We start from the raw sequence: 72089 nt of genomic DNA on the forward strand, positions 1-72089 counted from the left end.
TCCAACCGGGGAAACTCCCCCCTGTCAGGTGATAAGAAGCGGCCTGCTCACTCCTCATGCATTGAAGGAAGCATGAGCTCAGTTCGGGCCTCTCCCCACGCTGGCAGAGGGAGAGTAGTGCCCAAGATTACAGCTTAGGCAATTGGCACTGGGTGAAAAAATGGGTTACAAAAATCATGGGATTTAAAAAATATATTAATTTTTTACTTTCAAGGACCCCCAGTTTGATATGCATTAGGCCACGGACCCCCATTTGATACAATTTTTAACTCTGCGACTCCAATCCACACTGATAAAATCCTCAGTATTCATTCACTGATTACAGACCTGCAACGTTCCATTTTAGTTCCCAACTATCAATCCTTTAGCCCTGGCCCCTCAAGGACCGACCCCCTGGAGGGTCCCAGGCCCTAATTCCATGCTCGATTCTCGAAGGATTTTACGCGCCGACTGTTTACAGTGGTAAGGTTTTTCTCCAGTGTGGACACGCTGGTGGGAGTTCAGATTACTTAAATCATTGAAAGTTTTGTGACATTGTCTGCAGCGGAACGGCTTTTCTCCGGTGTGTATAAGCCGGTGTTTTCTCGCTAAAACTCTTCTGACACTGATTGCAGTGGAAAGGTCTTTCTCCAGTGTGGACACGCTGGTGTCTTGTCAAAGTACCTGACTCACTGAAACTCTTGTCACACTGCTTACAACAGAAAGGTTTTGCTCCAGTGTGGACACGCTGGTGTCTTGCCAAAGAACCTAACTGACTGAAACTCTTGTCACACTGTTTACAGTGGAAAGGCTTTTCTCCAGTGTGGATACGCTGGTGTCTTTTGAGAGAAGCTAGCACCCTGAAACTCATGTCACACTGTTTGCAGTGGAAAGCCTTCTCTCCAGTGTGGATACGGTGGTGATTCCTCAAAGTAAAACTCTTGTCACACGCTTTACAGTGGAAAGGTCTTTCTCCACTGTGGACACGCTGGTGTATCTTCAGATGATGTAACTCACTGAAACTCTTGTTGCACTGTTTGCAGTGGAAAGGCTTCTCTCCAGTGTGAATACGCTGGTGTCTCTTCAGACACCCTGCCCAACTGAAACTCTTGTCACACGCTTTACAGTGGAAAGGTCCTTCTCCACTGTGGACACGCTGGTGTATCTTCAGATGATGTAACTCACTGAAACTCTTGTTGCACTGTTTGCAGTGGAAAGGCTTCTCTCCAGTGTGAATACGCTGGTGTCTCTTCAGATGATGTAACTCACTGAAACTCTTGTCACACTGTTCGCAATGGAATGGCTTTTCTCCAGTGTGGATATGCTGGTGTGCCTTCAGATTACCCAACTGACTGAAACTCTTGTCACACTGCTTGCAGTGGAAAGGCTTTTCTCCAGTGTGGACACGCTGGTGTCTTTTGAGAGCACCTAACTGACTGAAACTCTTACCACACTGTTTACATATGTGGTTTTCTTTCCTGAATAAGTCATCAGATATATCTTTACTTCTCTTGGCTGAGTTAAAGTCTTGGTAAGATCTTGATTCATCAGTTCCATCTCCTTTTGACTGGTTGGTTATAGAGCTGGCAATTTGAACGTCCGCTGGTTCTTCGTCAAAGCTGCTGCAATCCTTGGACTGTGATGTGGATGGACTTATGTGTTCTCTTTTGGCTTGGAGATTGTTACTCATCTTCTCTTCGCCCGCGTGTCTCTCTCTCTCTCTCTCTTCTCTATATGTCTGTCTTTTTACTCGGGCTGTCTCAGTATATTGTTCTTGACTTGGACACAGACAAATTTGAAGTCTATTGGCTTTTATGGGTCAGGAATATTTGCCCTCATATAGTCTCTTTCAAACCCTTCAGTCTTTTAGTTATCCATCCGTTTTATCCTCATCCTTTTTTACTCAGAACACTTCAATTGATTATGTCCGAAGTAACAATTTCTCTTTGATGTACTGTTCTTATGTATATAGCTTATGTTGAGCGGATTTCTGGTCTGATGTCACACACAACACAAACTGTGGCCATGCATTCCAAACTGCTGATTTGCGCAGGCGTCATTGCAATTAATGTATTTGTCATTGTATGCTTGGAGATTGGACATCTTGGAGCTGGAGTCGTGATGTGAGTGTGTAAGTCATGGTGATCCTACTCTGGGACCACCAGTATCACACCCCTCCTCCCGTCCCGTGCTCTCGTGAGTGTGGGAGCGGAGAGGGACAGTGCGGGAAAGGCATGCAGAAAAATCCTGAGCCACCGGCGTCGCACCGCCACCCCCCGGCCCCGTCTCCAGGGCAGCTACTGCCGCTGTCGCCTACCGCGCTCGCTCTTGTGAGTGGCTTTGCGACCCTGCTCCTGGGGTTGGGGCTCTGGGGACTCTGGGTGAACGGAAGTGAGGCCCCGGTCCCTGGTGGTTGCCCTTGCCTCTGTAGCCCCACATTTGCATCACATTTGCCCCAATAATAAGTCTTAATATTTACATAGGCCCCATTTGATGTAGATTGAGCATGTCAGTACCAGGTAGCCTGGTAAAGCCCCTCCCTCCGGAAAATCTCATTTCCATTTGATTTCAGGAATGGAGTCTGGCCTGAAGGCTTGTCTGGGCGTTTCTAGCCCGTTCACCAAATGGACGAGCCTATTAGCGTCGTCGCTCATCGTTCTGTGATTGACAGTGCAAGTTGGCCAATCAGGTGGCGAGTTCGAGTGAGCCCGAATGGAACCGAGTGCAGCCGACAAAAATGGAACGAGCCGCCATTGTTTTCTGTGGGCAGTTAAACTTTTTACTTTCCGTTTTAAAACGCTCTCAAACTTCTTTTTTGAGGCACGGAATTTACTTTTAAGATATCGCTTGGATAGAATTTAGTTGTTTAACTTCATATATGTGGTCAATTAATCATGACAGAGCCTATTTAAAAATAAAAATTCAGAGAACCGGCAGGGGCGGGCAGTGACACGCATGTATCCGATTCCGAATAAGGCAACCTATTTTGGGCATGGCCGTCTCAAAAGTCCCCTTGCGTCACATTAGTCTGGAGGTGGTAAAAATGCACTGCTGATTGGCTGAAGGGGAACAACGATCATTGGCTGAAGGGGTTGTCAGTCAACGGTATTACTCCCGCCCAACTCCAGCCCACAGCCAATATTGCAGAATGGGCGATCATGCCAGACTCACTCCTGAAATGAATTACAAATGAGATTTCCGGAGGGAGGGTTTACCAGGCTAAGGACCAGGGGCATCACATTCGAACAAAAACATATCATGCCTGAAACAAATGTTTTTAACAAAATGCCTCAAATCATGAATGCAGTCAGTGTCCGATTGTCGTGCAAGGCCTAAGAAGAAATGGCACCCTTTTCACATTGGCCTATTATAGCGCCACCAGGAGGCCACAATAGCCTACATGACCTGGCGGAGACCTGTGCTCCGAGGAGCACTTTTTCTAGTTTTATTTTGTTTTTGAATTTCTAAAAGGTTTCTCTAATTTTTGAGTATAATTTTTTTTCGTTATTCACAACGAATTAGGGGATATAACAATTAAAATAAAAAAATCCATTCACTTCAATGTTAAAAAATAAACGGACAAATAATTCACATTTTTTCTATAAAATAAATTATTAAAAACCCTGGCAGTGGGTGAGTACATTATGAATAAACTCTGGCAGTCAATTAAGACCAAAATGTCCACTTGCACAATCTAAAGATCTAATGGGCAGATTTCCATGAAACTTCATTTTTAGCCACACTATTGGAGCATAGGAAGGATGGCAATGGCAGTTGGTTGTACCACTTTGGTCAGGAGCAGCACACCCTCTAGGGGATTTTAAACTCTTGTTCTTTGGTAACCTTGTCTGTTCTTACATCCTTGCTAGTGAGTGATTACAAGATACGTCATAGGTGACTGACGACCCCACCAGCCACCAGAAGTTCTGTTCCATTCCCAGAATCCCACTCACTTGAAACCTACTTTGCTTACCTTTCAAGAGAGGCATTATTGTTTTTACCTAATGTGATCTACCTGGTTAACAAAGCCATATCAATGTTGTAATATATCCATGTGTTATGGACAACTTTTCTTCATGTCATCAAAAGTCTTAATTCAACACTTCTGTGTGAGATTTAAACACGACACAAGAGGCATAATATCAATGCTTTATTAACATGGCAATAATGGGGATATCAGCTCAGTGATGAAGAGAGCTAACATACTGTATGACCAATCGTTGATGCCAATATTCTAATAACTAATAATACACACGTTTGAACCGGATGATATAAGTAAAGCAAATTAGGTTCACTCTAAGTATATGTTAGTGACATTCACATACAGGCACCAAAACTAGATAATGAAAAAGTCATTTAGAACAATGTTATAACATTCACACACAAATAAATAGATAACTATACAAGCCTTCATACGCAAAAGATGACATTTTCAAGTGCAATAGGTAAGACATTGCAGCACAGAAACCTATAGAGCCATTAAAGGACTGACAAAACAGGCTCTGGTTTGGCATCATTTACTCCAATGACTTGATGTACTGTTCCTCACTCCTTGTCATATAAGACTGTAGTGCCTACATACATACGTTCCTGTCATACACTATTACATGTGATTCAACAACGCAACATATTATCAACAGTTTGATTTGTTGAATCTGGCATGTGGGTGTTGGTTTCCTGTGAACTCTACACACAACAGTCCTCCAGAGCTAGGATTGAACTTTGTTTCAACAGTTAAGACAGGTAGTTCAACTTCATCACAAGTCCCCCAGTCAGAATGCCTTGAGAGACCCTGAGAGAAAACAAAAGTACTCTTGGACTTTCCAAACTGCAATAACATCCATTCTCTACTTAACTCACATTTCACATTACCACACATCACAATTGTAGTGTTTCAGGTGCCATGGAGGTTACGCTTGAAGCATACATACTCTATGTCCTCAAACGGTTTACTGCAGAATTAGATATAAAATATGATGACTACTATCACATTCATTATAAGAAAGTTCTAAATCCTTAATTTACCCAAGAAAAAGGCATAGGTACAGTATATAGTGGAAAAGGTGCAATACGGTTGCAGGTTTGTTAGTTTTATATCATAGATTGTTATACAAAGGCTCAAGCTAGAATCCTTATACGGGTGACAATTCTGTTACATGTCCCTCTATAATTAAAGAAAAATAATCTGCAAACTGTTAAAGACATTTGATTCTCATTGTAACATAAGCATTTTGACCTCTAAGCTCATCTTTATCAGGAACTATCCATGTTTACTGTATGTTCCCAAGCCTTTCCTTGTCTTCACACAACGGCCAGTATATTATGTTTTGACCATTATTATCACAATCACAGTTATGCCTGGTTATGTGTAATTATATATATTTTTGGTTTGGTTTGTTAGAGGTGAGGCAGCAAAATACACCTTCTTTCTCGACGATGTAACAACTTATACTGTATGTGGTGTCAGAACAAAAGACAATAAAAATACATTAGACTTTACTTACTTAACAAAGCGACATATCTATTTCACAGCCTCCAGCATTTAATATGCTCTTGCATGAGTGTTCATAATACCTAGGGCACAGAAAAGGCAACAATCTTCAGAGATTGTTTGCGGCATCTTTTCACAAAGATGGAGAAGGACAGCAGCTTTTGTTCTGCTAGCATTTAGCGGGTTTACCGTTCCGTGACATTCAGGACTCAATAAGACAGGACATTTTGAGAAATAAGCAAACGCAAAACAATCTTCTCATCAGCATCATACTTAAATATAATTTTACTTGCCTGCCTTGATTATATAGAATTGCTACTCATGAATGTTGATAACTCCTGCACCATGGCCTAATGGTGATATGCTCCCTTTAGTGAAGAGTGAAGTAGCATGACACTGAGAATTTCACAGTGGAAGGATAAAGTTCCTTATTCAAACATTATTTCCACAACTGTAAGTGCATAAATAGGATTGTGGATGCCCTAAATTACATTTACTTACTTAATCCTCTCTATTGCATTTGAGCGCTGAGTTTCTAAGTACGTTAGAACTGGTCTTAAATCTCGGGTGAGGCATCCCTAAAATATAAAATACAGTATCAAGGTCGCACACACACACACACATGCGCTCGCACCGCACACACGCGTGCGCACATACAGTACACACACACACACACACACACACACACACACACACAGAGCAGTGCGCCACAGTAGCAACATGCTCCAGGCAAAAGGTCTGTTGACGGTTTAGAATTAGACATTTTACTTTTATAGATATAATGATAATATACCAGTAGGTGAATTATTAGCCACTCCAGCTCACTCTCAAAGATGGGGTTGAGAAGAATGGAGACTATAACTGAACTATTATACTGTATGCCGTAATGGATTGATTACATAGAGCTCAACATGTCACGGTCTTGTTTTAATCGGTTATAGAAGAATTTAATCCATTAGCGCACTGTTTCCCAGACTTTTTAGCTGGAGACTCCAAAAGATACTAGCTACTGAAAATAGCAGATCTACAAGGCTCACAACGCGTCATGGTGCGTTGCGCTGTGAGATCGGCTATTTTCTCTACTTCTTAAACATTTGTTTTCTAATTTATGGAATTTCTTAATTTCTTATTTTTTTTTAAAAAACCTAATTGATGAAAAAAATATTTTTGGGGGGCAGGAAGTGTTTTTAAATAATAATAATAATAATAAAAAACAAAATGTAGGAAACAAAAAAATAAAGGGATATTTACTCATGAGTCGTGAGTCGTGACCCATAAAAATGTGTCCGTGACCCACAAATGGGTCCCGACCCAGTGTTTGGGAAACGTTAGCCGCTAAAAGCACTGCTGAAGTTTAGCGGATGCACATTTCTAGAGGCAGATTTCATCATTCGGTGCAGTCGTGTGATGGTTGTGAGAGGCATAAGGCTGTATCTTGGCTGTATCTTGTTAACGTCGTTAGTATAGCTGTAAGTCACAATTGCTCTAAGTGTTGTTTTGTAGCAAAATGAAACTGACAATTAACATAATTCTTAGGTAAGGATAGACAGAGAGTACATGTTCAATTGATGCAAATTGGTGCCACAGCTAAAGAAGGCGCAAATTTTGATTGCTGTTTATGTTTTATAATTAGAGCTGAATTAAATTTTTTGTAAAATTTAAATTCATTTCATGCAAATTGGCTTCTTCCTTATTAGACTATTTTAATTATGGATGGAATGCTGGGATTTCTAATCTGAGCTGAAACGAGCTGCCCATAAGGGGCTGTGTCCGCAGAAAGCATTTTTTTGAGCTGCCATTGCCTTTACGGCATGCATTTCTATGATAAAGATGCTCTAGGAGACATCCTCTTCCCAACACCTTTCGTTTTTTTAGTGCTTTCGGCAGCTCGCGCCATTTTTGACGGAATGCTCTGGGCACCTCGAGTATAAAACAGTTCAACGTTTGGAGATGGAGCGCCACTCATCAATGCCGGGACTAAAAATATCAACCAACGTGACAGAGGGGAGGTTGATTACATACACTCCTACCTCTTCTCAGTGGTGGAAAGTAACTAAGTACATTTACTTAAGTACTGTACTCAAGCACAATTTTGAGGTATTTGTACTTTACTTGAGTATTTCCAATTTCCAATACTTTTACTTCTACTCCACTACATCTCAGAGGCAAATGTTGTACTTTTACTCCACTACAATTATTTGAAAACTTTAGTTACTAGTTACTTTTCAGATATACACTATGATATAATGAAACATACATTAACCACTTTAGCCCTATTTTAAACCTAGGCTATTTGAAAATAGCAGATCTACAAGCTCACAACGCGTCGCATCGCGACGCGTTGTGAGCTTGTAGATCGGCTATTCTCAAATATTTAGTACTTTTACTTTTGGTACTTTAAGTACATTTTGATGCCAATACTTTTGTACTTTTACTCAAGTGCATTTTTAATTCTGTACTTTTACTTGTAACAGAGTATTTTTATATTGCAGTATTGGTACTTTTACTTAAGTAAAGAATTTGAGTACTTTTTCCACCACTGCGCTCTTCTCCTGACAGCAGGATCTTCCTTGAGATCCGCTGCTAAATCATCAGATCGATCCTATAGCAACAATAATTTGAAAGGGCTCTGGGTATTCACATGTTTGATATCCAAAGCGCTCTAACCATGAAAAAAAACAAATTTCTGTGGAAACAACAGCCTCTAACATTTCAGTCAGTCAACTCAAACTACTGAACAAACAAAACAATCCCATAGCAACTCTCTAAACCAAGGTGATTATTGTTTACTAGACTTGCCAGGCTTGCTAGATTTGCTCGTTTTAGCAGCTTTGGTAGCTTTGATGTCAGTCTTGGTCTTCTGGATGCGAGAAAAGATCTCTTTAAAAAGGGCTTTGTACTCTGGAGTGCTCTGGCCCAGTCGCTTATCCACGGCCTCCACCTGTTTGCTGATGCTCTCCATGGCCTCCGGGGTGGAAGGGGACAGGTTGGTGGGGGTGGTCGGAGGCGCCGGGGTGGGGCCCATGGCGCAGTCTTTCATGGAAGGGTCCCTGGAGACGGGCCGAGAGGTCTGGACCCCGGTATGACAAATGCCCTCCTCGTGGCGCCTACACTTCCCCAGCAACTCCTCGTACTTCTCCAGCAAGGCGTGGTACTGCTCGTCCACCTCCCTGAGTATGGACATCCCCCTCTTCCTCACGCTGTTGGCGTGGATGGCGTAGCTCCCCCTCCGGCGGCCCGAGGCGTCGCGCGCCACTATGGCGTTGAGCGCCGTGTCGCTGCAGCTCTTCCTCACCGGGCTGGACGTGGGCAGGGCCTCCCCTCCCACTCCCCCTCCGCCCTCAGTCTCCTCCCTCACCCCTCCTCCCGTCTCCCCCGGCTCCGGCTCCAGGAAGGTGTCCGTCTCCGGGGTGTTGTTGAGGAGGTTCTGCGTGAACGCCAGGCCGTCGTCCTCGCCGCTCATGAGGAACGTCCGCGCGCGCCGCAGCTGCTGCAGCTCCTGGAGCTCCACCTCCAGCTCGCGTACCCTCACCTGGCAGCTCTCGGCGTCCTGCCGGGGGGAGAAACATAAGAGTCATGATTCATGTGTAATCCCGAAGCCTGGTGTATTACTTTTGTCATATGACGTTTCACGTTTGTGTACGGACCCAAGTATTAATTGGGGCTTGAATCCTACCTGCACCCGTTTCTCCAGGCGAGAGAACTCCCCCAGGAGAAGGTGGCACTCCTTCTCCGCTCCCTCCCGGCGTCCCCTCTCCGCCCGCCCGGCTGAGCGCAGAGCTGACACCGCCTCCCTCAGTCGCTCGTTCTCTTCCTCGAGAGGCTGGCGCTTTGCGTCCACAGAGAAACTCTCGGCTCGGCCCACCACAAACCCATCCTCGTAACTGACAGAAAGACACACACACACACACACATCAACTTACTACTTATTATTATTAGAAGTGTGCTTTATTGTATCACAAGGTACTTCAGGGTTCATACCATATTGTATAATATTAAAACCATAAAACAGTGGTTCAGACATGTCACCCTGACCTGGGCGCCGTACAAAGCTCCCTCAGGCAAGGGAAAGAGTGGATGGTCTTGCGGCGTTCCCTCTTCTCCCTCCTCACGCGGAGCTGCTCCATGGAGCGAAGCTGCTCTACCTGCCCTGAGAGAGATTCCACCTGGTTCTGCATGGTCTCAATGGTCCCTGTCAACCTGTCAAGACACAGGAAGAGGATTGGTTAGGACATGAGGAAGAAAGGGAGAGTGGAAGATAGGGGTGGGACGATATATCGATATATCGCGATACTTTCTCCCGCGATAAATAATCGATATACTGCGATATACTTTACTACTTTACTTTTTTTTTTTTTTTTTTAGTTTGTGATACGTTGTTTTTCCTACTCTGTATTTGTGTAATGATGATTTTGAACTGTTTGGTGCTATTTTATGTGTTTAAGAATTGAATACAAGGACTATCGTGATATATCGTTGGTGAATTTTCATGCAATATATCGTGATATCGCAATATATCGATATTTTCAGATATCGTGATATATCGTTGGTGAAATATATGTCGAATATCGTGATATCGCAATATATCGAATATCGTCGAATATCGTGATATATATTGTTATCGTGGGCCTAATATCGTGATATATATGGTATCGTGAGGTACCCATATTGTCCCACCCCTAGTGGAAGATGGGAAGTAGGGAAATAAAAACAAGAAAGAAAGGGAGGAAAGAAAGACAGAAAGGACAGAAGAAAGAAAGAAAAAAAGAAAGGATTTTGGAGCTAGCTCAAATCCTGGCGTCTGTCACCTCTCTATCTTGTGCGATGAGGTCTTGCTGTCGGTCACCAGTGTGCGGTTGGTGAGTTCCAGTTCCCTGGCGGTGCTATCCAACTGTTCGTAGACTTTAGCGTGCTGCTCGTTCATGTCCCGCAAAACGTCCAGCTGCTTCGACAGGTACTGGAGGACACAGATTAACATAAACAATTGTTTTGGTTGAAGAAAACACGTATTGACTTGTCAAATACATGCACACACACACACCACACATCATTTAGATTTTGAACATGTTGATGAAAATGACGAAAAAACATCTCATCCATAATCTACATGCACAAAATCGGGATGCCAGGTTGAAAGTGTTGAATCCATATAATACCACCGTTAAGCACCGTACATACACACTACTACACACCCAGGACCACATGCATGGGCTCACACAGTACATGCCTGACACACATCACTGTTGTGGTTAAGTCCAGTGGGTCTGACTTCCATCTCTTGTTTCAGTAAATAGTATTGTTTAAAATTAACCACATGAACCCTACTGTCTCTATTCTGAGCAAATCAAGCAAAGATTCTGTGAAAACAGCTGATCTACAAGCTCACAATGCGACACACTTTGGGCCAAGTAAGTACAGACCCTGGCCCTGGGGGACCTTGGTCAACGAAGTTGAAGTGGTTAATGGCTTATGTCAGTGAGGAGGGAGGGGAATGAGTTACCTGAATCCCTTGATTGAATTCTCTTTCACTACGCTGATTCTCAGTTTCCATTAGACAACTCATTGCCTTGGTTAATGGCTTACAACTTGTTTGTAGCTGTTTGGCAGTCTAGCGAGGACAGCAGTGGAGTGCAATACAATCACCATAGTCTCATCAATAGATGAATGCATACCTATTTTATATTTTATTTCATCATCAAAAGAAGAGTCCTGACACTTTTTAATAATCCAAAAGACATCTTTTTAGCATTAGCAGGAGAAACAGAGACTACTGAACGTCTCATTCTTCCGCCTCCAATTCCTCTTTGATCCGGCTGAATCGCGTAATGATCTCTCTGTAATGCTGGTAAGATTGTCATCCATACCTCAATCTCCTGCACCTGCTCTTCATTAGTGATGTACATCTGCTGCAGGGAGTCCTCCAGCTCCTTGTTCCTCTCCAGCAACGTCTTGCCCAGCTCGGCCGCCAGGTGGAGGTCTAGACAAAAGCGAGGAGAGACGGGAGAAAGAGAAGGAGACAGAAAGATAAATTGATGGGAATGCAAGGGATACCAGAGAGCAAAGGGCCAAGATAGAGGCAAGGCCAGGCAGGTTTATTTGTATGGCACATTTAGACAACAAGGCAATTCAAAGTGATTTACACAAAACAATACAATAAAATAAAACAGTCAAATAAGAGAATACAATTCAGAATAAAAAAACCTCAGTAAAAGGCAGTGGCAATCCTATCACGGCTGAGACAGAATTGTATACTGAGGATGTAAGAGGGCCAGAGAGGATTGGAAGGAAAGGAGTACTAGAGGAAGATTTAATTAGATTGAGAGAGGGGTGGATGAGCAACTGAGTGTGTAATAAAAGAGGGATGTGTAAGAAAAAGAGGCAACAGACATGGATAATCGCATGGATGGAGATGTGGGGGGTGAAAAGTGACATATGGGAGTTCATTACATGATGAGGTGCAGTGGCTATCTAGGCTATCTGGAGGTACAGTTACAGGCTGATATACTGTATGCGCTCAAAATTAATGGAGCCCATTGTTCTACTTTTGGAAAGGACCAAGGTGTCTGTCAGGAGGGCAGGGCACGGTACTTTATTTTGGTCTGGAATAAAGCAGGACAGCTACAGGGAGAGAAGAGAGAGCTGGAGCCAGAGAGACAGCATTCACAGTGCATCTCCTTGCAGACGGTGTATGAAGGTCAGCAATGTGTGCCAAGATAATTTGATGAAGAGCCCACCTCTCCAATGAGATCAGGACCAGAATAGGTGAAGATTCAGAAGCATGCAGTCAGTGAGCTGCTCCTCACTCACAAGAAGGTCAGGGGAAACTTCCAATGTGCCACGACGAAGCATACCTAGCTCTGATGTATAGGTGCAATATGCGTTTAACATAGAAGTTGTCAAAAGTATAGGTACTTTTCCAATGCCACGTGTTTAAAACGATATGATTCTATTAATCGATTGTATTGAAAGTACTGTACAATCAGATTCCTGTAAAAAATGTTCTCTTCCTTTTACGGACCAGTCCATGTAAATATGTATTGTTTCAAAGAAGATTATTATATAACCAAAAAGTGCCCAACAAAATACATTTGAATTGTGTAAAAATGCATGCAATAATAGAATTATACCATCAAATCTAATTATGGACTTAAAGTCTTTGTGTGCTTGTGTTTATTTTTTCTTCTTCTCTTTGCAATGCATCAAAAGAGGTATCGAGTATCATTAGTTATAATAGTATTGTGCCCCCCCCCCCATTTATTACAGTACATGTGTAATATAATGTACAGTATTAAATAATGCATCGCGTCGTTCAGGGAGCTTTTAGCAAAAGCATGCAGTGTGGGTCGTAAAACAATGGAAGCACTTATGAGACCAGCTGTTGCTTTGCTCTTTATTGCCTTCATTTGTGCTTCCAACACATACAGACGGACCTGGATGCTGAGTCACTCTCTCTCTGTTCAGCACTGACAGGTATTCGTGGTGCACAATATTGTCTGGTCTCATGAGTCAGCAAGATGTGAACTGAGACAGAAAGAGAGACGGGGCTGGACTGAAAAGCCAATAAGGTCGTCACACTGAGACCAGTGTCTGTCTTCAGCAATCAATAGTGATCACTGGGAGTGAGTCCAGACGTTGATTGCTTTCATTCAACTCTAACCTCTGACCCAACCGTGTGTTTGCGTCAGGGTCTTAAGAGCAAAGTGGGGCTCGCAACTCACTTAAGGGGCTAAACATGAAATAACATGCAAGTCAGCAGCAAACAAGCATTTATACAGTCCACAGGACATTTCAATCATGTTGCATATATACACTTTATCTTATTCCTCATCATTGCAGGCTTTTCCACTACTACATCTACATGTTGCCTCTTCCTGTCTTTCCTGAATTAAACTGTGTACTGAGCATACTACAGCATAGCATGCCGTTCACAGCTCCTGCACATGGGCTAATTCAACATACGTGCTTCTGCACTGACAGCTTAATTAATTCCCATGTGGGCTTGGCCACACACAGGTAGGCTACAACTGAATGCAGCAATCCGTAGAGTTAGGCTTGATTTATACGACGTTTCACAGGTGTGGTGCACCGAAAACAGCGGATCTACTAGCCCACAACGCATCGCAGTACGACGCGTTGTGGGCTTGTAGATCTGCTATTTTTGGTGGGTGACACCCACGCACAGCTAAGCATAATAAACTAGAAAAAGTGCTCCTCGGAGCACAGGTCTCCGCCAGGTCAGGTAGGTTATTGTGGGCCAGCAATGTTCAGAATTTGCCAGTCAGGATGGAATATAAAAAATCATACGGAACCATCTTGATCACTTGCCTAAAGAGATAATGTGTACTGATTTGCATGATGTTTGGACAAAAGTTGTAGGAGTAATATAAAAAAGAAAAATCGGACTCCTGGTGGCGCTATAATAGGGCAATGTTAAAAGGGTGGCGTTCGTTCTTCAACGTAGTGTGAATGTACGTGCAAAGTTCCACCGCAATCGGACGCTGCGTTCATGATTTGCGGCATTTTGTTCAAAGCGGCCCACTCCTGCAAACTTTAGATGTGAATGTTAGCCAATCAGGATGGAATATGAAAAATCCATCTTGATCACATGACTATAGAGATCATGTGTACCGATTTGCGTGACATTTGGATAAAATCTGAAGGCTTAATCTCAAAATATGTATTTTACATAAGTCGGCCTCCTGGTGGCGCTATAAAAGGCTAATGTGAAAAATGCAGGGCAGATGTTTTTCCTTGGCCTCTAGGGAGTATGCGTGCAAAGTTTCACGCAGATTGGTGCAGTTACAGTTAAAAACGCAATTTGGCCTTTTATAGCGCCACCATGAGGCTGATTTGAAAATTTTCAAGTGGCATTTATTCCTCGGCCTAGTGGGAATGTGCGTGTGAAATTTCACAGAAATCGCAAGCTGCGTTCATGATTTGAGGCATTTAGTTCAAAATGGACCAATCCTGCAAACTTTGGAAGCCAACCTTAGCCAATCAGGATGGAATATGGAAAATCAGACAGATCCGTGTTGATCACATGACTACAGAGATACTGTGTACTGATTTGCGTGATGTTTGGATAAAATCTGTAGGAGTAATATCAAAAAATGGATTTTGCACAAATAGGCCTCCTGGTGGCGCTATAACTGGCCAATCTGAAAAATTTGAGGGAGTATGTGTGCACAGTTTCGCAGCGGCCGGGCCAACGGTGCCGGAGATTAGTCGCTCGCAGACAGATGGACGGACGGACGGACGGACGGACGGACGGACGGACGGACGGACGGACGGACGGACGGACGGACGGACGGACGGACAGGGGGTAAAACATACTCTCTCGCCATGCCTTTCGGCCTGGCGGAGACAATAAGTGCTAGAGTTGTCAATGGTGTGTCTGTGTAGCCATCCCCTCTCCTATTGACCAGCCAGTTAGAAGAGGTCTGTGGAAATCAAACTCTGACAGGCTTCGTTTTCTTTGAAAATGTCTCTTTCAGGTGATTTCAGTAAATTCACATTTATAAAAAAACATCTTAGTTCTTTTTGTCACATGCCTCATGTATAATTAGTTCTTCTTTCATAACATACGCCCGCACATCACACCAGGGACTTTTTTTCACCTCCAACACAAGAATGGGTTCTGTGTGGTACTAAACTGTTGTACAACTGTGCTTCTGTTATTCACCCAATGGGGTTGAATAAGGCTCACTGCACAGCTGTGTACTTAGTTGTACAGCCATGTTACTCACCGAAAATAACTGATTTTGAATGACCTTTTTTACACTTGAAAATCGATTATGTTCAGCGAGCAACGTGATCATATGACCAAAGTATAAATTAGGCTTAAGATAGCACTGGAGACACTGCTAGAAATGTGAATACTCATAACAAATACTTAATAGAAACACTCCACTCCACTTTACAGCCACTTGGATGGTGTTGCTCTCATAAATTATCTTGTGTTTTCCTCGAAAAAAGGAAACTGAATTACATAAGCAGAGAATGTGTACTCCTTTGGCTGAGGTCTGCCGACAACAGACCAAAACCCCTCTCTAAAGCTAAGGGCGGGTTTGAAAACTCCCAAACCAGACACCACCAATAAAACACACAACCCAAAACACTAGCTCAGCGTCTGTATTCACAGTTCTGTCTCTCTATGATGATTACTGGGATCTATTTGCAGAGATAAAACAGGTTTAATCAATAGCCCCCCATTTCAGTGACAACCTAAACTGGGGAGAGGGAAAGATATGGAGAAAACTGGGATAGAGGGCTGAAATGAGAGAAGTGAAGAGATAAATGTTTTAAGTTCCCCTCAGTATTAACCACATGAACCCTAGCGTCCCTCCCTATTCTGTGCATGTCATATTGACAAGTATTCTGCAAAATAGGCAAACATTCAGTGAAAATAGCAAATCTAGAAGCTCACAATGTGTCAGCTATTGTCGGCAAAGAGATTTGGTGTAGAGTAAAAAAAGGAGGGGACCAAGTACAGACCCCTGGGGGACCCCAGTCCACAAAGTACATAGGTTTTGAAATGGTTAACCATTCAATACTGGCCACCAGCCATTCAGTCTATTTATCTCGACTCTGTGTTGTAGCCCAAAGAGGACGACATTGTCATCGTCATCTCAGGGTCAGTGCCTCATACATAAGCTACTGTGCTGCATGAATTTTCTGCACGTTGTAATAGACAATTGACAGCCCCAGTTGTGCATGTACTACAGTAATGCATATGCAATCTCAAAAATGCTTTTGTGCACACACAACATTGCATGTGTAAGCAGGCCAATCTGTGCCCCCTGTTCCTGCATGCATGTGGAATAGCGATCTTCTCCAGCAACACAGGAGGAGTTGTTTTGGTAGGTGCGTATCCCTCTTGTGAATCATCGGAATGTGGAAAAAAAAACTGTCCACTTCCTGTCCCCTGATCTGCGCTACAGACCCACTCTGAGAGAGCAACACAGTCAAGTTTAAAGTGCTTTCTTTAAGTGGTGCAAGCACGTTATAGCCTGTAATAAGAGTAGACTGCCCTGGAAGCAACTCATTAGACGTAAGCCCAGCCTTGATAACCAGTGGGTCCTAGCAAGCCTCCTGTCTCAGCTGGTCTGGGCACATATTTGCCTCTTGGACTAATGCCATTACAGGCCCTGCGGCTGACAAACAAAGGGTTTGAACAAAGAAGCATCCTATTCACAATGTTTGCACCCTTTTAATCTCTTCTGTTTTGTTTCAGTGTTGGAAACACGAGTCGTATCCACATCTGCAAACATACTCCCACTTCACATCATTCCACGTTTCATATCTGCTGAATTTCCAGGTCACAGTTGATTGTTTTTTTTCTTTCCTTCCAGTGAGCTTGGTTTGCCCAGTGATCCTCCTAACATCACCTCACAGTGATTCCTCTCCTCTCCAGCTGGAAGGTAATACAATGCCAGTGGTGTCTCTCTTTTCTGATGGAGTCATTGCACCTGGCAGTGTCACACACGTCTGACAGTGTGCACAGCCAGTCAGCACTTTAAAACCCTGAACCATACCCAACCTGACACTTGCACCTGGGGGGTCAGGACAGGAGTCCTCTCCTCTGTGGAGCACGCTGGTCAGGAAAGGGGCAGTGCAACATTGAGATGGATGAATAGCAAAGAGTGACAAATTGTTCCTCAATATGCAGTTTTGGAAAATGCAGTCCTTTCTGCTGCTGTCTATTTCTTTGCACTCTCTCTTATCTCCAAGAGTAAAGAGAAGACAAATCACCCACTACCAAGGAGACATTTTTTATCTCTCCGCTGTCATTTTGTAAATTATACTGTATAGTGAAGAATAAATACTTTTATGTGCCATGCAAGTTATGTGCATGTGTGTTTGAGCATGTTTGTTTGTGACTTTGTGTGTGTGTATGCATGAGTGCTCTTTCGTATCAAGAGCCAAGTAAAATCTCTGCATCAGCTCATTGCACCAGTGGCACCACCACTGGTAGGTTGTGTAATAACTGCTTTGGCACAGACTAAGTGATAGATTAAAGAAGGCAGGAAATGACAATTGGTGCAAAGGGAGAGGCGGTGTATGTGTGGGTGATTCTGTCAATTTCTTTCTTCTTTTCATCTAAAATTTTTGGCTGCTTGAATGGGAGCACTGACTGTGTAGTAGTACCACGCATATTTTACTCGGGTACAGATCATGTAATAAAGAGAAATAGCCTATAACTACCTTTTCAAAGAGCATGATATGACATTAGGTTGCTTCTGGAGGAAATTACTCCTGCTGTAGTAGGCTATAACCTATTAGGACACACTCAGGATGAGTGGCTAAACACCTTAAAATGCAATTCAATGGAGAACTCCAGCAAATGACAAACTATTTAAGCAATCAATACCAAATAACAACTGCATCTGACTTGCAGTTATGCCATGGTAGGTAGGGCTTGACTATCTGAGTTTTGGGATAGACAGTTTTTTAGACAGTTTTTTTGATTAGTCAAATACTTCCATGTAGCCTACACTACACTATTCCAAACTGCATGGCCAAAGTAAACTCCTTGAAGACTTGGGTCCCGTTATTTGCTGAGGGCTTGTTCTTTGTGCTTGATGGTTTATCAGGCTTATTATATAGGCATTATTATAAGTTATTCACCCGTTTCCAAGGCTGTGTGTTTTCCACTTCCTGTCGATTTCATTGGATATCATTGGTCATCTGACCAGTTTCATTGGATTTCATTGGATCAAATCGACAGGAAGTGGAAAACACACAGCCTAGGAAACAGGTGAATAGGCTACTTCAAACAGATCGAATACATATTTTTTGATCACTTCAAAAGAAAGCTGTGCTCCATTGTTGTCAGTAGCCATGACAAAACTGGTTGTTGGCATACTGTCAAAGTGGCACAGATTGTGCATTCTATGATATGATAAAAAAAAGTATGTGCGTTGTAAACGCAAATGATGTGTAGGTGACATCATAGCTCTGGCACGAAAAAATACCTTTGTGCAGTGGTGTAAAGTAACTAAGTAAATTTACTAAGTACTGTACTTCAGTAGAATTTTGGTTTTTTTTTTTTCTTTCCTGGAGTATTTCCAAATGTCAGTACTTTTACTTCTACTCCACTACATCTCAGAGGCAAATATAGTACTTTTACTCCACTACAATTATTTGAAAACTTTAGTTACTAGTCACTTTGTATATTTTGATTATTATTACAAAACATACAGTAACCACTTCAGCCCCAATATACATTTCGGCCATTTGAAAATAGCCGATCTACAAGCTCACAATGCGTTGTGCATTGAGAGCTTGTAGATCTACTATTTTCAAAAGATTTGTATATGTTTTTAAATTTGTATATTTTATATATTTAAAAACTTGTGAAATGAGTCATTCTGCATAATGAGTACTTTCTACTTTTGGTACTTTAATAGCCATGGTTCACATGACGCTTGTATACAAGCATGACAGTCATGTTTCAGGGCTAGGTACTTTAAGTACATTTTGATAGCAATACTTTTGTACTTTTACTCGAGTGCATTTTGAATTCCGGACTTTTACTTGTAACAGAGTATTTCTACATTGCAGTATTGATACTTAAAAAACATGTGAGTACTTTTTCCACCACTGCATCACAGCTCTCGCATGAAAAAAGACCTTTGTGCAGCTAGAGAGAAGAGCTGAGCTCATCCTGGGATGATGCTGCATGCAGGGCCGTGTCGTGTGGGAGTACAGACAGAGAGAGAGAGAGAGAGAGAGAGAGAGAGGAGGAGGAGGAGGAGGAGGAGGAGGAGGAGGAGGAGGGTGTTTATGCTTACCCTGCTCCAGATCTTGCTGATCGTACCATGGTTCCTCCTCTTCGGTCACGAATTCTTCCATGATTCTCCCTGAGCTTAGCAGCATGGATGATGATCAGCCACCTCCACTGAACTGCAGGATCGAACACGCGCTCTCTCTCTCTCTCTGCGTGTGTGTGTGTGTGTGTGTGTGGGGGTGTGTGTGTGTGTGTGTGTGTGTGTGTGTGTGTGTGTGTGTGTGTGTGTGTGCACGCGCGTCCTCACATGCACAAGGAGGATGTTGTACACTACAGTATGACGTCTGCTGCTGCCGGCTGCCGCTTCGACACTAAACAAAAGACATCCAGTTTAGGTCCTCCAGCACCGACAGGCGGTGACGAATAACTGACGCCCTCCTCCTCTAATATCGACAACACAACAAAGCCTACTTTATGTCTTTTTTTTAACTCCACATCCACTGTCTTTATAATAACGTATATAGGCCTATAAATAATACGCCTGTGGTCTGGACTCTGGAAGTCAGCTGTTGGAACTGCTGGAAGAAGAAGAAGTGTTGTTTGGCTGTTGTATTTCCCGTGGTATTTCCTATGTCCTTCCTCCTCCGTCACACCCACCAGTCTCTCATCCGTCCCATGCTGTTCCAGGGACCGCTGCTGTCTGTGCTGCAGAGACACACTGTGTGACTGCTAGACGTGGCAGATGATGATGATGATGATGATGTTGCAATAGCTAGGCAGCAGCAGCACTTCCTCCCTGTCTGTCTGCTGCCTCCAGCCGACCATGAGCATCACAGGCAGTACGGTACCTAAGTGTTGCCAGATTGTTTGCGAGATAAATAAGCAACTAGGTCTATGGGATACACAGGATATAGGTGGGCACTACTAGGGACATCTGGGCACCTCGATGTAAAATTGACTATTTTGTCCAAGATGTTTAATATTGAAATTAATATTTGAAAAATATAAGTCATGTTAAGTATACATGATGTGAACATGCAGGGTACATGATTATCAGACTTAATTGTATCCTTCAACTCCTTGTTTATGCCCCAAGATGACTGGATATACAGGTTTTGTAGCTATTGTAGAAATATCAGACTTTAATTGTCGAATGTTTGAGTATGTTCTAATCATGCATATACTTTACTTTACTTAAAATTTACTTTAAATTAAAAATGTCCAAATACTATTTTTTTTTTTACATTTACATCTCTTCCTTGATGCCCACCTATCCTGTTACCGGTCTATGAAAACAAGCGACATAGGCCAAAAGCACTTTAAACCTATAATACAGTACATCGGCTATTTAAAAAAAGAATCTTGAGAAGAAAGGGCTATATGTATGGAATATTTTAAAAACATTTTAACAACACAAATCTGGTACAGGGGTCCCTGGCACAAATTATAATTTCAGTTGGGGGTCCAATGGACAAATTGATTAACACATTTGGTGGGGACATGAAAATGTTTGAGAACCACTGGTTTAAACAATAATCAAAAGAATTTGAAACAAGCCCAAAAAATAAGTAACTACAATTCAGAAACAAACCCAAAAAAACTGCAACCTGCAACTGCCAGTATTTACAAGCAACTTTATAGAAAAACAAGCCCAACGTCGCTTATACTAAGCAGACATGGCAACACCGGTTGGTACACTGTAGGTGACTATCATCAATCAATGTCAATGACCAACAACGCTTAAGGGGGTTGACATGGCTGATTCAGTGGGCTCCAGGCATAGAGGTATAATATATAACTCCATGGCTCTAGGAGGTGCACAATCCCACGGATAAATGAAGATTTCATATCAAATATAGAAATATTACTCAAAATAATTTGAGATCATCTGATCAACCTGGACACTGTAGGTTACTTTATTGCTTTAAAAACACAGGATTCAAGCATTTTTCCTAAAATGCAGATACTATTACTGTGTGTTTACTTATTTGTCAAATAGGAAGAAAGGAGTATACAGCTTAATTCTACTGGACAATAAAATAAATATATTTACAACACTAGAGGGCAGGCATGAGCTACAAATCTTTGAACAGCCTGTTCTGTGATTCCCCTTCTCTTCTCAGGCTCTGAGCTGAGGTGTAGCCTAATCACATTTACCCATTAGTTGGAGCACTTTGCCCGATGAAAGCCACCAGTATGTACAGCCATTTCTCATCTGTGGATGTAGACTGTGTGTGTGTGTGTGTGTGTGTGTGTGTGTGTGTGTGTGTGTGTGTGTGTGTGTGTGTGTGTGTGTGTGCGTGTGTGCGTGCGTGCGTGCGTGCGTGCGTGCGTGCGTGCGTGCGTGCGTGTAAACCATTAGGGTATACACCTGTGCTTTTTTTGGACAGATTGGCGACATGGAGTGCATTAACTTGACACATATCCTCACTTAACCTACATTCCTACATTTGAATAATGTATGATGATAAAGCACTCATACAGTGCCACAGATGGCAAATAGACACAGATATGAGACACAGACAGCCATGTCGTGTTTATTTGTGATGATGCCGCAAATGTGGGAAGTGTGACAATAATTATGACAGTGTACACATACTCATTTGCGGGACAGAGGAACATGTCATCACCCTCTGTTGTTGAATCACTCTTTCTCAAGGAGTTCATTCACTCACTCACCTGACCTGATCCTTTCAGACTGTAAGCCACCTGAGTCTGTAATACTATTAATAACAAGGGTATAACCTAGAGGTGTGCAATAGTTGAGGCATGAGATGTCAAAGTTGTCAGTTGTCAATTTACATCAATATCTTAAGATTATCTAGGAAATGTAATGCAGTCAGTGAATTGAAATGGCTTGAGACAAACTTTCAAATGCAATCAGTCTTCAAAGATGAGTAGTTCAAAACGTACTGTATGTACAACAATGCGTTTACTTTAGTTTTATTCTTTTCACCTGGCAGCGAGGAGTTTCACCAGGACACCTGCAGCGGTTCATGCTATCTCCCCCAGATCCCCTCCCTGATGAACAGGCACTCCGACCAAACAGAGGGGGTCACTAGTGCAGATAACATGGACATGTTTTCTTGCTGGCTTCCCACCAACAACACAAAGTGCCTAGCCAAGCTAGACGCATCACTGTCAGGAACATAACAAAGGGCCGTGGTGGAAAGTAACTAAGTACATTTACTCAATTACTGTACTTAAGTACAATTTTTTGGTATTTTTTACTTTACTGGAGTATTTCCAGTTTTCAGTACTTTTACTCTACTACAATTATTTCAAAACTTTAGTTACTAGTTACTTTGCAGATATAAATCATTATATTATAAAACATACATTAACCACTTCAGCCCTATTTTATACTTAGGCTGTTTGAAAATAGTCGATCTAAAGCTCACAACGTGTCACGATGCGACGCGTTGTGAGCTTGTAGATCTGCTATTTTCAAACATTTTAGTACTTTTACTTTTGGTACTTCAAGTACATTTCGATACCAATGCTTGTGTACTTTTACTCAAGTCAATTTTGAATTCCGGACTTTTTCCACCACTGCAAAGGGCTACTCAATAACTGACCTTCTTGACCTTGAGCTTGGACCACCAAATGTTATATCAGATATTAATTTACAGATCTAATACAGTAAGTTTCATTGCCTTGTGTTTTGATTTCACGACGACACAGTATATAGAGTCATTGCAAACAGAGTGACATACATATTGTATATCAATAGTTTCACCATCACTCCATGGCTTAACTAATAAAAACATCAGACATTTAGGTCAGCAAAGGGTTAAACAACAGTACAAGACAGAAAGATTTGATTAACAACAGGCCCCTTCTTCTTAGCATTCAGAGCAGCTGTGTCTTTGTTTACAGAAGAGCAGAACTGACTAGCTTTGCAATTCAAATGGTAGTTTTGTGTAATGAAAGCAGTGTGTGTCATTTGCTGCCATACATATGTATCGCCCACACCGACAGGGACCTGATGGATGCTATCGAGCATCTCCTTCACATCTCTTTCTGGTGAATGCTAAGTGATTTTTGAAAGATGGAAAACGTTATGCTAGATGTTTGTCACTGATTGCTTGTTATACTGTAGTACTCCAACCACTTAAGCCCTATATACTTCCTTGTATGATGAATAGCAGAAATAGCCAATCTCACAATGTGGCACGATGTGACGTGTTGTGAACTTGTAGATTTGCTATTTTCACTATATATATATATATTTACTTTTAATTAAATGTTTCAAAATCTTTTGCAAATTTTGACCTGGGATGCCAGGTTGAAAGTGGTTAATAACACACACACACACACACACACACACACACACACACACACACACACACACACACACACACACACACACACACACACACACACACACAACACACACACAACACACACAAACACACACACACACACACACACACACACACACACACACACACACACACACACACACACACACACACACACACACACACACACACACACAGATGTGCACACACAGATGTGCACAGATGAAGAACTTTGGAGCCCTGTAGAGTCTCTCCATTTAAAGCTTGAGCTAAGGTTACCTGCACAAAGACAGCCTTTCTACGACCCATAAGCCCACCCCCTGCCCTAGATGTCCCCTCCCACACACACATACATAAAATAAATAAAGCCATACACGCTCAAATACATGACTACGTGTCTATGCCCCTCGCCACACATGCAGCCAGCACACAGCCTTGGATGAATGCCAATGGAGTGCAGGGTAAAGTACACCCCACACACACACACCCCCACACACCATACGGCCAGTGCATTCTGTCTCACAGAGGCCCTGTTTCTGACAGTGTCGGGAGGGTCATGGGGTTAAAGCCCTATCATGTTACACACAAGGTCGGGCTGAAACAAAAGGCTGAATGGAGACTGACTCAACAGGCTGCCGCCTCGCCAAACCTCACCACGTCTGATCACATGGGGGAGGGATGCAAGTCAATCTATTGTTACACCCTATGCTTACAACTTACTCATCACTGACGTTTTAACACTTCAATCTATGCAGCTTCAGAATGGAAACGAGAGCCAATTGTCTGACTGACTACGAGCAGATCAAGAACGTTTGGCGTGCTCACTTTTCTGTTGCCGTGTGTTAGCATGCTGTGTAGTTTCAAACTGTTGCAGGCCACAAGAGAGAATCTTCTTGAGTTTAAATTAGATGTTAGAGAACAATGTTTTGTCTTCCCTCCTTCTCGGCTGACGCAGTGTCTGTTCTGTTTATTTAGGAGCAGGTTGAGGTGGCTGCCAAAGATTTATTTAATTTGCTAGTGATGTGAATGGGGCATGTATTCACACCAGTATGTGTGAGCGCATGCACATTTGAGAATACATGTGCTCTCACACAAACACACCCACTCGTATACCACCTCTCTCTAAGTTCTCTTGGATTCTAGCGGAACTAATGGCGTGTATTACTCATGCTGGTGTTGTACGAGGGACGTTTCGTCAAGGCTTTACAGTTCATCAACATTAGTGCGGTTTAAACTTTAACGACCCCCAGAGAGACTCTCATTCAGATGCAAGAACTCTTTGTGCTCCCTTTTCTCTTAAGTTACACTAATGTCCCGGGAACTGAGCTATGATCATTGAAATGGTTTGACTTGAGTTAGAAATTAGTTTAGAAATTACAGTCACTCCCCAGACACACACACACCACTATTTCCTTGCAGCTTTGTTTCAGAAAGCAAAGCATTCTGAAGACAAAGGTAAAGGAATAGCATTGTTGTTCTTTCTTGGTGGAACCCTTTCCGTTGAGGGAAAACATACCTCAGATGTAATAGCTTTGAGAGGGAATTTACAGACAGAAAATGTGCTTCAAATGGGACAACTAAATAAGAAACCACTCCAAATTTTGGGGTCAGCGTCTCTACGTGTATGGTAACTGAATTCGATTGTCTGTTGAATTCCAACACAACCTCATGCTACTTAATGAAGCGCAGATTAGTTGATCAACTACTAAACCAAATCTTATTTAACCACATGAACCATAGGGCCCCTATTCCGGGTCACGTCAAATATTCAGCAAAACATTTTGGCAAAGAGAAGGAAAAAGGGAGGGGACTAAGAACACCAGTCAATGAAGTATAATAGATTTTAAAGTTGATAAAGAGGAAAGGTATTTCAAAAAACACTGCTGTGGTCATCTCTATCCTCTTGCCAGCTGGATGGCAAATACAGTGCTAGTATAGTACTTTAAAGATGATGCGATGCGAGGGTGTGAACTAGCCGACCCCAACTTGGAACTCCTGGATCGCCGCCCCCCCCCACTCCTTCCTGTCCAGCATCAGGGTCCAGAGCTCTGCAGTGTTCCTGGCTCCGCTGTCACACAGCAGTGCGTCCATTGTGTAGGTGGTGTGTTCCCCTCCTATAGCTGTGCCTCCTACAGTGCCAGTGAGTTCGCCATCAGAAGACAAAGTGGCCGGCCAGCTTCGCCTCATCATTCTCTCTCTGACCTGTCCTTGACCCGCAGCCAGGAGGCCCTCGTAGAGGGACAAGTTTCTGATGTGGTCCTCCCATGTGGCATCAAGTGTCATTCGTAACATTCTTGTGTAGACAACATCCAGGGCCTTTTCCTGCTGTACTGTGAGCGTCCATGACTCGGTCCCGTACAGCAGCACTGATTCTACTCTAGCCACGAACAGCCACCTCTTGAGGTTATCTCCCATCTTAGATTTCCACACTCTCCTCATCCTGTACAAGGCATTCCAGGCAAGTGCCCTCCGGACCGTCAGATCTTGTTCCGTCAAGGCAGTCCAGATATTTGAGGTTCTCGACTACCTCCATTGCTACTGGCAGTAGCAATGGTTCTGTCCTCCGTGTTGAATGCCATTACTTTTGTTTTCCTGGTATTGGGCGTGAGGCCGATCTTCCTGCACTCCATTTTTACTGCCAGAAGTAGATCCCTTTCTTACTCTTTTGTGTCGAAGATTAGGGCAATATCATCTGCAAGGTCGAGGATTGTGACGCGATTTACTCCATGAACCTTTTTTAAAGTAGATGCAGGTTATCACTGCTGACAGGTTCCGCACTCTGATGCTTTCCAGTTTCCTCTTCAGTGCCACTATCTGAAGTGTTGTGTGCATGGGGCGAAAGATATTCTGTGAGTTTCTCAGCAGAAGGTCGATGATTTAGGATCATCTGGTTAACTGTCTTAATTGTGACTATTGAGCTCAAGCTTAAGCCCCGGTAGCTTGGTAGTTAAAGAACTTATTCCCCTAAATATTGAGTTTTATATTTGCATTACTTTAGATAAACTTTTTTGTTGTTTTGACCAGTTGTCATTTCTACAAACAAGTGCTGCCACAATATTTGTACTTGGAATTTGGGAGAAATGTCAGTAGTTAATAGAATAAACAAAATCAGAGCTACACACACACACACACACACACACACACACACAAACACACACACGCGCCAGCACACGCACAGAAAGACAGACAGACAGACAGACAGACAGACATTGACACATTGAATACTTTATTGGCATTTGTCTGCATTGACTTTTTACAGGGGCCAGTTACGAATTGCAGCCTCCTGTAAGTGCTCTTTTAAAGCGATTTTGAAGGAGAATAGGGATTTGCAGTCCTTTATGACTGTTGGTAGGGCGTTCCACATTTTGGTGGCATAGCAGCAGAACACATTTAATCCCTTGTTTGAGACAAACCTGGGTTGAACGTGATTGTGATTGTTGTGATTGTGGATGTTATTGACGTTTTGGAAGTAGTTTGACAGGTACATGGGTGCCTTTGTGGTGTGGTGTATCTTGTAGACCAGGCCCATTGCAAGTTGCTGTACTCTGTCCTCTACCCTGAGCCATCCCACCCTAGCAAAATGAACACGGGTTAAATGAGTTGTAGATGTAAGGCCAAGCAGTAGCCTGACCAGTCTGTTTTGGGATGTCTGGAGCCTTGTATTAAAGGCATAGTCGAAGTGACTTTGGATGAGTGCTCCTGTTAGAGTCCTCAATGTATTCTTACTGACCAGTGAGGAGATCCTGTACAAAAATCTTGTCCTTTGGTTGACTTTTTTTGATTACTTTAGTTGCCATTTTATCACTGGAAAGATTTGCCTCTAAAATGCAACCCAGGTCATTTCATCTTTTCTTGTGATAACACTGTCACCCACTTTTACTGTGAAGCCATCGGCCTTGCCGAGGTTAATTTTGGACCCAAAGAGAATTGATTCAGTTTTACCCAGTTATAATGATAGTTTGTTATCAGCGAGCCAGGTGCAGATTCTACCGAGTTCAGAGCTAAGGGCTTTTTCAACCTGCAACTTGTCTCCTGTCCGAGACCAGCAGAGCCAAGTCATCCGCGAACAAGAACAAATTGCAGTCACAAGCTGATGTCATGTCGTTGACAGACAGACAGACAGACAGACAGACAGACAGACAGACAGACAGACAGACAGACAGACAGACAGACAGACAGACAGACAGACAGACAGACAGACAGACAGACAGACAGACAGACAGACAGACAGACAGACAGACAGACAGACAGACAGACAGACAGACAGACAGACAGACAGACAGACAGACAGATAGATAGATAGATAGATAGATAGATAGATAGATAGATAGATAGATAGGTGGTGCCCATTAGCATTGTGTCTCAGTGCTGCGTGGACACCAGATGGACAAATGGAAGCGCACACACATACACATACACATAGAGGCATGCACCCCACCCCCTACTCCTGCTCTGTGGAAGGAGCCTGGTCTCCACGGTGACCAAAGACAAAAACGGAGGCCTAGCTGGCTACGGGAGCAGCTGCCCTTGAGAGAGAGAGAGAGAGAGAGAGAGAGAGAGAGAGAGAGAGGTGGGGGGGAGTGGAAAAAAAGAGTGAATGAGAGGTAGGAGACAGGGCAGAGGGTGGGAACTAGAAGGAGAGAGAGAGCACATGCAGTGAAAGAGCTGTGGAGAAAGTAGAGGGGAGGGAGGCCTGGACTGGGAGGGAGGGAGGGAGGGGGCAAAGAGGAGGAGAGACACACAAACTCCCTCAAAACACAGGAGTTACTCACACAGTGGTGGAAAGTGAACTTCAGTGAAACAGACGCAGAGCAGGAGGAGAGTACAAAGAAGAGGCACTGCTTTGCTTCTACAGCCCTACAGACAAGCCTACAGACAAGCCTGCCAGTGATCGACTGAGAAAGGAAAAACACAGGCCATCATTTGTCCTTAGCCTGTTGTCCGTGCCCGAATTGGAGCTCGCTAATTAAATGAGAGAGTCAAGAACCACAAGAAAACAACTGGGATAGAACGAGGGGGAGGGTGCCAGGCAGCGAGAAGGAGGAGAGATACATCACGTACAGGGTCGTCTGACTTGAGTTTTGTCTCTTTGCTGGAGAAAACGGAACAATTAAGCGGCTCCAGTGCCTTCACTTTATGTAAACTTGGACACGTACCCTCCACAGGTAAGAGAGCCTCTTGAATGTTTACTCACTCAGTTTGTTTAATGCAAATGATGTCATTCAACTGATGACATCATGATAATGCAGGGACACGAGTTGACACTGGTCACTGGACACTGTAAGGCTTACAGTATGTCCTGTCAATGTTTTTTTGTTGTTGTGTTGAACAGTTTTGAACATGTTTTATAGCTGTTAAAGAGGTCAACACTACATATTATTAAACAATGGAATGGATACGTAAAGCATATCATAATGACCCAGCAGGCTAGAGCTACAAAAAGAGCTAAATATGTATAGTAATGACATAATGGGCTTTAACAGACAATATTACAACAGCCTTTATTCTACTCCATCTCCCAGACAAAGAAGTAATTCTTCTCTTTAATGACATTTAAATGGTATATTTAAGTTCCTTGCTCTGTTCTGCCTCCTGTTTAACATGATCTGGTAGAGTGGTGGAGGCACAAAGAAAAGCAGAAATTGCAGTGTGTGTGTGTGGGGGGGGGGTGCAGCAACAGAAAGAAAACAACAGAGGTCAGGTAACCCTGGGACAGCTGGGGAGGCTCTCCTTGAACATGAGTCCCAAACGTGTGACCGTGTAGCTATGCACATGTATAGTATGCACACACAAACAAACACAAATATTGGTCTTGTCCCTGAGCAGGATCCTGTACAGATGTAAGTATCAGTAATGAGAGGGAAATTCCAAACAACTGTGTTGATGTGGCATTAAAGTATTGAATCTTGAATAATGCATGTCGATAATGAGCTTTTTCACTCAGTCCAGCCCCCTCTGCCCCAATCACTTCTGAGAGTTTGACAACAACAGGGGAAAAACAGTGTCTTGCCACTTGCCCGTTTGGTGTCTGAGAAACATCCTGTTTTACTGGAAATTAACACTGATCTTCTCGCTGGTATACAATCTTGGCTGATATCACCGTCTCTTGTATCTGCCTACGATAAGCAGCCCTCTCACAGCTGTCTGGAGATGATGACAGGCCCTGCTCTGAAATACCAAGGCCTGAAATAGTCTCTGGCATGTTTATAATTAAACCGAATGGACAGGACGGTGCTCCTTCACTGTATACAGGTCCAGATATACTGTACACTCAGACTCTGGCAGAGAGAGAGATGTGTGCAGGCTGTCCACAAATCAAGCATGCATAAACTGAATTCATGAAGTTGTCACTGACTTTCTTTACCAGTTATTTATGGTGAGCGATGAAGTATAATTTTGCCTACACGCACATGGGCACACAACATACATCAGCACACGTGCAAAGACACATACTACATAACGCCACACACATGTACATGCGCACAGGAAGTAAATCAGTGGGTTAATTAGAGGTAGTGATGTACTATAATGAGCAAGTGCTCCAAAAGACATATCATTTTAAGGCTCTAGGGCATATATGCGCACACCAGCTTTGAAGAGTAATTGCAGCGTACGCGGACCAAATTGCACAGTGGCTTCAGAAGGAACAGGGTGGAGCTGGAGATAAATATAACTAATTCATTTCTATGATGGGAGGATCTCTTCAAATTACTATACATGTGTGCCAGCTTCATTTGAGCTAACGTGTTCACACAGTAAGGTCCCCTGTGTTCATTTATCCACGTGTGACTCTGAGAGTGCGTAAATGGGACCAAACCATTGTTTTATGTACATTTTACACACTCTCATAGTTAACCCATTAATACCTGGAACGCATCTATGTCACATGAGATTTCTTTGGCTATTCAAAAATAGCAGATATACAAGCTCATAGCGCGGCACCGAGTGCCGCGCTATGAGCTTGTAGATCTGCTATTTTTGAAAAATCTTGAAAAAATATTTTTAGATTTTTTTTCAAAAAACTGTTAGGATTTAGAAAACATTTTTAAGAATCGCCTCAGGTCTTTTAAGTGTCTTTGGGATTTTGTTCTATCCAGGGACACTGAGACTGCCACGAGTCTCTCTCTCTCCTCGTGAGGCCAACGCCTGACCATCAGGATGGAGGTGAAGGAGGAGGTGATGGACATCCTCCAGAAGGTGTGGACCAAGCTACAGGGTCTCCCCCAGGCCAGCTCACTCGAGCTGGGGGCCTTTGCTGTCCTCATCCTCTTTGTTGGTGAGTATTCAGTGGTGGAAAAAGTACTCAATTTTTTTACTTAAGTAAAAGTACCAATACTGCAATATAAAAATACTCTGTTACAAGTAAAAGTCCAGAATTCAAAATTTACTTGAATAAAAGTACAAAAGTATTGGCATCAAAATGTACTTGAAGTACCAAAAGTAAAAGTACTAAATATTTGAAAATAGCAGATCTACAAGCTCACAACGCGTCGCGATGCGACGCGTTGTGAGCTTGTAGATCGGCTATTTTCAAATAGCCTAGGTATAAAATAGGGCTAAAGTGGTTAATGTATGTTTCATTATATCATAGTTTATATCTGAAAAGTAACTAGTATCTAAAGTTTTCAAGTAAATGTAGTGGAGTAAAAGTACAATATTTGCCTCTGAGATGTAGTGGAGTAGAAGTAAAAGTATTGGAAATTGGAAATACTCAAGTAAAGTACAAATACCCCAAAATTGTACTTAAGTACAGTACTTAAGTAAATGTACTTAGTTACTTTCCACCACTGTGAGTATTCCACAGGGGTGGAAAGTAACTCATTACAAAGTACTGTTGTTACTGTCACTGAGGAGATTAGTCATGTAGTACATTGAAAAACGGAACACTGAATGTGTTCCCAAAGCAGTGATACTACCACTTCAGTAGATGTTTGATCATGTTTTGTACTCGACTGCTTTTTGGAAAGGCAGTAATTACAGAATAGCGTTTACTGTTATCCTGGTATGGCTCAATTGGGAGAATGTTCTATTTAAGTTAGCTCTGAACCTCATTTAAGTGAAGAGAATCACTGAATTGGGGAGTGTTTGGTTGGTAGGATGAATTTATTGAAATGGTTATGGTCAGCATGCCACATTTGCCCTTCCACAGTGACCATATGTAACTAAGTAACTGTTACTTAGAGTAGTAGCTAAGTTTAAAATTCTACTTGAGTAATAATGGTGAAATAAAAGAGACGACCTGTATACACAAAAATACACTGACAAAAACACATTGCCAAAAATAAGAGATCTACAATCTCACAATGGGCTATCGTTGGTGTGCGACTTCGTCGTATGAAGAAGTATAAATCCATTTTTAACAGTCACAAAAGAGTCTGACCTCTTTTCCATTATGCCCCCTCCCTTTCTTGCCTACCAAACCCCTCTACCCCGAACCCCTTCTCTCCTTCCATGCAGTCACGTTTCTGTTCCTGATCGTGTTGTCCTGTGTCCACTGCTGCTGCTGTGGAAAGCCCCAGTACCAGGGCTCCAGAGTGCAGCCTCTACAGCCCGTCTGAAGATGAGACAAAGAACCGATGCCTCTGCTGTAAATACATACCACAAGCATCCTTCCTTCAATCCCTCAGATGTGGACCCAAGTGATTATGACCAGTTTAGCGAGAGCAGAGCTGCATAAGGCAAAATTCTCCCTTCTCCTCCAGATGAACGTTAGATCTGTGATCCCTTTGTGGAAAAGGGGCAAAGAAAAAATGGATAAAGGAAAGCACCCAGGGATATTTACAGGCTATTTCTACAACTGGGGTGGAGACTGGAGACACAGAGAAACAGAGGCCGTAGTGGACACACAGCCTCGGGAAACAGCAGAGTGGTACAATCCATCAAGATTCATTTAAAGGGCAGGACAATGACACACTGTGCTGCAGCTTTTTTTCCAAGAGCAAAACGCACTGTGCTTCCAGAGGACAGATGGATGAAACAATGGGAAGGTCAACTTAATAATGTGACTCAGCTGGCTAGTACTGATCCGCTGAGCTTGTAACCGGTTGATCAGTTGGCTGTGGTGTACATGAAGAATATAAAATACTCCCTGAGTGCTCCGTCAAGTTGAACATGTGGAAAATAGACTGAAATTCCAACTTGTTTATGTGTGCCAATGTTTTCCAGTGAAAATGGCTCAAAGAAAAGGTGAGAGTGCGCCATCTGCTGGCGTGATGAGTACTTAACCATTTTATAAGGTTTGCCAGTGGCTAATTGTATAGTACTGTGATCAGTGTTTCCTATAAGTGAAGGGTTTGCCATGACAATATCGTAGAACTGTGGCCATCAGCACCACACAGTAAAATCCTCAGTGATATATTAACTCTGAGAGTGTAGAAATTAAACCAAATGGACCAGTAAAGTGTCCATTTTATTCACACTCAAGATTTTACAGTGTACTGATGGTTTGCATCTACATTGTTCTTTAAACAGTGTTGGACTATAATGTTGTTTGTAGTTGTTACTCAAAAACAACATTCTGATTAATTATGAAAATAATTCAATCTGTGATGTAAAATATATATTTTTTAATTTTCTTTTACATTAAACAGTTTTTTGCTTGATGTTATTATCAGTGTAAAATTTGTTTTCACACCCAAATGTTGGAACGACTTTCTCGTCACAATTCTGTCCACTTAATGTCAGGTTAGTAAGTAGTTTTTATCGAAAACAAATCAGTAAAGAGACCGAACCATTGTATACATACCTTATCACTAGGCCTCTCCTTTGACTCACGCAGCCAATATTATGAGTAAACATTAACCAGAAAAGTCTGTTTCTCCTGCACTACCTCAAACAAACCATTTTGTTTCACCCAGTCTGAAAACAACCAAATTGGAAATACAAGCATCGGCATTCGGCAGGGTTTGGATTTGAATAGACATAGTATATAATGGACTGAGTGGCAGTACCTCAATCAAGGTTGCCAGATATTCTGACATTCTGGCTGTATTCAAACCAACATAGGGCTGGTTCTGGATCAGGAAGTGAACAAAGAAGAGCTCATTTCAACCATTGGAACAGATTACATCAACTGAGCAGGGCTCACTGAGCAGTCTAGGTGAACACTTTGCACAAAAACAACCTGGGAAATGGACAGTATAGAGAGGTGAGTTTTTTCAAATGGGATTGTGCTGTTGTATTTTCAACACCTATAGTAATGTTGTAACTACTGTCTGCCGATACACTGCATGACATATGCAGTCCTGCCTATATGAAAACAAAAGTAAACTATTCAATTGCCAAACTAGACGTATTATCACTAGATAATGAATCCTTTCTGCAACTTTATACCTCTTTCAACTGTGTGCTGGGTTAAATAATAATTTGTCAAAAGTTTAACAAGATGATGATGTTGAGTGTATACGTTTGTAATGACAAATAGAATATAAATAGAAGCTTGTTCAGTATGCATTGGTGGTTACTAGTCTAACAGTAGTCCTTTGAAAATGTAAACCTATATGATGTCAATCTCCACAGTGTTCCACATCGCCCAGACACCGCGGACCCACCTGAACAATGGACACAGTGGATCCTGCTTCGTCTGCAGCATGAGCCGTGGGCATTGGGCGGCATGGTTGTCATAGGATTATTTGTGCTGGTGGCTCTTTCTCTGGGCATCTTTGCTCTGCTATATGGATGTTGCTGTGCCCCAAGAGAGAAGCAGAAGCAGAAGATAAAACAGATGAAGAACAATGTGATTTAGATGTGTGCATGCAAAGCAAAACAGCATGATGACTGAATCATTACTTTGAATGAATCATGAATTTGGCAGCACCTCATGTATCAATGGGTCAGTCTTTTAGTCTTCTGCAGTCTTGTGAGAAGATAGAATGCCTATTTTGTATTTAATATTCTATAGTATTTGCCTACTTTCAAAGCCAGAGCAGCCAGAGCAGCTTTCCCTCTTTATTTGGTGGAATTTAGACTTGCAATTTGTCAATTGTATTTCTCAAAACTTTTGTAAAGTCAAGGATGAACAAGGTCCTGTAATAAAACAATTGTTAAAGAATAATGTGTTAACATTTATTGTTTTTATCAGTGCTCTAAGGACGGTGTTTTAAGTGACACTACTTTTATTTCCTAATTCTACCACTTTTTGGTGAAGATGGTTAAGCTTTACCAAAACCACTGCAGCACAGTACTAGAGAGAGAGAGGGAGAGAGAGAGAGAGAGAGAGAGAGAGAGAGAGAGAGAGAGAGAGAGAGAGAGAGAGTATAGTATAGCAGCATCCAATTGGAAAAACTGCAATCAGACACTGACACAGCATCCTCAAATGATCAATAATGTAATATCTATTGTGTATTCACATGTATCTCTTATCAATCAGAACTTGTTTTTACCTGAAACTCCTCCTGTAAACCTGTAAGCATTTACAAATTTACCCCAAGGGCATGATATGGTATCAATATAACAGGCAATGCCCATTTAAGTCACGTTTTTAGGCATTTGACCATATTGATCAGTCTAGAGTAGACTCTAGCCTCTAGACTACATTTCCAAATAAAAAATCAGCGCATGCGTAGTCAGTTTTTATAGGTGACGCCATCACTGCGCGACATTGCGTTTATGCGACGTGTGTAGAAACATTAGAGACAGAAATGGCGAGTGGTAAAAGGAGCGCACTTCTCTCATCTTTAGCGGCTTATGGGGACGATTCTGAGGCGGATTCAGAACCAGAAACAGACGATCCAGGTACATATTATTAATTACGATCATCTAATGCATGGGGGCGAAAACCTTCTCTCTTTTTTGGCCAAATCGTGTTAGCTACTGTACTGCTGCTGCTAGCTTGTTGCTAGCACTCACAACAAGGCATGTTAAAGTCTATTATTTGATTGTTCTTTAACCTTTACACAAAACATTATGAAGACATTACAAAAGGACATATGAATACATTTCAAAATGGTTATTAAAGAGTAACAGTTCAGTTAACAGAATAGAAAACAAGGTAGCTTCCGTTACATAGTATTGGGTTCACCAATAGTAAAGAGTTTTATGTATATTTATCAGATTTTAACCGTTTTTAATATAGTACTTACGGTGGTTATTCCGTTATAGCAGAGAATGGCGACCTTCTTACAAATACCAGGGCTCCAGACTAATCTTTTAGTCGGTTGCATTGGTGCGCCTAACTTTTTGCACCAGCATAACATGGGTGCACCTATAGCCTTGGATCAAGACTATCCTAGATGTATTTGATTGAATCTGACTTTTGCTTTCGTGTCTATGATAAGTCAGACTCGATCAAATACATCTATGATGGTCTTGATCCAAGGCTAAGGTGCACCTACCTACACATACACACAAACATGGACAGACCTGCTAAATGTGAAGGTGCAGTGGTGATGCTGATGAAAAAAAATAATATTGCAGTCATGCTGCACTGGACAGAGTTTTAAGCAACCAGGTCTGTGAAAACAAGCCCATAATAAGCGTCTAGGGCAGGTCAGTCAAACCGTATTGTGTAATGTTGTTGTAGAGCAGTGGTTCTCAAACATTTTCACGTCAAGGACCCCCAAATTCATATTCCCATCTGAAAATATTTTGTGCCAGTGGCAGTGACCCCCTGTACAAGATTTGTGTTTTTAAAATGTTTCAAAAAAAGATTCCAGATTTTTCACATTTCTTTCAAGATAAAAAAGAAATGACCAAAAATACAAGCAATGTGTTGTGAGCGTGTAGATCACATCGACTTGTAGATCTATTGGGCTATTTTCAATAGTATATAGGGTTAAAGTGGTTCAACTGAAGCAGGCCCAAATAAGCAACTGCACTTTAAACGAGCTTAGAAAATCACAACTTCCAATATTTGCAAGCGACTTTACAGGAAAACAAGCACAAAGTCACTTAATATATAAGTTGACTTGGCAACACTGGTGCACTCTGGAGCCCTGAATATGTCTCTGTGACCATATAGTTACTTCTGCTGTTTGACACGGGAAGATGTAGCTGTCTCTGTGAACATCTCTGTTTAGTTTTTATCAAAACATACTGATTCTGACATTCTTCGTTGGAGTCTTGTTGAAGACGAGCGTGTCACGTAAATAACACTGATGCTTTCAACGTTGATTAACACAGTAAGAGCGCAAGTTGATCTTCCTGTGACTTATCTCTATTATTCCAAATCCATCTATTTGCCTTTTATGAAATATGTGTGTGCACTGTACATGTGTAGAAAAAGTGCCTTTGGCCTTTCTTAAATATAAAAACCCCTCCTAAAACATTAAAGTCAGGAGATTACTCCAGTGCCACCAGCGCTCCACCAGCCTTGAGTTATACCGATACCAATATTGGAAAACATGCCGATACTGCCTAAAATGCTGGTATCGGCGAGTATGGCAGTCTGTGCCATTCCCATACCACGTAATTTATCACATGATATTTCATTTACAGTCATATTTTGGCTGTTTCAGTTGATGTTGCATGACTGTTTTATACTCTTACTGTACTAACTAGTAGCTGCACAATTATTAATGGAATTTTGATTTATTCTTAGATCCGTGGTTCTCAAACTATTTAATTTCAAAGACCACCATAACTCTGAGAGTTTACACAAATGGACCCTTATGGGTTGATTTCACACAATGAGTGAAATCATTCACACATTGTGTTTCACCGCGCTGAGATGTAGTCCAGGAGTATTATTAGGCGTCAAGATTATTTTTCATTCACTGCGATAAGGTTTAACTCATTCATCTGCTCATTCTGCTCCCAAGAGGACCGTGGAGGGGGCCTAGTCTCGTCAAGTTATGGTGATGAAGACGGGACCCTGCTGGAAAATCCTGAAGATAGGCGATCTGGAGATGAAGACAGTAGAGACAGTTCCCGCAACTCGGTTAGTATTTGAATTTGACATTTTTTCCTGAGTTTCTCTTGTTTTTGTGAGTCATGATACTTGCTGAGAACAAGATGAAATACTTAAACTTGCACATCTGGCATTATCTGTTGAGCTTTCACTACAGATGGGTGCAAAGCCAGGACAAAAGTTACTGCAATTCGTTTGACATTATGTCAATAGGAATTTTGATTATGCTAACTTATACAGAATCCTTAGCCCCTTTCCCACTGGCATGTAGATCCACTGGCAATGTTCTGGCAATGTTCCATGTTGGTGTTATGTGGGAAAAGGAGCTAATGTCGATCACCATTTTATTTCAATCTATCTTCCCACTCTCGACCTTGTATAATCTATGTAACATTTCCATGAAGCTGGACTTTATTCGTTTTGTTCTATGAACAAAACTGCTTCATAAGAACGTAACTGTTCACGTAACTAAGAGATTTCTTTATGACTTCACCTCTAAATAGACATGGCAGGGGGCACGGTGTCGCACTCGGTAGCGCTGTCGCCTCACAGCTAGAAGGTCCTGAGTTTGATTCCCGCTTGGGATGCTGTGGGCACTGGGGGCGTGTCCTTCCCTCCGCGTCATCAGTGCCCATACCCTAGGTGGGGTTGGCGAAAGGGCCTTTCTGTGTGGAGTTTGCATGTTCTGCCCCTGTCCCCTAGGGTGGGTAGGTACCCTCACAAAAAAACATGCAGTAATCCTGGTCTCTATACTGCCCCTGGTCAGCGGGGGCGCCTGATGGAGGGGAAAGGAACTGGTTGTAATAATGTGTTTCTTTCACGCGCTACGTCCTCCTGGGGTAACTCCCCCCTGTCAGGTGATAAGAAGCGGCCTGCTCACTCCTCATGCGTTGAAGGAAGCATGAGCTCAGTTCGGGGCTCTCCCCACGCTGGCAGAGGGAGAGTAGTGCCTAGGATTATAGCTTAGCCAGTTGGCACTGGGTGAAAAAAGGGAAAATCATGGTATAAAGATTTTGAGAGAAAAAATAAACGGACATGGCGATCTTTATTATCTTCATCTGTAAAGTACTAAACCAGACCAATGTTAGTGTAACTGATAGTCACAGAAATTATTTCCTGGTGTTATACAAGTGGCGTAGTCCAGTGTTGTGTAGGGAGTGGCCGGTTGAGAGAGAGTGAGCAATGTATGTGTGTGGGGGTGAGACTGCTGATCGGAGCAGGGAGTCAGTCAAGTAATGCAGTGGAGGATTTCTGTTCATCCCCAATACATATTTTATTGTCCCAAAAAAAAAATCTTGCGTGCTTTAAACACGTCTCACATTATATACTGTAGTAGACATCACTTTCATCTATGTGGAACTGGGAACAGACACATAAGAAATGTATCCATAAAGGAGGGCATTTTATGAGTGACTGTCCACTGCCTTTGACAGCTTTTTTTTTTTGTGTTGTCCTTTGAGAGGAAGGAGCTCTAGTTCACCAGTGCTTTTTTAATTGTGACTATGAGTGACACACTGTCACTGTGTGTGTTGAAGAGCACAACTGTTTTACTGGGTTCCCCCATACTTGGTCCCCTCCTCTTTTCCCTCTACTCCAGTCCAAATCTCTTAGCCAATGTAATTAGAAAATAGCCAATCTACATGCTCATATTGCGTTGCGCTGTGAGCTTGTTTATCTGCTATGTTTTTATGACATGCAATTTTTTATGACGTGCACAGAATAGGAACGCTGGGGTTCGTGTGGTAATGGTTTATTTGGACTATATGCACTTCCAAGACCACTAGACCTTGCCATCAGGGCTCAAAATTAATTCCAACATTTTTGGTCCTGCACCTGTCCTGAATTCTAGTTTACTTTTATTTAAATCGATTATTGATTTTTGTTTATAATCGATTAGTTCGATAATCTGTTGCACCCCTAGTTGACTTACTGTTTCGTGTTTATTTCTGTTTGATAAATAAAATAAATGCATGACTGCAAACTGCAATTCAAATCCAAACCTGTTTCTTACACTTTGAACATATCTCATAGTATATAATTAAGCAGGCACAAATATCAATATATTACTGATGTTTAGGGGTATGTAGTATCTAGTATCTACTGTATGTCTATTCATGGCAAACCGTGCAGTGGAAGTCTAGCTTGTGCAGACTGGCCATTTCCACAATGATTAAGATCTATAAAACAGAATCAGGCGAACGTGCAGATTTATAGGCTACGTCTGACAAAAAGAATGGGTCTGCACTGCATATTTCTGTCTTTGTGTGTACAGTACACACACAGGTCCATGCAAGCATTTTGATTACGGTGGGATTTTCATGCCTTTTGTGTGGGTCTCTATGATTGATTTTGTGTGTCTAAGCGCTTGTGTGACGTAGCGTCGAGCTTGTCGGTGCCGCCTTAATTTTTTTTCTCAAATTCGAACACCCAACAGTTAAAATGATATATTTCCATGATGCATAAACGTAATGATTTCATTTGCAATGATACGTTTGTCTACTGCCCGCAGACACCGTATCTTTGTGAGCCAGAAGCTATTTTTATTGTCCCGGGGATAACTGTACATCCTTAATTTTGAGTTCTGCTTGTCGTAGTACGTGTGAGAGAGTCTTGCAACTTATGCACCTGGATCATGTTATGGTGCTCGGTGTGGTCCGGTAAATACAGTATTAGGCTCCTGGATGGATGTTGGGCCTGTTCAAGAGTCTCGTCTGGCCTGTAATGCTGTGTGGTCCCCCCCCCCCCCCTCCTGATGATCTCATGTCGTTTTAGTACCTACTACAGTGTTATAATCTCTCTGCATTTTTGTTTTTGTAGGACATGGACGAATCTGACGAGGGGAGAGCCGCAGATGATGTTAAGGTATTTGAAAACCCCCCCACTGCTGTGTGGGATGGTTTTGACTTGGGGAGAAGGAAATACTGTTTGTGTAGGATTCATTTGTCATTTGTGTTCTGTGACTAACCAAATTGCAGAAGAGTGAGGGAAGCATGTTGGTTCACTAGAGGGTGCTGTGGTCTGACTTTTGAATCTGCAAACTGCCACCAGGTAATGCCTGGCTGGTCAGTTGCTGCTTTTAGTGTTGGTATTTTCTTTAAGATGCTTATTCGTGCCTTGGTGAGGGCAAGGCTTTCATAAATATGTGTACATTTTCTGACGTCTTATATTTGCTCCTTGGGTGTTATACTTAACATAGCATTTTTCCTCAAAACACACCGTTTGGAATTGTAGAGTTCTACAATAATAATCCCACCATTAGTGTGTGAGTTTGAGTGTTTGAGTTGGAAGGCTGTTACATGTGGAGATCATGCCAGCTTCCTGCTGTACTGATTGGCATACTGTAGCTGTAGGTCACTAAGGTGAGGGTGGGTCACTTCTAAAAACAAAGAAACAATACAGTAGTGAGGATGTGTGGTCTATCACGGATGGAAAATATCGTTTGCAGAGTCATAGATATTTGAGTGAGATATGTTGCTCATTGTTTAGCTTGTCTCATTCTAGAACAGGTTTATTTATTCAATAAGCCATATTGATAGCTGCAGCACTATAGCTAGTAGAACTGGATATTGGCCTGAAGTGTAACATGATTCATATTTCCAAAATGTTCTATACAATTGATCATTATTAGATTTTGATACTGTACTAACATGTCAGTAATAGGCTATGTGACTGAAATTACATATTTTCCAGTCACGTTACATCAACGCACACAAACATCTGCATCGTCTGATGAGACTGGCTGTTCTTTTAGAATGTAGTTACGCAGCCCTAAAAGCTTGGCTGGCATTATGTTATATCTGCAGCAGTGTGTAGGGACATGACGTTTTGGCTAGTGTTGACTGTATGGACCCCAGTCGGTTCCAGAAAACATTCATTAGTGGACAGTACTTGCGGCTGCTCAGTTCTCCCTATTCTTTACTGGTAGCTATTGGCAGAACTCGACTCGGAAAGGAATGTTCCCTTGTCTATTCCATGCACAGATGCTACTGTATATTACTGTATGTGTCTGGACTCCGAACCTAATTCAAATCTGCAGATATGTAGTTTTCTGCAGAGGGTGAACTAATCTTTGCTACATGTGATGTGCTTCATCATGTGATTACTTAGTGATCATTACTAGGGCTGCAACTATTGATTATCTTCTTAGTGATTTTTCTATTGATACATTTTTTGAGTAATTGAGAAGCACATTGTTGTTGGATAATTAGAAATATAGTCAACAAATCAGTGTGTAACACATTTTCTTTTTTATATTCAAGTAAATTGATTAACCCAAGCCCTATTTTATGTTTTGTCAGACAATGGTGCAAAATGTGTCAATCTACAAGCTCTACAATTTACTGCTGCACCCCTAATCTTTACTTTGTGTGAAAGTACTCTCATATTTAGACCTAATCCAGTGGTTGAATGCTTACTAGTGAACTTGATAGAAGATAGAAGACTGAATTTTGCCACAAGCTTTTGCCAGACTGTATGGAGTAACAGCTTTAGCTACTTACACAGAATATGATTTACTTTAAGCTCTCCCAACGTTTTATTTTATTTTCTCACCCAGTCAGGTCTTTGGTGGAATTTAATGTAGGATTATAATTTATTGAATCATGCAACCATATTGTTTTTATTGAATAATAGATGTAGCTTTATTGTGGGAATTGGCCTGAATCTGAATGCAACTGAGCATTCAACTGCATATATTTGGTTTTTGGCTGCACTTGCTTTGCACGAATATTCCATTGCATCTGCTGGGCTCTACAGTGCGTTTTGTTTCATCTTATGTGTTCTTAGCTATCCATGAGCTTGTAGATTGGCTATTTTCTCTACTCGACGTCGTATGACGAAGTAATAGGACATAAGTGGTTAATTTGGTGATCTATTCATTAGTTCTGTTTCAGGCACTGGCTGCCATTATAGTTTTCTTGTTAGGATCTCTGGTTCCATTCCTGCTTCCAGATTTGCATGTCCTTGTGCCTCCCACCCTCTTCCCATCCTTCTGACATGGGGATCGCCCAGCTTGAAGAAACATTCTTTGATGTGCCCATGCAGTTGCTAGGTGACTGTATGTGTGTCTGATGCCATGCCAGTGAATAGGACCACTGTTCCTCTCTTGATGAGTGTGTGTTGTGTTCACAGCGCTGGCGAAGCAGGGGGGGGTATATTTGAGTGGCCTTTCACTTAAGACAGTCCAGGCGAGGACGTCTTATTTACCGTCCCATTTTCTTTCCCATTCGTGTTCCTCTTAACAAATAAATAGCTCTCCGAGTCCCTATCAACTTGCACTCTGTGGCATTCTGCTGCATTGGCACTTCTGTTTTAATGGTTGCGAGGCACATTCGTATCAAAGGGTTGTTGTTTTCAGCCGCACATCTTTTCTCACACGGCTCTGCTTGCTCTCTTAATAATTCCCAACAATGCCACGTGTTGCTTGTGTTTTTACAGCAACCCAGTTAAGAAAGTTAGTTCTGTAATTGCTCTCTAACCAGCAACATTTCTGTCTTTTAATAAAAAATACCTCCTTCCAGTACTGTCCTTGTACTGGAGTCTCCAGTTGAAAATTAAGCAGAGATGGTTGCTGGAGACTTATGTATCCCCCTCCCCTCTCTCTTTGTTGCTCTCTCTGTTCTCCCTTTCTTTTTCTTCTCGTCTTTTACAGGAGGTCACCGTGGTGGAAAAGAAAGATCCGAATGAGCTAGTTGGTGAGTGTATACTGACTCAGTCATAACATGCCACCAGCACATGCTGAATCAGACATATCTGTTCCGGATGCACACACCTGCATAATAAAGTACACTAGAATTCAAGAGATTCTGAATTGTTCTAATGCCTTGCCAAATCAAAACTCTGTGGCAATTGGGTGTTGGTGCCCCATTAATCAGTAACTTGAACACAATATTGAGTTATAATAGCCTCTTTGTTTGTCCACTGACGGATTCACGGACAGGTTGTGAAGGTGAAAACTTGTATTGGCTTTGAGTCATGATCAACCCTGTGTCAACAGTGTGTGTGTGTGTGTGTGTGCGCACACACACACACACACACACACACACACACACACACACACACACACACACACACACACACACACACACACACACACACACACACACACACACACACACACACACAGTAGGAACAACAAGGTAAGAGTCATATCAGACAGGATATGAGTAGTGAGATAGGGAGTGGCATTTTATATGCATTGAGGGTACACTTTTCCCTGTGGGTGTTTAAACACATGTAAAACCCTACAACCAGGTGCAGACATTCCCAAAGTTGTCTCATACAACACTGTCGTCATCTGTATAATTAACCCACAAACGAAAAAAGTGAACGCTATTTGGAGAGGAGAGAGAACTGGGGTACCGAAGGGGGACGTGTCACAAATTCTATTCCACAGTGAATGCACATAAACTGTATGTGTGACATTACTAGATGAATTGGCACGATTGTCTTTCCAAAGCTGGATTGGAATGAAATTCTCGAGTCTCAGCTTGATTCTTTGCATTTTGTTATCGCTGCCCTTTTCGATTGTGCATTTATATAGCGCCTTTCCCCATTTTTCAATGTTCATTACATTCACACACCGATGGCAGAGAAAACCATGCCAAGGCACCAACCTGCTCATTAGGAGCAGTTAGGGGTTCGGTGTCTTGCTCAGACACACACGCGCACATGCACGCACACGCACACACACACACACACACACACACACACAACCAGGGGGAACCAGGAACATTCTGTTTTCACTGCTGTCCCTTTTTGTGTTATAATAACACATTGGACCTGAGGGCTGAGGCGCCTCACTTCATGTCTCCTTCAGAGTTATATAGTATTTCTCATTAGATTTTATTTTGTATTCTTTGTCATTTTAGTTCAGTTTAGTTTCAGTTATTTTCCAGAATGGGTTTAAATGGTATTGGTTGTATTCATATTTTTTATAATATGGGACACATTCAGGGCCAGATTTTCATAATGGGTATTGTGTAATTCAAACACTTTTGAAGTCATGTAGACATCTCAGTCTCAATAAACATGCACCGACTAAAAGACAAGTATATTTTTTATTTTAACTAGTTTTGTTTGTACACATTGTTTTGTCGCCTTTTTTTCTTAAGTTAACCTAGTTTTACATTTCGTTAACCACTTGAGCCCTATTATACATCGCTGACTAGCAAAAATAGCTGCCTCGATGGGTTGTGAGCTTGTAGATTGGCTATTTTTGAATCAGGGGAATCTGACAACAATGGTGTAATCGTCAATTCCACCGCTTCTACTTTACCACTCAACGGAAGAAAATATATATAAAGATTGGAGGGAGGGCCGTGGACAAGACCATCCGTTCCATAATAATCACCAGATTCAACACTGTCGTTGTCCAGTGTGATTTTGTGACTCATAGCCTGTGATTGGACACTTGACATTCTTTCAGCGAGGCCTGGCTCCTCCGTCTGTCTGTCCGTTAAATGTCACAGTGTGTCTGGCAAAGGGCTCATGCCAGCAGGCTGAAGACAGCTCTTTGTCTCTACTCTAAAGGGACGGACATTGTCTGTCTGTGGCTTGGTTGAGTGAAAACCCCCGGGGGCACAGATTACGACTTCTGGCTGGTTTTGAGAGGGGGGGGAGGGGGGGCATTTTTAGGCTGTCTTATCAGCTTCAGTCTTATTTTGATCCCTTGCTCCATGTTCGCCGCTGAATGTGATGTTTAGACTTTTTTAAGTAGAAAAGAAAGTAACCACTTACAAAGTAGCAGGTAAAGTTTGAAGATTTATCACACACCCAATATTTACCTGCATTTGTGCTGATATTGCTTTCCCACCCGTAATGTTTATATATATATACACATAACAAAGCATAATCACGTTGTTTGCTTAACGGTTGCTTCGACAACGCGGCACATAATTAAATCTCCCACTGTCTCATTGGGATTAGTATGCTTCCGTCCCTATGGTAGTCGTAATGTATAAATGTGTGTGACTGAGTTTAATGAAACACTAAGCTCCTGCAACAAGCAGCATATGATTCATCAGACTTGCCTAGTCAGGTGTTTTTTTCACTGCCTGAGGACACAGGTTTTTTTTTTGTGTGTGCTTGCAACTGAATGCAAGTTTACTAGATTGTGTGTCAATATAACTATGGAGGTGTGCAGCTGTGTGCACACAGCCTGCATGTGCGCGTGTCTCCTTGCTTGTACTTGGGGGGGGGGGTGGATGGTGGGGTCTAGCTAACACAGGCAAACGCCCTGCCCCACCTTTATAACCCTGCCAGGGGAGGTGTCTTGTATCTCTGTCAATCTGGTTGGGGATGGGCACATCTCCAGACAGTTTAGTAGAACTGTCTGGAGATAAGGGAGTTCAGGGACGTGTGTTGCTTTGTGGTTCCAAATAAACAGCGGGTCAAGGATGTCACTGGGGAAAGAGCAAGTTATTGGGAGAAAGTGAGGTGTGTGTGTGTGTGTCTACATTAGTGGTTCTCAAACCTTTTAATTTCAAGGACTATGAGAGTGTACGAATGGAACCAATTGGACCCATAAGGGTCCATACAAGCATGGTTTAGTTGACCACTTAAACCCTCTGTACTTTGCCAAAAATTGCCAATCTAGTACATACTCACAGCGTGCATTGCATCGCATTGTGAGCTTGTAGATCTGCTATTTTCTGCGAATGTTCCCCCCAGTATAGGGATGCAAGGGTTCAAGTGGTTAACGCACACCCACGCATCCCCCCAGTATAGGGAGGCTAGGGTTCAAGTGGTTAACGCACACCCGCACACACACACTCTGAAGGTCAGCGCTTGCACTGGTACTGTACTGTACTTACTGTACTGACAGCAGATATGCAGCAGAATAAGCAAATATGCAGGCTTACCGCCAAACGTTGGCCATATTGAACTCTCAGTATTGAGTTCTGCAAGATAAGAACACGTTAGACAATGGTTGGCCTGAAGACGGCACTTTCTGAAAATTATCTTTCCACCTCCAGTCGTGTTTTTACTTGTCAAAATTCTGCACATGATGTCAACAGAGACGGATCTCTCATGTGCAGCGAACACATGTCCGTGCACATAATGGACACGGCACGTAGCCTGCACATGACCGACAGCTCTGAGGCACTCTGGCTGATTGGGATATACAGTGAATTAGAACAGTGGCTCTCAACCTGTGGGTCGGGACCCCCACATGATTTTTGGGGGGTCCCCAGGTGACAGTGAAGTGATAATTTAAGGACTTTTAAGACTTTTATAATAACTCAACAACAAAAAAAAGAGAGACCATTAATGTACAAACTATATTATAAAAACTCGTCAAACATTGGTCAAATAATATAAGAAAGAGGCAAAAAAAATGAAAATAGCAGATCTACAAGCTCAATTGTGAGCTTGTAGATCTGCTATTTTCACTATTTATCTGTGTAACACAGTAAATGTAATGCCTCAACTCCTACTGTACAATTCCAAGTGCTTGTCAGGGTGGGGCGTCCCCAGTTCAAATATGATTCTTTTGGGGGGTCGTAGCCTGAACAGGTTGAGAACCATTGATTTAGAATGCTGGTTGGTTCTCAATGTGGGGTGAGCGGACCCCCAGGGGTCCATGAGGGGGTTCCAGGGGGTCCCCAGCTTAAATGCTTGATAGTGGGAACCAAAATGGACCAAAATGTGATGCCAAGAGTTATAGATATTACAGTGTAGATAGGGGTCCAAGAAAAACTTTAGAAGAATGCCTGGCTTGCAGTCAGTGAAAGCAGAACAAGGAAAGGGAGTGTGAGAGAGAAAACAAGGGAAGATGGGAACCTCCCATCTCCGTACAAGCCCCAACAGCTGTCACTCCCTGCACACGCCCTGTTTAACGAGTATCAAACCCAAAGGTACACGATGAAACCCAAGCGGTACATGATGAAGAACAACAAACAGACTGAGGAATTTACCAAATATGTGCATCTATTTAGCACGCACTGAACCATTCTTGTTTCTTAATGATAATCTCCATGTTCCATCTCTTCCTCTTTTGTCATCGAAGAATTTATTTGAGATGAAGAAATGATCATACTTTTTATGTGCAGTAATTATGACTCATTTGAATTGAACTTGATGTTACATGTTTTGCGTTGATGTAAGATAAGGTTTGTTAGAGCATTCAAAGAACCACTTATTTTTTCTTATGAAGGTTCAAGCCTATAATTTAAGGGATGGAGTCAAATAATTACTTATTGAAAAGGGATGCCTATTGGGTTCATGGGCTTATTACTTTGGATCCTTTTGGTTTAAATGGCGTGCTATATTTAAGAGATTAAGAGATCCTAAATATTTTTTTTGAGTGGTGTTTTGTTTTGTCTGCGTATGACTTAATGCTCTGCCTAAGTGCCTATGCAATATGCATGTCCTTATGCATACTGCAGTAAATGGGTTATTTCAGACACCTGCTGATTTTGATCTGATAAAAGAATATAGAATATTCATCAGCATATATATACCTATGTGCAAACCACTGTGAAAGAGTCTTACATGTGGATGTTTCTCTCCTTTTCCTAGCTCTTTTCTCAGAGAAGGTCAGGAACATGTCACCTGATGAGATCAGGATCCCGCCCGAGCCCCCCGGACGCTGCTCTAGCCATCTTCAGGTATATAAACACACACACTTGACATGGCATTATTTATCAGCCTTCCACTGCAACATAATCAATCAATGTTTTCCTTCTTAATTATTTTAATGAAATGTCAGTCAATGAAATATGAGTGTTTAATTAAGTGGTTAATTATTTATTTTTAGTTACAATACATCAGTGTTCAGCTGTATAGATAGAGTCCTACCTCTCATCATCTGCTGTGTTTCCCCTAGATATTTTTTTCAGGCCTGTTGAAAACCCTCTAAAACACATGGCACATAGATTGGCATGGTCAGATGGCACAGCACATAGTCTGCACGCTTAATATCTGTGTTAGCATTTTTGTTCACTCTATATATTTGAGAATTTAAAAGAAACTGATCACACAGAGAGAGTGTGATTAAAGAAGCTGCATTTCATTTTATTGTTATTTTTTATTTAAAGCTCCCAAGCACAAGTTATTATTGCTTTATGAATGGGATTTGGTGTACATTTTGGAGATTTTGTTGTCTTGGTGGCTGGGGTTCTCATTGGCCCGGTGGCAGTCATACCGGTGGCAGAGTCAGTTATAGTGGAAACACTGAATTCTGTGCTATCTATCTCAAGCACATAGTCATTTATTTGACACCTCTTTGTATCACTGCTGCCAGTCATATAATTAGTCCAGATTATGTTGTCTATGTGTGTAAATGTCTTCAGGGTTTTGATGACTTTGATCGGGGCTGTGGTTTTCATTACTACAGCTCAAAGTAGACAGTTCTTGTGACTATGAATGTTACGGTGTGCCTGTATTAGTATTTATGTGACGTGTAGCTTCCAGGTAGTAAAATCTACTTCTTGACAAATAGACTTGCTGCTGGTTCTGAGAACATTTAGTTGTTCTACAGTGTCAGACATGCAGGCAGCATACACTCACTCTGTCTGGTGCATGTTTGAGAATCCAAGAACGTTTTGTCCCTGCTGATGTATCACACAGTGGGTTTTAATTTGTTTTCCCCAGCAATAAACATAACTCTGTGATTAACACTGAAGTGAACTCTTAGCAAACGTTTGTGTAAAGATGCCCTCGGGGACTAGAAATCATTGCTGGAGTCTGTATGACACACACCCTTTTTAAATTAGACCAAGCTTGCTCTAAACTGTCTTCTTCCATTAATGATGGCTTATCATCTGTGTATGTTACTAGACTTGTTTTGCAACTGTGCATCAAGCTCCTTCAGAAACAGAATCCACCTCTCCGAGGTGTCTCGACAGGTCAGGACTCAAGAGGGAGTGGCAGATGGCTGAATTAGTTGCCGAGTGAACACCTCAGCAGTCTACAAGTATACCCCCTCTGGGCTAGCACTCCCCTGACTGTGAGATGAATGACTAATGATTCACCTGAATAGGCTGCAATGCATGCATATCCCTACCCTCTGGACATGCTCGCTACGCCATAGGAGGAAGAGGAGATAAGGACTTTTAATGACACAGCGAATGGGGTCTTAATTGTTTCCTGTTTTCAGGAAACGATGTCAAAGTTTAACAAATCAGTTAAACTCGATATGCTTTGTTGACCAGTGTCCCTGTCCCCCAGGGGTCTGCACTAGGCCACCTACTTTTCTCCCTCTATACCAAATCTCTACGTCGGAAATGGTTGATCTACAAGCTCACAGGGCTGTGTTTTGCAAGACATTGTGAGCTTGTAGGTCGGCTATGTTTGCCCCAGAATAGGGATGTTAGGGTTCAAGTGGTTCATCCATTCTGTGTGCTTGTTATTCCATGTTATGTTCATGCTGTTCCCAGGCTATGAGTTTTCCCTCTACCCCTGCTTCCTTAGCTAAGAACCTCAAAAAAGAAGTTCCCCTGGTAACATATCTCATTTTCAGAAAGAGGTGCCATAACATTCCAATCCTCCAACTTGTGCCTTGTAAATCCTAATTTATCATTGTGGATTCCCTGGCTTCTGTTAACAGTAGCAGCTCTGGCCAGCACCTTGTGGCTCTCTTGAGCCTCGTTGTCAAATATTTCTCAGGGGTACGAAACACTGAGGACACACAATGACTCCATTCACATCGTGTCTTACTACAGATCTATATGGGTACTACGTATCATAAAGCCTTGTTGTACTGTGCTCATTTGCACGCTGGTGTTGCACACAACACATTGTGAGCTTGTAGATCTGCTATTATACTGTATGTGTGCAATATGGCTCGCAATAAAGTATAAATCGGGCATTACTGTATGTAAAGACACAAACTTTGCGGTGTGCCAAATTCAGCTGCCATGGCATTAATTCCATCTGAGTTATGCTGAAATTGAGACGATTGATGATGGCAGCCTAACAGCACAGGTCCTTATCTCTGCACTTTTTGCGACACAATATTTTGATTGATCATTTGTGTGTTTTGTAACAGGAGAAGATCTGTAAGCTCTATGAGAGGAAGCAACAGGGAGATTTTGACACAAATAACCACATCCAGAAGAAGAAAGAGTTCCGAAACCCAAGGTTTGTCACTAAACCCAAGAACAGACCCACAAACACTTAGCTTGTTGTTAAACAGATAATGAGTCTATCACATGCAGCATTTTTGAGATTTTTGATGGACGCACGTTAAAGCTCATCCATTTTCTCTGCTCGAAAACCATAATTTACAGCAGATGTTTGTAAGCACAGTATGTCTTTGCTGATGTCACTTGCTGAATTGTGTTTTCGGTGCCTTTTCAGTATCTACGAGAAACTCATCCAGTTCTGTGGTATAGACGAGCTGGGGACCAACTACCCAAAGGATATGTTTGATCCTCATGGATGGTCAGAAGACTCTTACTATGAAGCTCTAGGTAAGCTGAGTGCATTGTATGTTTCTCAGCAAGGCTATGTGCTTAACTGTACCTGAACAAAATGTATCTCTCTGCCCTTCAGCCAAGGCACAGAAAGTGGAGATGGACAAACTGGAGAAAGCCAAGAAAGAGAGGACCAAGGTATGGACAACAGCTACATAAAATGTCCGGTATTCTTCTAATTCCTCACAAAGAAATCGCATGGTTGATTCCTCTACTGTTCCTTCTCTGTCTGTGTCGGGCATGTCTCCACCAGCTGCCTTTTAGTTTTTTTACTTTGTGTATAGCACACATATACATACTGAAAGTAATGTTGCCAAGATATCCCTTCATCCCCGCTGTTCAAGCCCAGCCTTGTTGTGTTTTGTTTGTGAGCCATGCATGTGTACTTACGCTGGACGTGTGTGCGCGTTATACTGACAAGGTACAGAATGATTCTTCAGAATAATCCGCCCTGACGGGAATAATGTTTGATTTGTAAGTTAGTTGCATACCAGGGTTGCAGGATAGCAGATCTACAAGCTCACAATGCATCACGGTGCAACGTGCTGTGAGCTTGTAGGCCGGCTATAGTTTCAGAGCGCGACACCGCCACGCAACTAACTATAAATCACCCTTAAGGTGCCAATGTTGGTTGCCAGTTAAAGGTGCAGGGTGTGTCTCTGGGAACATGGTAACCAAACAGTGGGACACATGCTTCCATCATCGACTTACTCACTGCCATGCATGAGCCTGCAAATGCTTCAGCACTTTAACTTGAATGAACATGTAGCCTAGACAGATCTCCTTTGTTCACATCATAAATATAATCATTATTCAAACTTAGTGGCGAAAACAAATCATTTAAATCTTTGTTTTACAATTCTGCGTCTTCTTACCACAGATTGAGTTTGTGACCGGTACCAAGAAAGGCACCAACCCCTCTATCCCACCACCCTCCACCACCAGCACCACCAGCACCACAGCCACAGGTAAATATTTTACTGAAATACATTTCACAGCTCACAGGATCAATACATGTCATGGTCTATTCAGTGATTCATCTGTCTATTCGGCCAAATATTGTACATAAACGTAGACCATTTCCATTTACAATTTAGGCATTTAGCAGATGCTCTTAATCCAGAGCGATTTACAGTAAGCAAGGAAAACACAAGGTAATACACCAAATGCATAGAAATAGTAATCTAGGATCGTAGGTAAACCAAGAACCTATCATCAGTCTTAACAGTAGAATATCCAAACAATCTATATCTATAAAAAAACCTATGCCAGGTCAACAATGACCTGGCATCTGTCTACATAACCTGCTATCTAAATTTCATTTTAGCCTTTGCATAAGCCTGCAAGGTCGTCGAGGCTAGTGCAAGTGCTATGGCAAGTGCTACGGGCTAAGGTGGAGTCTGAAGAGGTGAGTCTTCACATTATGGTGAAAGATTGTGAGTGAGTCTGCAGTTCTAATTGCAATGGGGAGTTCATTCCACAGTTTGGGAGCCAGAAGGGAGAAGAGCCTGGGACGTGTGGAGCGTTGTCCCGGATTAATGTGTACATTTTCCTGAAAGTTATTAAAATCTTAGTTACCATAGTTTCCTGGATAATTGTTGTCAACATTGTCTAAACATTGAGCTGTTAAGAACTCATTGACGTTTGTAAATACATATTTCAAATCGGTCCGCACTTTTAAATTAATTAAAATGAATCCGTTTCTTATTGTTATATAAGATGATGTTTGGCAGCATATGTGGTGTCTATTGTTTGTCTTTTGTTTTATGTGTTTTGTTCTTGAAAACTTAATCAAATTTAAGTGAAAAAAATATATATATTAATCAGTTTCCCAGGGACACCTTTGCCTGTCCACTCATTCCTGTGTGTCTTCTGCCATTCCCCTTCAGCAGAGGCCCAGAAGAGGAAAAGCAAGTGGGACTCTGCTGTCCCCGTGACCCTGGCCCAACCCACTCTCCTCACCACTTCGGCATCCCTGCCAGGGGTCGTCTCTGTGACAACCACCGCCAGCGGCACCAAGACAACAGTTATCTCTGCTGTAGGCACCATCCTAAAGAAAGCAAAACAATGAACACGAGGGGTGTGGGACAATGTGCATGTATTGAGTGAGTGAGTGAGTGAATGGCTGAGAGTATGAACAGTGTGCACATGTTTCAATGTTCTTTCTAAATGTAAACATTGCAAGAGAGAGAGAACTGAACTGATGGGCACTTATTGTGCATTTTTATGCACTCATCGTGCATTTTTTAGGCACAGCCTTCAAAGGCCCTCTGCTACACAAAGACCCACTCTCCAGACTACTGCCTTTGATCTCTGGGATTGTATCTGTAACATTGTGTCTAAAGCCCGATACTAAACTAATAGTGAAGTTACCTGTGTGGAACCATTTTAAATCTTTGATGTCAAGGATTTGTACATTAAGCAAAGTGATGCATGATATGTTATAAATAGCAACTGTGAACTGATCATTTGGTAGAAGTGGGAATCCACACTGGTTATCTGTTGTTACCCAGCTCTACAATCGGCCTCTATTGAAGCTATGCATCGGCCTAATCTTTATTCAGATCTTATTTCAGCTCAAAACTGTTTCTTCAGTTGGCATGAATGCCCAAAGTGATTTGAAAGATTACATGGTCCCTAACCTGTCATGTGCATCAAAAAACGAATGACAAACTTGTTAATTTTTAATTTCTGTTTGGATACAATATTTTCATGGGTCTGATGTCAATCTTGTACGTGTGGAGATGTGCATCAGTATTTGTTTCACTCATCTGTTAAGATTTGCTGTTTTGGTTTTATTTTCAATGTCTCACGTCTCATAAATATAGAGTAAGGTTCTGTTTCTTTTTTTCTTTTTCTTTTTACAGTTGTACATATATCACTGACAAGGTAAATAAATTTGATTGGATGCTGTCTTTTCAATTTCAGTTCTTGTCGATTACTAATTTATGCAGTACACTATAGTAACCGTGACATGTCAATTTAGATTAAAGCTACAATATGGAACTTATTTTAATAAATTAAACATTTCAACCAATGGTAGAGTATCTTAATACAATGATAACAGTGGTTGGAGGTGATCTCCCTTCTCTTTCATAAAACTTATGGATTGTAGCTTTAAATGTTCATCCAATGTACAGTTCTGCCCAGATGACACTGCAAACATTCTGTTCTCAAGCAGTTCTAGTACAGATTTGAATCTATTTTCCAAGGCAATGATAGTCCTCTTGTTATTGTGAGTAAGCTCTGTTGACTACAGACATTTGGCCTGAATCTCTTGTCTGTGTCTGACAGCATGTGTTCAGCAGGTGCAGTTTGGATTTACTTCTGTCTCCACATCTGACTTCCATCCAGAAGATTTAGGAAGAGGCCACTGAGGTCAAAGTTTTCACTGTCAGCAGATTAAAATACACCTTTTACAAGAACACGACCAGCGCCCTTTGGTTTTAACTGCCATTGAATAGCAGATGGGAGAGATACTGTACATACTATAGGAAGATACAATAACAATGTCGGCCAGTGAGGTTGACCGTTTTTCACTGTAAATATAACCTTGACCTTCAGATTTACACGTATACTTCTACACATGCTGAAAATACAAAAAACTACAAATAATCTCAACTGTAAAAGTGCCATTAGGTGTGTGTGTGTGTGTGTGTGCGCGCGCGCGCGAGTGCATGCGTGTGTGCTCTGGATAGGAGGCAGGCCAATATAATAAAACTAGGTGTATATCCACGGTTTATATGCTTGAGACCGTTAGTTAATCTAATTTTACAGCATATTCCACCATGTGACGTCGGTTGTATTTGTTTCTTATACAGCCTATATTTTAATTAGTTTGCGCTGCCCTATTTACTGTGATTTACACCCGTGGAAGATTCTTTGGACTCCTTTAGCGGTTTGGAGAAAAAAAAAGACCTACGAATGTGCGCAGTGATCTGAGCCAAGAGCACGCTTTTGTCATGTAAATGAAAGACTTGGCACACACGCGCGCGCAGTGGTGGAAAAAGTACGAAAATTTTTTACTTCGGTAAAAGTATCAATACTGCAACGTAGACATACTCTGTTACAAGTAAAAGTCCGGAATTAAACATTTAGTTGAGTAAAACTACAAAAGTATTGGTATCAAAATGTACATAAAGTACCAATTAAAGTAAAAAGTACTCATGCAGTTTTCAAATGTATGAAATGTTTAAAAATCTTTCGAAAATAGCAGATCTACAAGCTCACAATGCTTGCATCTTGAGCTTGTGGGTCGGCTATTCAAATGGCCGAAATGTGTGCTGAAGTGGAATGTATGTTTTGTAATAATAATCGAAATCTCCAAGTAACTAGTATAACTAGCCCTGAACCATGACTGTTGTATACAAGCGTCATGTGAACCATGGCTATAGTATAACTAAAGTTTTTAAATAGTGGAGTAAAACGTACAACATTAGCCTCTGAGATGTAGTGGAGTTGTAAAAGTACTGAGAATTGGAAACACTCAAGTAAAGTAAAAATGCCTCAAAATTGTACTTAAGTACAATACTTGAGTGAGTATGTACTTATACTTTCCACCACTGCGCGCGCGCACATACCACATACACGCACGCACGCGCGCGCGCGCGCGCACACACACACACACACACACACACACACACACACACACAGAGAGAGAGGGCCGTTTGAAAAGAAAAGCACAGAGGAGCTGAAAGTGAAGGAATGTCTTGGCCAGTGTAAAGGTTTGTTTCAGAGCTTCATTGGAGACATATTGTGTTTTTCCATCGATGAAGATGATTCTCTGCTTGGAAGTCACACCTGACTGACTGACTGACTGACCGTGTCAGCTGATGAGGTTCATGCACGCAGGTGCATCTCTACAGGAGGGGTAAGTAGGGTGTGCCATGGACAGTGATGGAAGAAGTGCTCACATGTTTTACTGAAGTAAAAATATCAATACCAGTTTGTAGAAATAGTCTGTTACAAGTACAATTTCGGTAGGCTATTCAAAAGTTACTTGAGTAAAAGTACAAAAGTATTGGCATCCATATATACATAACATAAGGTACCGAAAGTAAAAGTACTCATTCATTATGCAGAATGTCCCATTCCACAAGTTTTTAAATGTATAGAAATGCATTTGAGATGTAGTGGAGTAGAAGTAAAATTAGTAAAGTACTCCAGTAAAGTAAAAATACCTCAAAATTGTACAGTACTTGAGTAAACGTACTTTCCACCACTGGCCATGGATGGGCTGCTGCTTGCATTAGCTGGTGAAAGATTTTTATTGCAACAAAATTACAAAGTTGCAAAATAAAAGTTACTGTGTGATTATTACCAAGAGGCCTGCAAGCCACCTACTACAGGTGAATAGGGGAAACATTTTTGGGTTTATTTAATTTATGCAAATGATGTGTTGTCTCTTAATATGCACCAGTTTCATATGATGAAACACACAATATTGACTCAGCCTAACAGAGAAGCCAGAACCTTTAGTTTTAATGTGATCAATAACTAATTGTTTTTTAATCTGCATAGGCTTTTGTCTAGGCTTCTTTCATGTAATTGTTAAAATAGGTTACACTTATCACTATACATTATTTATATTGTTATTGGTAATACTTGTGAGCATTTTATGAAATGTTACAAGGTATGGTTAGGGGAAGGGGGATATAAATATGTAATCAACAAAAAATTATAATGCATCCTGGCCTCATGGTTTTAGGATGCTCATTTGTGACGCACTAACTCTTGTAATTATCTTAGATGAGATATGCAAAATATATACTACATTATGAAAGGCTATTTTACAACTTTGCAAGCTATTTGAATCACATTTTACATGGTTTAATTTAAGCCTATAGAGAACTCACACTGCTGAAACTTAACTGACCCTATATCCTTGAACCTTTGCACAAGTTGCAAAAATGATCGTCAGTCCTCGCCCTCCAAAGATCTCCTTGAAATGTGAAAGGGCTGTTGTGACTGGCATGGCTGCTGAAGCTGCTGCCAGTGTGGGAGGCGAGTGAGGAGAGTTGTTGCAACAATTCTATATTCCCCCTGAGAGAACTAAACCATTGAGTCAAATGTATGTTCCTCTGCTCAGATTGCCCAGTGTGTGGAAAGAGCCATTCTCACCTGTGAGTCTTTATCATCATTGTCTCCGCCAGGCCGAAAGGCATGGCGAGAGTATGTTTTCGCCCCTGTCCGTCCGTCCGTGTGTCCGTGTGTGTGTCCGTCCGTCATTCTGTCATTTTGTGTACAGCTAATCTCCGGCACCGTTGGCTTGATCGCAGAGAAACTGTGCACACACACTCCCTGGATGCCAGAGCAGAACCTCTGCCCCAAATTCTTCACATGGGCCTGTTATAGCGCCACCAGGAGGCCGCTTTTTGCAAAACAAATTTTTGGACAGTACTCCTACAGATTTTGGCCAAAAATCCCTCAAATCGGTACACAGTATCTCTATAGTCATTAAAAGAAACGGCTAATTTCAGATTTTTCATATTCCATCCTGATTGGCAAAAATTGGCTTTCAAAGTTTGCAGGAGTACTCCGTTTCGAACAAAATTCCTCAAATCATGAACACAGCATGCAATTTCCGTGAAATTTTGCTCACACATTCCCATTAGGCCGAGGAAGAAATGCCATTTGAAAATGTTCAAATCAGCCTCATGGTGGCCGATTCGTGTTTTTACCTATAACTGCACCGATCTGTGTAAAACTTTGTATGCACACTCTCTAGAGGCCAAGGAAAAACCTTTGCCCTGCATTTTTCACATTTGCCTTTTATAGCGCCACCAGGAGGCAGACTTATGTAAAAAAATATATATATATTAAGCCTTCAGATTTGATCCAAATTTCACGCAAATAGGTACACATGATCTCTATAGTCATGTGATCAAGACGGATCTGTTTGATTCTTCATATTCCATCCTGATTGGCTAACATTGACATGTAATGTTTGCAGGAGTGGCCCGTTTTGAACAAAATGCCGCAAATCATGAACGCAGCGTCCGATTGTGGTGAAACTTTGATTGCACATTTGCACTACGTTGAGGAACCTTTTAACATTGGCATGTTATAGCGCCACCAGCAGGTCAAAATTAGCAAAACACATTTTTAGAACAAAATGCCTCAAATCATGCATGCAGTGTCAGATTGCCGTGCACAGCCTAGGAATAAATGGCACCCTTTTCACATTGGCCTATTATAGCGCCACCAGGAGGCCATAATAACCTACTTGACCTGGCGGAGACTTGTGCTCCGAGGAGCACTTTTTCTAGTTTACATTGTATTCATAGGTAGGTCTATTGGAGTGCATTTGTGCGTGCGTGCGTGATTTTGTGTTTAGGCAAGGGCAGGCTACATGTGTGCATTACTGCATTCTGTGCAATATTAATTGTAAACTATTAAAGTGCAAGAGCGCAGATCGGGTCGCCTAGCCAGGCCTGTGTCAGTCGTGGGTGGGATACAGCCGGCAGGACACAGGGAAGCTGCAGGGGGATGTAGAGATCTGTTAACATGCATTTCAAAAACGTGATGTGGCCTGTTATAGCGCTGCCATGAGTTCCGATTTGAAACCTCTGGGCCTTTAGTATGCACTGTGCATGCAAAGTTTCACGCTGATCGGTCCATCGGTGGCTGAGCTGAGCTGCTCACTAACACACAGAGAACATAGACAGGGGTGAAAACATAATCCCCGGCCCGCCCCCTGCCGTTCCAGCCTGGCAGAGACAAACAATGAGTTGGCACAGTAGTAGATTAAGGTGTATGAGTGTTGAAAAATCACTGAACACCTGGTTTGTGGTGTGCATGCGTGTGCCTGGAGGGATGTTGAGTTGCAGTGAAAAGACCAGTGTGATTGGGTGTGCACCGTCCTCCTAAACAGTCACACTAACCCTGTCTAGACCACTGTTGTGTTATGCATGCACTACGCACAAGCTATTTAGGAGATTTTCACATTTCTTGGATTTATCTAATGTTCTTGTAGGCACTTTAAACCTGGTGTCCCTATTTGGGGCACTGGGGCATTGCAACTATATAGTTCCTATTTTGAAAATAGGGCTTAAATGGCTAGAGTGTCTTACAGTGCAGTGCAGTGAGCAGGCGAGGGTGTCTGTCCGCTTGGAGGACACTTTGGCGGGACACCGTGGCAGCGTGGCTGTGTGAGACAGAGATCAAACCTTATCTTGTTACTGGCCTGTTTGGTAATCACTAGCCCACCCAGCTGTTAGTTTCTGAATCTTGATAAAAACACGCACGCACACGCACACGCACACACACACATAGAGCACTGCAGGAGAGTCCCATGCAGGGAGAGGGCAGTGTGCCATGTTGGCTGGATCATCTGGGACTGGTTCTTTGTTGGTCTCTCTGCCCAGGAATGCACCTTGCCTGATATACACCTCTTCTACCACTGCTGCTGCAGGCGTACAGCAAATGGAAGTGTCTGATGCCTCGAGAAAGAGCTCAATCATATTTAACTGCCTCACCCCCGCTATGTTATGTATATATTTCACACTGTTCATATTGATATCTGACCTGTTTCTCAGTTTTTAGTTTTTTTGTTTGTTTGTTTCTCTATCTCTTCCCATCTTTCTTGAAACTGCAATGATACAACTTGTACGACAAAGAATTTCACCCACTTTTTTACAACTGTAAACCTGTGATGTGACAATATAGAGTTGAGTTGCGTTGAGCTGAGCTGAGCTGTAGGCCCTTGCACGCACAGAAATGTAACTGTTTGCATAATAAATATTTGATATGAAAACTCCCCCCCCCCCCCCCCCCATGTGTATAGCCAACCATTTGTCATGCAGTCAACCGTTTCCCATAGCCTGCAGGCAGTGTTTTGCCCTAGTGTGCCACTCCCATGGGCTTGGGAGTGGGCCATGTAAGGTGGGGCCTAGCTCGGCACTCTCAAGCCCACACAGGTGAACTCCTGGCTGGGAGGAATGTATCAGGGAGGGGGAGGGGACGGGGGGGGGGGGGGGGGGGGCTGCCCCTGACACATAGAGGAGCGGAGCCTTTTAACTGTTAACAGGGTGGGGAGGAGATAGAGGTAAAGCCTAGGACAGGAAGGGTGTTACCCTCCATGTCACTGCTACTCACCTGGGTAGGGAAGAGAGAGAGAGTGAGTGAGTGTGTTTGCGTGTGAGCGTGCGCGCGCGTGTGTGTGTGTGTGTACACACTATAGTGTGTGTGTACAGTGTGTGCAAGCTAAAGGAGGGATCAAATTGCACCACGCCACAATCACATTCACTCAGTTGCTGGTCCTCACTCTTCGGGTCTCTCTGTCTCTCTCATACTTTAAATCATTCACAGACACACACAACACTCACAACTGTGTTGAAGGAGAAATAAGTGAATGTTTGACCGGACTAGAGAAGGAAGGAAGGCATTAAGATAGAAGAGAGAGAGAGAGAGAGAGAGAGAGAGAGCGAGAGAGAGAGAGAGAGAGCGAGAGAGAGAGAGAGAGGGAGGGAGCGTGCTTCTTCTTCCCCCTGTGTCGGCATTCCAGGGATCCTTGGGAACTTGGAACTTGGACTTGAGGACATTTCTCGAAGCAGGTGGATACTATCTTTTTCAGTCGCCTGTGTGGCACTAAGTAAAAGGAACGGATTAAGCAGTTTCCCTATTTAATTGTTGGACTTTTGGACTTGGATTGGGCAAGAGAACACAGCAAGAGGTTTGTTTGATAAGTAATCTCTTTGAGCGCATGGCTCATAAATCTCTTAATTGCTCCATTGTTTTCCCTGCTGCTCTACCCACCTTGAAGCTGTTGGTTTGGCAAGTGTTAATGTGTTAGGTGCTGGCTGGTGGTCTGCAGTCCTAATTTGATAGTGTGTTGTGACTTTATTCTGTGTACGAGCTGAAGGACTTGAGGAGGTTTGCTGTTGAACTTTCTCACCATGTGGTTTATGTGGTTTGGGAACTGCATACAAGACTGTGGACAGCTGTGGACAGATTTTGGCCAACATTACATTTTTATGTTGTTGTTGTTGTTGTTGTTTTGCGTACCATTTCTGGCCCATCAAAGTTTGATCAGGTGAATGGTACTGATAGAATGCGAAGATATGATACTGATGTTTACACAAGCAGTCTGCCATGCGATTAATCCTGATTTAGTGATTGTGAACGTGATGAGCTGCAATATAGGATTTTGTTTGCTGTCATGGGTATTGCTATGGGGAGGGTGTTATTGAGTTGGTATCCAGGTGTACAGCTGGATTTTTATCTGGCTGTCAAAGGCAGGACCGATGAGCATGACCCCCAGACCTGTGACTAACTCCCCTTTGATGATGTCATAGCAAGGTTCTTTCCACACCCAGTCCTGGAATGTTCACCTGGAGGGCTTCTTGTCCATAATGAGTACAAACAACACTGGCTTTTGAAGTGTCCTCTCCTTGATATCCTACACAACTTCACTGAGTTCTTCAGTTCTCCTCTGTCCATCTTTTCTGTTCCCTCTATTGCAGGTTTTGTCTCTCTCAGCTTAACATCTTAACGTCCTGTTGCTTTTGAGATAGGGCCTCCTCAAAACGGGCAAAATACAACGTGTCTTTTCGCAACTCAAGTTCACATTCTGTGACTCGAGGCCAAAATGGGAAGATAGGGGCTGGTCTGTTCTTTTTCCCTTGACCCAACATGGTCAGTAGTGATTTATGTGACAGCTTATGTTATGGTGCAAGCAAGCAAGCACGCACACGCACACGCACACACACACACACACACACACACACACACACACACACACACACACACACACACACACACACACACACACACACACACGCACACACACTCTGACTGACAGGCATGCAACCGCACACACCTGTAGTCAACTCAAGTTCACAGTGAAATGTTAAAACCCCATTCCCATTTTTTTTAGCTCTGTTTTTAAAAATGGTTAGGTCACTCTCTCGCCTCAAGGTGAAATTCCATCTATGAGTTATAGGTCTTCAGTCCAGATGGGAGGTCACGAAGAGCCTCATTTTCTGCACAGTAGCGCCTGATCCCACTATCTACCCACTGAGACAATTTCTGAGACATTTGGTATCAGTGAATGTCCATTGTTCATTCCCAAACTCCTGTGATGGGAGTGGAGACACATCAAGTTTTGCGGTTTCCTTTTGGAGGTCTATCAAGCTGCTCTTTTACAAGAATCCACAACACGAGGTTACGCAGTGTTTGTACTGTAAAGTCTCGACACAACATGCCATTTGACATACTACCTCTGTTCTCCCTGTCTGTACCTCTCCTGTCATCCCATGTCTCAACTGGCCAAATTCTTTACTCTTAATTGCTTTTCTAACTCTGCCTGTCCTACAGGTGATGATATAGTTCAGTTCAGCTTACAGAGATAGCATACATTTTAGTAAGGCTCCGGGGGACACTAGTAGCCTCTATACTGCAGTTTTTAAAGTTGCACCCCTGGAAATAGAAGATGAAATTGCACATGACTGCACAGGGGTTCCTGCAAGCCTATTCTGGTTCATATCAGAAGGGAGAACAGTGAGTTATCCCCACCTGTTGCACCAGCTAAATGTACGTTCAAACAGCATAAAGTAGTTTGAACGCAAGGGTCAGTGTTACGTTATGACATAATATAAACTGGTTGCACCATACAAGCTTGTTATAATATGGGCTTAACTTAAGATACTATAGAGGTTTGGGCTACGCGGCCCTCACATCTAGAGTTCGGGCTGCTATGCGGCCGGCCCCTCACACACAATATTCCCATATATGGAGATCTCTGTATCTGTCAGTCCTTGTCTCTTTTATGCCCATATATGGAGATCTCTGATGTCATAAGTATATGCCCATATATGGGCATGCCTCCTTTTGTGCCCATATATGGAGCTGACTGATTTGTTTGCGCCTGATGCCATGACGACGCATTGAAGGTTAGACAACACACTCCATATTTGGGCATAGTGACATGAGCGTGAAGACGTGGTCCGCCCGCCCACCAGCCGGACGGCCGGTCCCTTAAGCCAATTTTTGAGCGGTGCAACCGCTCCTATAAGAGGGTTTAGGACCCATCCGTGGTGAAAGTTTTTCTTTCCGTCGTGAAAATCTTTCTTTCGCTGTGACGCCATGCTGTGGAAAACACGCCCATAGGCTAAGCTTTGCAGGACGTGCTGTGATTGGCTAGCGAGACACATGATGAAATTAACTTCAAACTTCGCAGACGCGCTGTGATTGGCTAGCGAGACGCATAATGAAATTAATAATAATGTAAAAAAATGTAAGCACGTCACTTCGCAGGACGTGCTGTGATTGGCTAGCGAGATGCATGAAATTAATAACTCATAAATAGCACCGCTCACTTCACACTGGGTGTGATTTTTATATAAGATAACCTTCTTTAGTTTCAACTAGTCACAATGTTAGCTTTTGTGCTGGTTTTACATCCTCACTTCCAACTCATCCAACTCACATTTAGCTGGTGCAACTGGCTGCTGGTTTTCTTTGTCAAAGTACTGTGAGCATAGGGAACATTCTATTTATTCCCCCTACGCACTAGAGCAGTAGCCATTGTTTTAGGGATAATATACATTTCAAGTTAGTTGCAATACGTTTTTGATAGATTGATGCACATAAATGAATTATAAAACAAATCTGACAAGCTCGCTGTACAATGTCAAGGAATGAAGTGGGTGAGAGTGATTGCGTTGGTTCACTCTCTGGGGACAGTGCAGATGGTTCATATTACATTGTATTGTAGTCTGTGGAGGCAGGGCCAGGATGCTTCTATGGGGAATAATTCTCACCTCTCTCTGCCCCTACCCCTCCCTGGCTCCCTTTCACTTTCTTCCTCTCTCCGTGTGTGCATGTGTACAAGTGTCTTGGGGGGAAGCCTTAACTTCTCTCATCTCTAGCAGTTACTAATTATAATAATGGACTGTGTGTATGTGCATACTGTATGTCCATGTGCTGTGCATGCCCGTGCTTGTGTTTGACAGTGTTCATTTGTGTATTTCTATTGCAGGAAGGAGATGGGGAGATGGACGTTACATCTCTCAGGGTGGCTTGGGCTTCTAGCAGTCCTTTTGAACACCTCTTATGCTGACAATGGTGAGAAGAATCCTACACGTGCATTAAGAAAGTATCCATGCACATATCACATATCGCGTTTCGTCATACTGTATTGATTATCAAAAACACTACAGATTTTTTATTATAGGAGCACAACTCCCATTTTCAACATTATCTCCATATAATTGGTCCTCATTAATACTCATTATAAGATGGCACAATTTTTGTCTACTCACTCTGTGTCTCATTGGTGGGATATGGACAGTTCAGAAACATGCCTACCATCATCATCGATGGAGAATCCAAGCTAATAAAAACTGCAGCCTTTCTCTTCCTGGAAAGGTAGCATGCTGAAATAGAAGCCGTTGTTCTTGCATTAATAATAATATATTTTTTTTAAAGTTTGAAATCTTGTTTGACATGACCAAACCTGCTTACCGTTGATGTCACTGTCCACAGCCCTCCTCTGAGACACAGACGGACCGAGTAGACAGAAATGGTACCATCTAATGAATTAGTGGGGACCAATTATATGAAGATAATTATGTTGAAATTTGAATTTGTCCATTTATTTATTTATTACTGATATAGGCAAATGTAAATTTCTTTGCTCCGATTTCACAAAAAGTGGTGCTATGGTGTTTGATGTTATAGGTACTGTGATGATTACAAGTGCCGATCCCACTACTCATTCACTGCCACTGACGTAAAAAACGTAATTTGTCCCGTTTACCAATCCTGCCACTGACGTAAAAAACGTAATTTTTTTTTTTTGAAAAAAATTAATTTTTTTTTTTTTTTTTTTTTTTTAGTTTTTTTTTCAAATTTGACCCAAAGACCAAGGAGATATGATTGTTTAAAGATCTACACTCCCATCCACTTCCTTGTTAACTTAAAACTTAAAAATTCTGTATCTCGGCTCCTGAGTACTTTTTTTTTTAAATGAAAAATCTCTGGCAGTGGGCAAACGCGGCCAGCAATAATTGTGGCAGTGAATGAGTTAACATAAAAAAAAGTTTTTTTTAAAAAAATTAAAGAGTACTCTGATTTTGGCGGGAGGCCATACCCGAATGGGCAGAGAAGGCCGCCTGGGAAATAAAAGGTCCCAGGTTCAATACACAGCACAATATATTGCAGTGTGTTGAATAATAACAGACACTGCAATAATAAATCATGATACGATTCATATCGCCAGATTGCTGTCAAACACAACTCTAATCTGAATTAAGTTTGTTTTTGTTTTCATCAAGTTAGTTTTATAACTTAATGAGAACCAAGACTGAGTCATTGATACTGGCAACCTATGGAATGGTCTAATGGGATGCTCTGGAAAAAGATTTATATTTAGACAGGGGAGAAGTCTGTTTCGTTTTACCACAGGTATTCTGACAATGTATCATGCGGTTGAATTGTGTTTTCTTGCTTCCGTGACTCTGACTGTTCCTGACACTTCTCCCCTCCGTTCTCTGATAGTAAACCACTGCCTCGCAGCCCGGTCCAGCACCTGCTCGGCATGTATACAGGCTGGGATAGGCTGTGCCTATTGCCCAGACGAGGTGAGTGCAGCATGCACATATTCAAGGCGTCAAGCCCTTATACATTTGTTCATTACAGCACCAGCCTTCTTGTGTTTTCACGCTCTATAGTAAGTAATATGTCAGTGTAGAAAGTGGACTTTATAGACATTTTAAACATGGTTAATCTTTTGAAAAACAAGTTTTTATACATGTTTTAGATCACAAGTTATTCATATTGGAATTGACATATAGAATTAAAAGCAAAGCCAAAGAACGAACGGTTATTAACAAATATAATCAGTAATAACCCCCCATTTTCTGCACAGACTTTTGATGGCCCCCGATGTGACCTGTTAGAGAATATAAAGGCCCATCACTGCAGCGCAGAAATTACAGCTGCAAGCAGTATGACAATTGAGAAAGTAAGTGTCCTTCCTACCTACTTCTCACACGAGAGGCTTTGCATTTATACGTATAATTGTTTCCAGACGAGTCCAGATCCTCATTTCTCTTCCCCTTTTGTCATGTTGTCCTTTCCTTCATATTTCATCTTCTGACATCTGTCCCTTGGCCTATGTGTACATATATGTGTGCACTGTCACATATGTATACACTAACATGTTTGATATCTGCTGCTCTGTAATGTCTCACCTGCAGGGTGAGGCTTTCGTTTCTATATCTGCTGCAATTTAACTATTGATATTTAAAAATGTCTTTAACCATGCGTTGTATATATTTGCCGTTGCTCATATATTAGGATAATTGACATCGTTGCCTTGCTTTCTTTCTTTCTCTATTCCATTGAAATTGCAATTGATGGGAGTTTATATGAATTTCACCCACCTCTTTACACCTGTAAACCTGTGCCGGGACAATACATTTGAATCTATATCTAAATCTGATCTTAATTAAACTTGGCCAGAATGAGAAAATCAACGTGCTACTGCAGCAGTCCCAGGTAGCTCCCCAGACGATGAGCATGTCCTTCCTGCCTGGAGAGGAGCGGGTGGTGGATGTGGAGGTGTTTGCTCCAACCAAAGGGCCCCTGGACCTGTACATTCTCATGGACTTCTCCAACTCCATGGCAGACGATTTGAACAATCTTAAGAGGATGGGCAAGGAACTGGGTGAGTCAGATGTTTCTTATACCCAATGTTTGTACAATAATTGTCCTCTCGACACTTATTGCACATCTTTCTGCCCTGGAATGGGAATTTCTTGTTAAGCCCTTGAAGCTACACAAATATACTTGACATTACTTGATAGGCTGGATCCTTTGCATTTTAGACGAGTCATAGAAAACCTCAATGAATCAGTTATGTTTTACTTTAAAATAGAAAGCACCGTATGTATCGATTGCTGGTCTCATGAGATGGACTGAGGAGAAGAGGAGACATAATAATCAATCCAAAATCCTGACAGCGATGCTATTATTTAATGTGTTTCCTGAGTTCTCAATTTCTGTGTCTCCTGCTATCCCAATTTCTCAACTGGCCAAATTCTTCAATCTAGCTTTTTTTTACTCTGCCTGTCCTACAGGTGGTCAGTTTAGCTTAGGGAGATAGCATGCAGCTTTAGTAGTCCCGCCACACCCGATACCAAGTTTGAACCTGGATATAGATGATGAAATTCCCTGTGACTGCACAGGTTTGCTGAAAGCCTATTCTGGTTCATAAGGGTACAGTGAGTTAGCCTATAAGTATAGAACTGGAGCCTCACCTGTTGCACCAGCTAAGCATGAGTTCAAACATAGCATAGTCTGAACATATAGGAGAGTTACACTATAATAACTTAAAGTTTGTTTTAACATAGGGTTAATTGTGTAACACAACACATAAGGGGCGGCACTCGGCAGTGTCTCAGGAGGTAGGGCGAACGCTTGGGAAGGTTCCCAGTTCGATCCCGGGCTCCCCAGAGTCAGTGTCAAAGTGTCCTTGAGCAAGACACTGAACCCCTAATTGCTCCAGATGAGCAGCTTTGTGGCTTGCATGGTTTCCTCTGCCGTCGGTTTGTGAATGTGTGACTGAATGGGTGAATGTAATGCACATTGTAAAGAACCTTGGATAAAGGCGCTATATAAATGCACCATTTACCATCTACCGCAACTTACAAATCCAACTCACATTTAGCTGGAGCAACTGCTGGTTTTCTTTGACAAAGTAATTCATCTATTAGTACCATCATGAAAAACCTCAATCAATTCTGTTTAGAAAGCACCTTGTGTAGCGATTACTGGTCTTATCAGATAGACAGAGGAGACATAATTATCTATCCAATATCCTGACACAATGATGGTAACGTTTAATGTGTTTCCTATAGCTACGTTGGTGGAGAAGCTGTCTGATGACTACGCCATTGGTTTCGGAAAGTTTGTGGACAAAGTGGTGGAGCCCCAGACAGATATGAGACCGGAGAAGTGAGAACAAATACCTAGCGAATGCTTAAAAATAATGATTTTCATAGACGCACATACTTATGCCTAAGTTATATTTTGTTGGATGACTGTATCACTCGTAGGAAACAATGAATGTATTTCACAGTCGTCTGACAGAAGTATAAATTAGCCCTGCTCAAATGCTCTCTTTGTCTTTTCTCTTTAATTTACTCTCTCTCTCTCTCTTTTATTTTTTCATAAGACTCCGCCAGCCATGGCCCAACAGTGATTCTCCCTTTTCCTTCAAAAATGCCATCAAACTCACTAAGGATGTGAATAGCTTCGTCAGCCTGCTTCAGAAGGAAAGAATTTCTGGCAACCTGGATGCCCCAGAGGGTGGATTTGATGCCATTCTCCAGGCTGCAGTCTGTGGGGTTAGTAAGACTTATTATGGGTATTTTTGGTGCCTGTATTTAAAGTCTTTGTATGTGTTTGTGTGTGTATGTGGGCAGCCATAGCTGAATGGTTAGTGAGCCCGCCTAGGACTCCAGAAGTCCCAGGTACAATTCCAGCTCTCAGCAATGTGTCGAAGTGTCCCTGAGCAAGACATTTAACCCCTAACTGCTCCCCCCTTCGCGCTCCTCTGTGGGCAGCATTCAGCTGGGTGAAGCTGAAAAACTGAAGTTCCCCCGTGGGATATGATCACTTTTTTTGGAATCGTGTGTGTGTGTGTGTGTGTGTGTGTGTGTGTGTGTGTGTGTGTGTGTGTGTGTGTGTGTGTGTGTGTGCGTACATGACTGTTCTCTGGAGATGGTACCAGTGACTATTCCGTCTTTAATTGAGGTCCATTTGAACTATCTCCCTTCATTTAGGATAAGATTGGCTGGCGCGACCACGCCACGCATCTCCTCGTCTTCTCCACAGAGTCCGCCTTCCATTATGAGTCGGACGGCGCCAACGTGTTGTCGGGCATCCTGCCACGCAACGACGAAAAGTGCCACCTGGACGCAACTGACACATACACAGAAGACACCAAGCAGGACTACCCATCGGTGCCGACACTCGTCCGCCTGCTGGGCAAACATAACATCATCCCTATCTTCGCTGTCACCAACCACTCTCTAACTTTCTATGAGGTTAGTGTGCGTTTAGTTGCTTTTCAGCCAAACAGGGCAGACTCCAGAAATAACAGAAGCAACAGAAGTTAAGTTAAGTTTTCAGATGTCATAATCGTGTCCAGGTCATGGATTCATATCAGTTATAGAGCAGTGGTTTTCAAATCTTTTGTGTCCAAGGCACACCAAAGGGCAAGTCAAAACCTCAAGGCACACCTGTATTCATATCTGTGCAAAATAGCCTCTGTAAGACATGTTATCGCTATTACAGTATCACTCTGTAAACATTTATTTGTATTTATTAATGCCAAATGAAATGTTTTAACCAATTATGGCTTAAGTTCTATTTCATACTGTCACAAATGTCCAGAAATAGATGCTACACATTGTGAGCTCGTAGATGTTGTATAAATAATATTGATACAATTTATTTTCTTTATGTTATAAAGAAAATGTGAATGTAACATTTGTGCCTATAATGACATGCACCCAATGGGGACACCTATAACACCAGTTGAAAGTTGTTAAAATATATATTTAGGGTATAGAATTGGGGAATGAGTGTGCACAAATTACTGATATAGTAAAAAATGATAATAATTTATAACTTTTTGTATAGTTACTGTATACAATTTAGTACAGTATATTGCAATAACAATGTGTGGTTGTCACAAAATCCCAGGGCACCCCTGGACTTGTCTCACTGAAAGTACTGCTACAGTATGTTAGTTTCCATTCAATTGGTTTATGATGCCTTTTGTGTCTCTTTCCATTGTCCACTGTTCTGTGTAGAAACTCCAAAGCTATTTTCCCATCGCTGAGTTGGGTGTGCTGCAAGAAGATTCGTCCAACATCCTCGTCATCATGAAGGAGGCCTTTGATGTACAGTAATTAGCTCCTTCAACTTTAGCCAAAATGACCAAACCATCCATGATCATAGGTATTGTCCAAGACAATGGATCATAGGTGTTTATAGTAACTGAGTCTTCAGGAAGGTAGTAGTCATTAGGCTGTTGATTAAACATGATAACTGTATTCAAATTGTACAAAACAATCACTGTTCTGAAGCTTAATTTATTCTATCACTATCTACTATCTATAATATCACATGATATGTCACTTGCCGGAAAATGTTCAAGCTACAGTAGCAACGCAATGCATTGTGAATGTGAAAATGAGTTACTACGAAGTATTTATTAGGCTTAAATAATGCTATCTCTCTCTTTTAGAGTATCCGTTCTAAGATGAGCATCCGTGCAGAGGACAGACCAAAGGCTATTAATGCACAATTCCTGAAGACCAGTGGAGAGGTGCTACCGTACGGGGCGTTTCAAATCAAGCCTGGAAACATTGTAAGATTCAAAAACCACATGACGCGTCTAATCCCAAAACAGTGTATATCCGCTGTATGTTAGCTTGAATGTCACAACTAACAATTTAGGATGAAGGTGGATATCAGGATAACCGGCCGCTTAATATTACTGGATAGTGTTTTGCAGACAAAGCTTGTGAAATAATTAATAACTTAATAACGCACGCACACACGCACGCACGCACAGCTGTGTTTGTGATGGATAAGAAAAGGAACAAACAAAGGAATGACTGTTGAACTCATTCTGATGTGCACAGCACACATACATTGAAATGTACATTGTGTGTCACTGTCCACCAGGGCAAATTCAAAGTGAAGCTGCAGGCCCAGCAGATGGTTGACGAGGAGCACGTTTGTAAGATGGATCCAGCTGATAGGAAGGGCGTAATGAGAGTCAAACCCACAACCTTCAGCACTGCCCTCAATGTTAACGCAGAGGTCCTTTGTCCAACCTGCAACTGTGAAAACGTAAAAACAAACACGCACGCACACACAAATTCATTTAGAGTTAAATCAAACTTTTCTGTGCACAAAAAGAGTCAAAACACACTGTGTGGATTCACACTGCTGCCTCTCTCTCCTGTGTCTCCAGAGCCCATCTCCTAAGGCTATCAGGTGCAATGGCAACGGGGACCTGGTCTGTGGCAAGTGTCAGTGCTATGATGGCTGGTGAGATGATCATCATTTTGACAAACACTTTTTTTTGTTTGGCCCAGAAGAGCACTTGATGATGCATGATATTATTATGCTACTGTATATAGAAACTAGACTCAATGTGTGGTCCAGGGAGCCCCAGGTGTCCTTGAGGGGGTTCCAGGGGGTCCCCAGCTAAATGATTGGTAGTTAGGAACCAAATAGACTTATGGGACACTCTCAGGGAGAAATTGACACTGAGTGAGACCCCAGAAATAACCATCCTATCTAATGGCGGGCCATGGCCTAATGCATATCAAACTGGGTGTCCTTGAAATAAAAAAAGGTTGAGAATTACTGAACTAGAGAAATGAGACCCTTGCTGTTTTTCTGCATTTCTCCTTCAGGCTGGGTGCGTACTGTAACTGCTCGTCAAGCGTGTCCACAAGCAACATGGCCATGTGTATTGGTCCAGGCATGGTGGAGCCGTGTTCGGGGCGCGGAGACTGCCTGTGTGGTCACTGTGTCTGCTACAATCCAGAGCAATATGAAGGTCCCTTCTGCCAGTTCGACAAGACCCAGTGCCAGAGACATGGAGGCTTCCTCTGCAACGGTGAGTGACCGAATGTGTGTGTGTGTGTGTGTGTGTGTGTGTGTGTGTGTGTGTGTGTGTGTGTGTGCGTGCGTGCGTGCGTGTGTGCGTGTGCGCGTGTGCGTGTGTGCGAGAGAGAGAGATTAAGGGCCGTTTCACACTCAGGTCCCGGGTGCGCATTCCAGACCGCTTGGCTAGTGTGAATGTAGCGAATCGACCCGCGAAACGGATCACCGTTCCGTTCCCGAAACCACCTCCGGAGGCAGTTTCGGATCCGGATCATGCGTTTTCGGGTACGGTAGCTGCAATGTGAAAGCAAGCGTACCGTTAGACGGAAGTGGCCCGCTATTTGGAATAGGTGACGGTATATAAACTCGACAAAAACAGCCAACAAAAACACAGCTCTTCTAGCCGGTGCTACTGAATGAATGAAAACGCCCCAGAATGCATTGCGCACTTAAAGGGCTGGTGCATATTACTGGAACATAACAATTGAAATAATAATCAACTTATATGGGAGCCTTTCTAACAATTTTACTCATTCAATTCTGAACCGATTCTTAAAATTTAAAATTCTCTATTAGCTGTGAAGGGCCTTCTTTCATGTATATCAGTCATGAAACATTGGCGGGTCTCCATCGCGCATTTCAGGTGCGCGAGCAGCGCATAGTATATCTTGTGGGTATCTTGTGG

The 72089-nt window shown here is 42.2% G+C and overlaps 3 protein-coding genes across 11 annotated transcripts in view; 2 read left to right on the plus strand and 1 right to left on the minus strand.

The window, feature by feature from the left end:
- Nucleotides 1-4154: 4154 nt before the first annotated feature.
- On the minus strand, nucleotides 4155-19880 carry LOC308105361 (cerebellar degeneration-related protein 2-like). Of its 2 annotated transcripts, XR_013934901.1 has the most exons (7): nucleotides 19264-19880; nucleotides 11335-11447; nucleotides 10279-10427; nucleotides 9506-9670; nucleotides 9147-9354; nucleotides 8011-9020; nucleotides 4155-7496 (listed from the first exon to the last, which is right to left on the minus strand). XR_013934901.1 is itself a non-coding variant. In XM_080456034.1 (6 exons), exons 1-6 carry the CDS (start codon nucleotides 19346-19348, stop codon nucleotides 8250-8252), a joined length of 1491 nt encoding a protein of 496 aa, XP_080312160.1. In that variant the 5' UTR covers nucleotides 19349-19880; the 3' UTR covers nucleotides 7832-8249. The 2 variants fall into 2 exon arrangements, 1 of the variants encoding a protein (XP_080312160.1); XM_080456034.1 differs by lacking the exon at nucleotides 4155-7496 and having other exon boundaries at nucleotides 7832-9020.
- A 15229-nt stretch (nucleotides 19881-35109) lies between these two features.
- Nucleotides 35110-53689, plus strand: sap30bp (SAP30 binding protein). 6 transcript variants are annotated; one of them, XR_013934878.1, is made up of 11 exons: nucleotides 35110-35236; nucleotides 37261-37379; nucleotides 40167-40211; nucleotides 43000-43042; nucleotides 47871-47959; nucleotides 50341-50432; nucleotides 50652-50764; nucleotides 50847-50905; nucleotides 51648-51735; nucleotides 52095-52175; nucleotides 52657-52794. XR_013934878.1 is itself a non-coding variant. In XM_080455543.1 (10 exons), the coding sequence occupies exons 1-10, from the start codon at nucleotides 35143-35145 to the stop codon at nucleotides 52836-52838; spliced, it is 924 nt and encodes a 307-aa protein (XP_080311669.1). In that variant the 5' UTR covers nucleotides 35110-35142; the 3' UTR covers nucleotides 52839-53689. The 6 variants fall into 6 exon arrangements, 2 of the variants coding, with proteins under 2 accessions (XP_080311669.1, XP_080311670.1); XR_013934880.1 differs by having other exon boundaries at nucleotides 52660-52789; XR_013934877.1 differs by having other exon boundaries at nucleotides 51648-52175.
- A 6191-nt stretch (nucleotides 53690-59880) lies between these two features.
- Nucleotides 59881-72089, plus strand: part of itgb4 (integrin, beta 4) — a 44329-nt gene continuing 32120 nt past the window's right edge. The window contains exons 1-13 of one of the 3 annotated variants that reach the window (XM_080454397.1): nucleotides 59881-60440; nucleotides 63747-63832; nucleotides 65267-65349; nucleotides 65637-65732; nucleotides 66233-66437; nucleotides 67630-67726; nucleotides 67947-68118; nucleotides 68557-68820; nucleotides 69592-69681; nucleotides 70029-70151; nucleotides 70472-70639; nucleotides 70764-70840; nucleotides 71212-71417. In XM_080454397.1, coding sequence (XP_080310523.1) covers nucleotides 63754-63832; nucleotides 65267-65349; nucleotides 65637-65732; nucleotides 66233-66437; nucleotides 67630-67726; nucleotides 67947-68118; nucleotides 68557-68820; nucleotides 69592-69681; nucleotides 70029-70151; nucleotides 70472-70639; nucleotides 70764-70840; nucleotides 71212-71417 — 1660 coding nt within the window. In that variant the 5' untranslated portion in view covers nucleotides 59881-60440; nucleotides 63747-63753. The remainder of the gene's footprint in view (nucleotides 60441-63746; nucleotides 63833-65266; nucleotides 65350-65636; nucleotides 65733-66232; nucleotides 66438-67629; nucleotides 67727-67946; nucleotides 68119-68556; nucleotides 68821-69591; nucleotides 69682-70028; nucleotides 70152-70471; nucleotides 70640-70763; nucleotides 70841-71211; nucleotides 71418-72089) is intronic. The other 2 variants (XM_080454398.1, XM_080454399.1) reach the window with 2 other exon arrangements.

Source organism: Gymnoscopelus braueri (genome assembly GCF_963280865.1).
Source record: "Gymnoscopelus braueri genome assembly, chromosome: 17".
Taxonomy (NCBI): Eukaryota; Metazoa; Chordata; class Actinopteri; order Myctophiformes; family Myctophidae; genus Gymnoscopelus; species Gymnoscopelus braueri.

Excerpts from the sequence above, each read along its gene's own strand:
- LOC308105361 (XM_080456034.1), bottom strand. The coding sequence starts at position 19,348 with ATGCTGCTAAGCTCAGGGAGAATCATGGAAGAATTCGTGACCGAAGAG. Across the intron at positions 9,355-9,505 it reads GAGCTTTGTACGGCGCCCAG|TTACGAGGATGGGTTTGTGG; the intron begins GTCAGGGTGACA and ends TCTTTCTGTCAG. Across the intron at positions 9,021-9,146 it reads GCCTGGAGAAACGGGTGCAG|GACGCCGAGAGCTGCCAGGT; the intron begins GTAGGATTCAAG and ends TCCCCCCGGCAG.
- sap30bp (XM_080455543.1), top strand. The coding sequence starts at position 35,143 with ATGGCGAGTGGTAAAAGGAGCGCACTTCTCTCATCTTTAGCGGCTTAT. Across the intron at positions 40,212-42,999 it reads GAGCCGCAGATGATGTTAAG|GAGGTCACCGTGGTGGAAAA; the intron begins GTATTTGAAAAC and ends CGTCTTTTACAG. Across the intron at positions 50,765-50,846 it reads CTCTTACTATGAAGCTCTAG|CCAAGGCACAGAAAGTGGAG; the intron begins GTAAGCTGAGTG and ends TCTGCCCTTCAG.